This window comes from Macaca nemestrina, chromosome 16, assembly GCF_043159975.1.
Source record: "Macaca nemestrina isolate mMacNem1 chromosome 16, mMacNem.hap1, whole genome shotgun sequence".
Lineage (NCBI taxonomy): Eukaryota > Metazoa > Chordata > Mammalia > Primates > Cercopithecidae > Macaca > Macaca nemestrina.
Genome location: NC_092140.1, coordinates 33,723,136 through 33,795,224, shown reverse-complemented (window position 1 = coordinate 33,795,224; position 72,089 = coordinate 33,723,136). Strand labels below are relative to the sequence as shown.

General features: G+C 39.9%; 1 long non-coding RNA gene across 1 annotated transcript; it reads left to right on the top strand.

Annotated features, from left to right (window-relative positions):
- The first annotated feature begins 26,188 nt into the window (after positions 1–26,188).
- Positions 26,189–51,310, top strand: LOC105481701 (uncharacterized). Its single transcript, XR_987109.2, has 3 exons — positions 26,189–26,306; positions 36,685–36,792; positions 51,191–51,310. It is a non-coding gene; the product is annotated as an uncharacterized lncRNA (long non-coding RNA).
- The last annotated feature ends 20,779 nt before the right edge of the window (positions 51,311–72,089 follow it).

Genomic DNA, 72,089 nt, shown 5'->3' with positions numbered 1-72,089 from the left:
TTTTTTTTTCTGAGTTGGAAGGAGATTTGACAAAAAGTCACAGTTGATGGTACCACGTTTTTGGTGCTGAGACAGGAATTGTGCGACCTCCTCATTCAACCCAGATTTGGGAGGTGACAGACCCAGTGCAAGTCTACTTTTGCACTCTTATGCTTTGAAGAATCTTGAGATAAACTCTCAAAAATGGGCTAACTAGCCACAGGAAAGTTTAAGTTATCTTTAAAAGACTTAAACATCTCACCTTCATCCTTCCTTCATTTGGTCTTCACATTGCCCAAGAGAAAACCAGTCAAAGGGCTCATTTAGAAACATTTTCATTCTGTTGAGACTGGTTCAAACATTTTCCCAAAACTTCTTTCTAGACCAATCTGGTTTTCCTGCCAAGAAATTCACTCTCACTGCTCTGCTTCCTGGGATTTAGGCATTAGCTATTGATCTCTTTCTGTGGTTTTCTCTGTTTTTGTCTCCATGTTCAACTTACTTTCCTTAATAAATCTAAGTTATCTCACTCTTTGAAACTTCTTGGTCCACATTGCTCAAAAGCAGAGCCAGAAGGAAACGTAGTTCACATCTCATTACTGTGGCAGAGGTTTGGACACTCCCAGTGGGCTCTCTGTTCCTCCTCCTCCCGCTGGCTATTGCAGCAGGTTCCTGGAGTCAGACAATGCATTATCATGCGGATTACACTGATCAGCACTAAGTCAGTTAGGTAACAGGAGCTCTTTCAATGGTGTCCTAGGATTCTGTCAGGTTGACTGTTCAAACACTGGTTTTTGGGATCCCCTCCAGCATTCCTTAATGTAATCCAGGCATGTTATTGCAGGTTCTATTTGAGAAGGGGCTACTTACTTGTCACTTAGAATATTTTCAGTTTTAAGTCAAAACCTTTCCAGAAAAAAAAAAAAAAAAAAAAGGCAAAAGCTATAAGAGCCCATGTAGGAGAGGCAGAAAAGAACAAAATGCAGAATTCTATCAAATGCCAAACTTACATTAAGTGCACGTGTGCTCCGGGGAATGAGGTTTCTGTTTTGTTTTACATAGAAACTGCGATGATTTTGCACTGTTTTGGTAACTACTGAGTAACTACTAAGTCCAGTGAATTCAAAGGCAGAGGAACACAGGCAAGAGTGCAGGTCTGAGGTGCTTAGAAGACTCAGAGATGTGTGTCTGTGTTTGACCCTCAGTGGGAGGAAGTGCTATAGGCTCCTGAGAGATGCCCAGTTTTACCATATTATACTGTTGGACTAGATACTATTAAGAAGACAGACACATTTCTGGGTGCCAGGGAAGAGAGAGTGGTTCCAGATGAGTCAGACTGCTGCTGTCACCTCCTCCCTGCTGGAAAGACAAGACTCAGCAGCTCCTCGGAGATGTTCAGAACTTGGAGTGAAGGCGTAAAGAGATGAAGTTTTCAAAGACCAACCGTTTGCCAATGCTCTTTAAGTAGATATGAGTTGTCATATTTTGGCAGAATTTTTCTGGACAGAAACCCTTTAGATCTCTACTGTGATGCAGCAGGCTCTTCCCAAACTCGCATAGAGAAGTGAAGTGGCTAGGTACAGAGCAAGGAGAGAGAAGACACTGTCTATAGATTCCAACCAAGGACCTTTTCCAGATCCTACTCTCTCTTTTTTTATTTCTCATCCATTGTAATCTCATCCTGGGGTTCTATAAAAATACATATTCCTGGGGTGCTATTTAAATTATGGGATATGAATATAACATACCCCATAGTGACCTCCATTAAATCTAATGGAAATTCAGACTTCATGGAAATCAACTATGGCACTTTTCTTGAGTATTTCTGGATATTTAGTAATAATATATCTTTCTTAACCCCAGCCCCATATATATTATATATATACCCACTTATATACAGAACTGAATATTCTGAATTAGTAATAATTTGTTCATTTTTTATCAGACTTTACTAATAGGTCAGGATGATTTGGCGCAGTCCAAGAGGCAATACGGCAAAATATAAAGTGCAGGCAGAGTAAAAAAGAAGAAAAAGTTCTTCTCTTTAAAATGTAACTATCATTTACGGCCTTGGGTAGTTGATATCAACTCTCCACAATTGAGGGTCCTAGTTAGTAAAAAAGGCTTCATAGACTTACTGTACAACATTACCTTGTGGTTTATATATACGTGTTTTTATATATATTCCTTTTTAATTAAAGTGTCAAGCTCAGTGCCTGACACATTCTAAGTACCCAATAAATGACATCTCCATTTTTCTTTCCGTATAAGTTAAAGGCCTTCTTATAAGACTTGGTGCCTAAAAGAAATCAATGCATGAATATTTTAAAAACTGAAGTGCTTTAAAGAATGCATGTCTCCCACTCTAAATTTCCTTAGATCCCTAGTCTTCTTTGCAGTTAAAAATGTCATCAGTATACTATGTAGATTCTGCCTTTGATTTGTAGTGATTAGATAGGCTTGGTGAATCATTAGCTAACTCATAAGATTGTTGAATACTTGGAGACAGTGAGACGCAAGCATATCTCTAGATCTCAGTTGGTCCAAGGTACCTGTCTCTGCTCCTAAAATTATGCCATTCTTAATTCTCTCAAAAAACCCTAAAATAGATAATCCATCTCTGATGTTATGTACTGGCCTATTTTCATTCCCTGTGGGTCTGAGTCCAACTGTCTAGCAAATGCACTTAAAAATAATAATGCTTTCGTCAACACCATATTCGGGGCTCCCTGCCAGTTAGATGCTTTCAATGTCTTCTTCTTTCTTTCTTTCTTCTGGCTTCTCCCAGCTGTTGGAGCTGTCTCACGATGCTGCCAACCTCTATAGCCCCCTGGAGAAACCAACTCAGCTACAGGTTGGGATGGGGGTAGGGAATGGGAATGTGCAGCTTTATTCCATCTGAGACGGGGGCCATATGTGCTCACATCCACGCCTATGTATTTTTTCCTCACCAGTAGTTGTTAAGTTGTTAATTCTGTTCTTGATAGGTTTTAAAAGAAAGGGGGGAAAATGCTCAGGCTAAAAGACCCAAGAGAAGGAAGCAGGAGTGGTTGCTATGAGCTTTGAAACATGCACACGAGCGTGCGCGCACACACACACACAAATACATGGACAAAAGGATAAATTGAAAAAGAATGCGACAACGCTTGCTTGGTTTAGCAGTCCGGTCAGCCCCACAGATGAGGAAGTGCTGCTTTGTCCCAAGCTAAAGCCTTGTTTTCTTGTTCATTGTCTTTCAGGGTAAAATCTGGGGGAAATTCACCTGTCTGATGCAAAGTTAAACTGCTGGCTTTAATGTGACTGCATGGGAACTTGGGTTTATTAATGAATACAACATACCCTCTTTGATTTGAAAGCTTTCACCCTGCTGAAAAGATTCAAAAGGCATCGCTTCCTGCACCAGCGGCATTCCTTTATCCGTCTCAGTGGTTCACCCCTACCCAGCTGCTATATCTCATTAACAAGCATTTGACCACTGCAGCCGGCCTGGGAGTGTTGACACTTGAAAAGCCCAGGCAGGCGTGGGCAGGCCATCAGCTATGGCAACAGGAAACTGCCCCGGAGACAACACTGAGAAAACAGCAGCTGCAAAAGCCAAAGTCAGAGCAGACATAAAGGGCTGCCTATATCCACGTTGGTCTGGGCTATCGGTGCGTGCCTGTGGGTCTGAATCCACATATCTATTTACTGTATTCATAGGATAGAAAGGTTGCTATCAGCATGTATCAGAGTCAGGGCTTTTTGACAACCCAGAATAACTTTTTTGGCTTACGATGTTCTTGGATCCTTAGGTTTCTTATTCTCCTAACAACCTAAATTCTTGTTTGTGTACATAAGAATATTCACCAGAGGCCTCAAACTTGATATACACATTTACTCTAGTGGAAGACATATGCACAATTAAAAAAATGTATATGCATGAATGCTTATACATTTTTCATGCTGTTATATTATTTTTCAAGAACAAGTCAATTTGTGAGACTGTCATTTGAATATATAAGATTACTTTAAAGCCTTTGGCTTAGGAATCAAAGTGATAGTTTTGTGTAAAATATTTAAGAAGGAAAGCATTGTTTCATTTGTGCAATAACTTGTAAAATTAAGTGGGTTATTTCATATATATTATTGATTATAGTTTTCAATACCTATTTTAATATCATTTATTGACTATTCATTTAATTGTAAGCCTTTCAATCCCGTGTTGTTTCTACATTTATCAGAATAGCTTAAAGTATAGACTGTCTCATGTAATATTTTGAGCAAGTATTTTTCCATATCTCTGTGTCCATTTCCAAGCCTGTAAAAGCATTTTTAGTGGCTAGGTAAGCAATAGCTCAAAATCAATGTTTTTCATCCATAAGGAAAGTAACCCTTTTCAGAACAGGAAAGAGAGATCACTTCATAATAGCAGAAGAAAGCAAGCTAAATGACAGCTAAATGAAAAAAGACACTAATGCAGTTACAAGTGAAGTTAGTGGTCTGCCATTCAAAGAGTGGTGAATTATTTTCCTGTCATCATCAGTACAATAGGCAATTAGTGATTATCACATTGAAGTATACCATTACTTGATTCTTTTCAGTAACTCAGATGTATGTTTGCCTATCACTCATCATGAAAGCTCTTTTAATTTATTCACATTGTTACTCTAAAATAATTAGATGTTAAAAAGATGTGAACGTGTTTTAAATTATCACAGCTTCTTTTGGGGAGGTTAGAATATGCTTCTTGAGGGCGGTGAATTTTCCAGTTCTACTTTCATTCACCTTTTACGCTCCAGGGGAAGAGAAGACTGTACCAGCCTTCACTGGAAATTTATGTTTTTAACAAAATGATAGTGATGGAAACATCTTTCCTGAGAGCCATTAAGATATTTACATTTGATGTCAGTTTTTCTGACCCAGTCATAGGGGATCACATTCGTTTCTGATAGGCAGGATGCTGCCCAGGCACTGGACTCAAGACAGCTTGGGAGCAACTCTCAGTCCTGCCACCTACTAGCAAGGCAAACCTTGAGTAAGTGACTTAAAGTTTTCTGTGCCTCAGACTCCCAGTCTGTTTAATGGTGCTAAGATGAATAGTATTTAATTAATAGGGTGGTGTAAGGATTAGATGGATGTACACACACATACACTTCAAAAATTGCCCATCACATACTAAGCAGCCAATAAATGTAAACTGCTGCCATTATTAATACCAACCTCTTCCCTCGCCATATCACACTTTATCCTTTTATACTCATTTATATTTCCATAGAACTCATTCTAGTTTATATAGTTATATGTGGGTGTTGACTTATTTATTTTACAACAAAATTCTTTCCCTGTCTTCCCCTAACCTAAGATACACACACACACACACACACCCCACTACAGGCTTTATGAAATCATGGACTTACTGAGTGAATGCATTTGTGTAGATCTAGCCTCAGAGACAAAAAAGAACCAAGGATGAATTTTGATAAATTAATCCCATAATGGGAAAATGTCTGATGTATACAGTTTTAGGAACAGGATGATTACTATTTTAAGACATATCTATGTTCATCTATATTGTAAAGGTTATGCCCATGCCCTGGCAAATCTTACTTTGATGCTATTGCCACATAATTAATTCTATTAGACTGATGATTCACAGTTTCTGTCCTATATAATATTATAATCTCAAGATTGAGTTGTTTATTTTAGGGCTCATATATTAAGTTCTGTATAATGTACAATGGTCTTAATAAAAATTGACATGAATTTAAGTATCATTTAGAGTTCCTGTAAGTTGAACTTTAATTTTTGTTTGAAATTTTTTCCTGGTAGTTAACTGGGGAGGAAAGGGGTGATAGGGAAAACTATGGTGGTAAAACAAGAGCATCTAAAATCCAACCAAGATATTTGTGAGTGGACCAAATTTTAAGCCATTTCAAGAAACATCCAAGAACTTCTACAATAACATTTTCTTTTTAGCTGCACCCTGTGCACTTTCTGGACTACAGTGATTTCCACATGTTTTTTGTTTTGTTACCCTTGCCTTGTTTATATATTTTTTGGAGGATATGATGGAATTGGAGAGCTTATAATAAAGTAACCTGCCTTGGAATTTACCTTGCAAACAGAAGGACTCAGATAAGGAAATTAGAAGTGTCTGTGAGCAAAAGAGGAAACATAGCTGATACATGGGGACAAACTAGGTGCTCCTGGGGACAAAGTAGAGGCTAATCTGAAGGCCTTGACTACATTGAGGCTTGAAAGTGATGTCTCAATGTTTGCAAATGATGGACTTCAGTCTGCCTAGGGCAGGAACAAACTGTGGGTCATTTTGGGAAAATCGACATTTTAGAGTTGAAAATGTTCCAAACCACCCAAAAAAGTATTTATTATGAGGAGAAACAATCTGATGCCTATCATAAGTCCAGGTTCACTCAGACTGTGATGTACAAAATAATTCACTCTACCTTAGCATTAATCGACTTGAATTCTATTTTTTTATAACTTCACTCATAAACAGAATCTCCCTGACCCCTAAATCACTCATTTTGGAAAGGAGGTAATCAGCATATATGATATACGCTGTTCTGGGATTACATGTATTCTCTCATTTAATCCATAGCATAGTTGATCAATATTGGTATTTTTATTTTCATTTTTGAGATGATGGCAGAGACTAGTTTTAATAAAACAAAGTTTTAATAGATGAATAAACTAGTTTTAGCAGAACAAAGACGTCAAGTTTGTTCTAATATTTTTACAATTCAGAGATATAATTTTTAAAAAATGTTTCCAAGTTGCTGGCTCCTGAAGGAAACCAAGTGGCAGTTTCAACACTCTGAGGTAGCAGCTGAGGGAATGTATTACATATGGGGTAGGCAGTTGTGTTATGTCACCCCTATAAAAAGAGCTTGAAGGAAAAAAGGACTAGGTTGCTCTAGCTTTGCAGGCACATTTTGGATTTGGAGAATATAAGGTCTTTTAAAACTAATTAATTTTTTAAATGACAAAAATTATAGGTATTTATTATGTATGACATAATGTTTTGAAATATGTATGCATTTATGAAATGGATAAATCCTGCTGATGAACACATCTGTGATTTCCTCTACTTATTTTTTTGTGTGGAAAGAACACTTCAAATCTACTGTCTTAGTGATTTTCAAGTATACAATACACTGTTAATAACTATAATCATCATGTTGTACAATAGATCTCTTGAATTTGTTACTCCTACCTAACTGAAATTTTGTATCCTTTGACCATGATTTCAGCCAACCAGTCTTGTATCCCCAGGCTCTGGCAACCCCCATTGTATTCTCTACTTCTACTTCTTTTAGATTTCATGGGCAAGTGAGACCATACAGCTTTTGTCATTCTGTGCCTGCCTTATTTCATTTATCCCAATGTCCTCCAGTTTCATCCATGTTGTCTCAAATGACAGGATTTCCCTTTTAAAGCTGAATAGTAGTTCATTAGGTATATATGCCACATTTTCCTTATCAGTTTATCCATTGATGGGCACTTAAGTTGACTATTGTGAAAAATGCCACAATGAACTTGAGAGTGCAGGTAATCCTTTGACTTAATTGATTTCATTTTCTTTGGATATATACCCAGTAGTGGGATTGCTGGATCATATAGTAGTTCTATTTTTAATTTTTGGAGGAACTTCCATACTGTTTTCCATAATGTCTGTGCTAATTTACATTCCCACCAATACAATGCAAGGGTTCACTTTTCTCTGCATCCTCACCAGCATTTGCTCTCTTTCATCTTTTAGATAATAGCCATTTTAGCAGGTGTGACTTCATTGTGGTTTTAATTTGCATTTCTCTGATAGTTACAGATTTTGAGTATTTTTCCTTATACCTGTTGGCTATTTGTATGCCTTCTTTTAAGAAATGTCTATTTGGATCCTTTGTACATTTTTAATTGATTGTTTTCTTTCTATTGAGTTGTTTGAGCTGCCTATATATTTTGGATATTAACTCCTTATAAGATGTATAATTTGCAAATATGTTCTTCCAGTCCTTAGGTTATCTCTTCTCTCCTTTAACTGTTTCCTTGGCTGTGCAGAAGCATTTTCGTTTGAAGTAATCCCATTTGTCTATTTTTGCTTTTGTTGCTAGTGCTTTTGAGTGCATATCTAGAAATCATTGCCAAGACCAATGTCATCAAGTTTTCCCCTTTGTTTCCTTCTAGTTTCTGGTCTTTAAGGTTTTAATATAATTTGAGTTGGTTTTTGTATATGACATAAAATAAGGGTTTAATTTCATTCATCTGCGTGTGGATATTCAGTTACCTCAACATAATTTATTGAAGGAACTGGCTTTTCTTCATTGTACGATCTTGGCACCCTTGTCAAAAATCAATTGACTATAAATACACAAATTTATTTCTGAGCTCTCTATGTTGCTCCATTGGTCATTGTTTTTATTTTTTTTTTTCTAATACCATGCTGTTTTAATTACAATAGCTTTGTGGTATATTTTGAAGTCAGATCGTGTAATGCTTCCAGTTTTGTTTTTGTTTAGTTCAAGATTTCTTTGGCTATTCAGTGTCTTTTTTGGTTACATGCTAATTTTAAGATTGTTTTTTCTATTTTTGTAAAAAAAAAGTGATTGGATTTTTTAATAGGGATTGCATTGAGTATGTAGATTACTTTGAGTAGTATGAACATTTTAACAATATTCTTTCAATCCATGAACATGGGATTTTTTTTCATTATTTTGTGTCTTCTTCTATTTCTTTTATCAATATCTTATAGTTTTAAGTGCATAGGTATTTTACCTTCTTGGTTACATTTATTCCTAAATGTTTTTATTTTTTCTATAATTTTAATCATTACAAATGAGATTTTTAAAAAATTTATCCTTGGTTATTTCTTTGTTAGTGCATATAAATGCTACTGACTTTATGATTTTTTATCTTGCAACATTGCTGAATTTCTTTATTCTAACAGTTTTGGGTAAAGTCTTTAGAATTTTCTATATGTAGGATCATGTTGGAGGTATACACATTGGAAAGAATCAAGTGAACAACTTAACCCATAAAGAATGGAGAAAAGTAAGGCAGGATGACTGCCCACCTGGGAGTGACACAGAACCAGGGAAACTTCTCCCACCCAGGGAAGTGGTGAGTGAGTGAGCAACCCCAGGAATCCACACTTATCCCATAGATCTTATCCCTTGGGTCAGGTGATCCCTTTGTGAACCCACTCTGCCAGGGCCTTCAGCCTGACACACAGAGTTTATGTGGAGTCTTGGCAGAACAGCTGGACAGGCACATGCAGAGCCCCTGTAGCCTTAGATACCCAGGCTTCCCAGAAAAAGCAGCTGCAACTCCACCAAATTGGGGGGTTAGACCCCTGTAAGTACCCCTAGGAAATGGATTGAATCCAGGGGCCAAGCAGTGATGGGTTGCAGGTCTTACTTGCACTGTACCTCACAGGATAAGGCCCACTGGCTTGGAACTCCAGCCAGCCACTGGTAGCAGTGTTACATCTCCCTGAGACACAGGGAGAGGCAGACCACCATCTTTGCTGTTTCACAGCCTTAGCCATTGTTGCTTTAGGACTCTAGGGAATCTGAGACAACTAGGGACTGGAACAGTCCCTCAGCACAGCCCGGAAGCTTTATGGAGAAGTAATGAGACTGCTTATTCATGCAGATCTTGGTTCCTGTTTCTCTTCACTGGGCAGAATCTTCCAACAAGCGTCTCCAGTCACCCCCTCTTGTGTTTTCCAGTTGACAGTGGTTTCAAACCACCCTAAGATGGAGCTCCCAGTGGGAGAGGTAGTCTGCTATCTTTGCTGTTTGGCCACTTTAGTCGTTCACGTCTTTGGGCTTTGGAGAGTCCAAGGCGACCAGGAGCTGGAGCAGATCCCCAGCACAGCGCAGCTACTCTATGAAAATGTGGCCAGACTTCTTTTTTAAGCAAGTCTCTGATACCTTTCTTCCTCACTGGTGGGAACCCCCGAACAGGGTCTCCAGCTACATCTGCTGGTGTTTTCTGGCCAGCAGCTGTTCCAAACCTCCCTGGGGTGGAGTTCACAGAGGGAGGGGTGGCCTTCTATCTCTGCTGTTTGGCTGTCTTAGCCATTCTTGCCTTTGAGCTTTGAAGAGTTTGAGATGACTAGGGCTGGAGCAGACCACTAGCACAGCACAGCTGCTCTTTATCTCTCCATTTCTGAAAGACAGCTTTTCTGAGTACTGTAATTCTTGCTTGCCAGTTTTTTTCCCTTTAGCATTTTGAATTTAACATCCCACTCTCTTCTAGCCTTTGAAGTTGCTGCTAAGAAATCCATTGCTAACCTTATTGAACCTTATATGTGTTTGCCTATCTTCTCTTGCTGACTTCAGGATCCTCTTTTTGTTTGATTTTTAACAGTTTTATTTTAATGTCCTGGTGTAGTTTTGTTTGGATTGAGTGTGATTGGAGACTTTTGACCTTTCTGTACCTGAATATTTTAAATCTTTTCCAAATTTTGAAAGTTTTCTTCCATTATTTCTTTAAATAAACTTTCTACCCCCTTGTCTTTCTCTTGTTTGAAATGAACTCCTATAACTGGAATAGTTGCTGTCTTATAAATCCTATAAATTTTATTTCTTTTCTTTTCTCTCCTCTGATTTTATATTTTTGAATAATCTATCTTTGAATTCAGATTCTTAATTCTGCTTTATTCTTGTATTGATGCTATTACATTTTTGAATTTTTATTCATTTTATTATTTTAGCTCCAGAATTTTTGTTTGATTTTTTAAAAATATAATTTAATCCCTGTGTTTAATTGATCATTTTGGTCATTTGTTTATTTGATTTCACTGAATTGTTTTTCTATATTTTTCTGAAGTGTACTAAGTTTCTTAAAACAAGTATTTTGAATTCCTTGTCAGGCATTTCATATATTTCCATTCCAATATCAGCTATTGGGAGATTATTCTGTTCTGTTGGTGGTGTTATGTCCTCTTGATTTCTCATGTTTCTTGTTGCCTTTAAGTAATGTCTCCATATGTGAAGAAGTAAGGGCTTATTCCAGTCTTTGCAGAATGGGTTTGTTTAGAAAAACTTCATCGAACAGCCAAACCAGAGATTTTAGGCAGGCTGTCTTATGTGGTCTGCAGGTAGAATTGCTGCTGGAGTCCTCAGGCGGGCTGGTCTGGTGCCTGGGTCAGCAGGAGGACTGGCCAGGCTCCAGATTTGGTCCTGGAGCCTGGATCCACTAGAGTAGATCTACTGATTGATTGATTGATTGATTGAAAGATTCAATCAATAGGTGAGTGACCCTGTACCATGTATCTGAGGGGGCTGGCTGAAACCTGAGTCCATAAGACTGACCTGGCACTGGGGTAGGCCTTAAGTCTGAGTCTACAGATGTTGGGCAGGTTCTGGGATGGGTCAGTACCTGGGTCCACTGGGACGTGCCTGGAGCTTGATTCCATAAAGGCTGGCCTAGTGCTGGAGCAGGTCTGGAAACCAAGCCTGGTAGGGCAGGCCCAAATCTTGGGTCCAGGAGGCTGGCCTGGAGCCTGAGTCTGGAGGGATATTGCTAGATCCTTGGTCTGTGGGAGTTGGCCTGGCACAGGGGTCTACTGGAGTAAGTCTCAACCCTGAGTCTCCTGGAGAAGGACTTGACCCTTGGTTACTAAATCCTGGGGCCATGAGGACCAGCCTGATGCTGGGGCAGGTGTAGAGCCTGGGTCTCTGGTGGCCAGCATGATGTCTGGGATCGTGAGTGCTCTCTTAGGGCCTAGAGTCATGGGAACTGGCTGGGAGTCTGTGTCTTCTGGAGTTGGCCTGGAGGTTGGATGTGTGGGTGCTGCCCTGGAGGCTAGGCCCATAAGGGCTGCCTTGGGTCCTGCAGGCTTGCCTGGAGCCTGAGTCTGTGAGGGCTGGTCTAGTCCTGGATGAGCCTGAACCCTAGGTTCTGCTTGAAGTTACTGTGAGTCTGTTGGAGCATGGGGCCACAGGTGCTAACCTACAGAGTGGGGCTGCAGTGTCTACCCAGGCACTGGGCAGACCTGAAGTCTGTGTTTGCAGGTGCCAATCTGGTATCTGAGACCAGGCGTACTGACTTGGTGCAGGGAAGGGTCTAGGACCTAGGGTTGTGTGGGTAAACCTGGTTCTGGGCTAGCCTGAATCCTGAGCAGGCTGCAGGATCTGGAGTACAGGCTGGGTCCATGGTGCTAGTCTGATGATTAAGACTGCAGAGGTAAGTCTGCTGTTGGGTCAGGCCTGAAGTTTGGGCCACTCTGGCCACTCGAGTGCTGGGGGTGGTCCAGAGCTTGGGGCCACTGAAGCCAGCCTGGCCCTGGGGTGGGCCCACAGGCTTAGTCCACTGGTACTGGCCTGAAGTTTGGCACAATGGGGACCTGCCTGGCACTGGATTTTCCCGCAGTGGGCTTGGTGTTGGACACCAAGGCAAAGTTTGGTCTTCACTTTCCTCTCCTTCCTCCATGTGGAAAATATCTCTTTCCACTGGACTGCCTGGGTTTGGGAAAGGAGTGACTTAGGTAATGTGAAATTGTCCTTCCTAGCTTCTCCTACATGTCTTAAAATTTCTGTGCTATACCCAGGTGTTCTAATCTCTCATCTGGTTTCCTTAGCTCTTGTGAAGGTGGTTTTGCAGATAGTTAGTTGCTTAAATTAATATTTCTGCAAGAGGAGCAAGTGTTACTAAGTCCTATTTTACCACCTTGGTGACAACCACTCCTGGTCTTTCTTCTTCTGCCCATTGCTCCCTGCAACAGCTATCTTAGCACGTGTTAGTCCTGGGTATAAAGTTTTAGTTATGCAAGATGAATAAGTTCTGGAGATCTAATATATAGCACAGTGACTGTAGTTAACAATATAGTACTGTATACGTAAAGTTTTCTAAAGGGTAGATCGTAAGTACTGTCATCATACACACACAAAAAGATAACCGTGAGGGGAAGGATATGTTAATCAGCTTTGTTGAGTGGTTATTTTACAATGTATACATATGTTAAAACATCAAGTTGTACACCTAAAATATTTACAATTTTTATTTGTCGGTTATACCATAATAAGTCTGAAGGAAAAAAATAATGTTGCAGCTGCCCAAGATGTGGTAGATTAGTTGCAAAAGTGGCCCAAATTAATGGTCTCTCTTTATCCATGTCCTTCAATGTGTCTTTGCAGTTACTCTCCTCAAGGGTTGCAGTCTATTTTCCCACCCTTTGGATTTGGGCTGTATTTGCTTTGGCTAATAGATTGTGGCACATATGACATTATGTTAGTGAGAGATGACAACATGCTAGCAGCCCTCGCTCTCGGTGCCTCCTCGGCCTCAGGGTCCACTCTGGTGGCACTTGAGGAGTCCTTCAGCCTTCCATGGCACTGTGGGAGCCTCTCTCTGGGCTGGCCAATGCCGGAGCCGGTTCCCTCTGCTTGCCAGGAGATGTGGAGGGAGAGGCATGGGCAGGAACCGGGGCTGCTCATGGCACTTGTAGGCCAGCGCGAGTTCTGGGTGGGCATGGGCTCAGCGGGTCCTACACTGGGAGCAGCCGGACAGTGCCACAGGCCCAGGGCAGTGAGGGGCTTAGTACCCAGGCCAGCAGTTGCAGAGGGTGCGCCAAGTTCCCCAGCAGTGCTGGCCGTTGGCGCTGTGCTTGAATTCTCACTGGGCCTCAGGTGCCTCCTGTGGGGCAGGGCTCGGGACCTGCAGCCCACTATGCCCGTGCCCGAGCTTCCCCACCCCGCCCCGTCCCCACTGCCATCGTGGGCTCCTGTGCAGCCAGAACCTCCCCGACGAGTGCTGCCCCCTGCGCCATGGTGCCCAGTCCCATCAACTGCCCAAGGGCTGAGTAGTGTCAGTGCATGGCGCCGGACTGGTGGGCAGCTCCGCCTGCAGCCCCAGTGCGGGATCCACTAGGTGAAGCCAGCTGGGCTCCTGAGGCTAGTGGGGACTTGGAGAACCTTTATGGCTAGCTAAGAGATTGTAAACATACCAATCAGCACCCTGTGTCTAGCTCAAGGTTTGTAAGTACACCAATCAGTACTCTGTATCTAGCTAACCTAGTGGGGACTTGGAGAACTTTTCTGTCTAGCACTCTGTCTAGCTAAAGGATTGTAAACACACCAATCAGCGCTCTGTGTCTAGCTCAGGGATTATAAATGCACCAATCAGCACTCTGTCAAAATGGACCAATCAGCTCTGTAAAACAGACCAATCAGCTCTTTATAAAATGGACCAATTAGCAGGATGTGGGTGGGGCCAGATAAGGGAATAAAAACAGGCTGCCCGAGCTAGCCAGCGGTAACCTGCTGGGGTCTCCTTCCCAACCGTGGAAGGTTTGTTCCTTCACTCTTTACAATAAATCTTGGTGCTGCTCACTTTCTGGGTTCACACTGCTTTTATGAGCTGTAACACTGGCCACAAAGGTCTGCAGCTTCGCTCCTGGAGCCAGCGAGACCACAAACCCACTGGGAGGAGAAGAATGAACAACTTGAGAGGCACCGCCTTTAAGAGCTGTACCACTCACAGGGAAGGTTTGCAGCTTCCTTGCTGAAGTCAGCGAAACCACGAACCTACCAGAAGAAACTGTGGACACATCTGAACATCTGAAGGAACAGACTCCAGACACACCATCTTTAAGAACTGTAACACCCACTGCAAGCGTGTGTGGCTTCATTCTTGAAGTCAGCGAGACCAAGAACCCACCAATTCTGGACACATTCGTTCCCAGGCTAAGTCTCAAGAGGCCATGTATAACTCTACAATGCGCTGGTAACTTTGCTTCTCCCATGAGAAGCAAACAAGCCTGCTGGAGGACGAGAAAACTAGGTAGTAGAGATGACTTATCCCAGCTAAGGCCATCTCTCAGTGACAAGACCCAACCCAACACTGACCAAAAATGCATAAGCAAGCCCAGCCCAAACCAGCAAACTTGACCCAAATCAGCAAACTTGACCTAAATCAGCAGAACTACCAGTTTCCATAAACTAATGAGCAAGAAACTAGTGATTGTTCCATGCCACTGAGACTTTACGGTTGCTTGTTATGCATCATTATTGTAGTAATAGCTAACTGATAGAAAAGAGCACTCTACTAGAGGGTAACAGAGATAGGACCTACATTCTGAACCTACGTTCTGCCTCCAGAGTCCATGCTCTTAACCACAGCATAAGTGCCATCCTTAGAACATCCATAATCTAGTAGAAAAAACAAAATCTAAGCAAGAAATAACATTGTGATAACTGAAATAATTCAAGTACAATTTGTTAGTACCTAGAGAAGAAAGTAGTTAATTTTGTTTGGATGCAAGAGAGCAAAGAAAATTATATAATCAAAAACAGTGTAATGGGGGAGTTATCATCAGAGCTGTGTTTAGGTGGAACTAGCCAGGTGGACAGGAAGGAGAAGGACTTGTGTAGGCTATGTGAAAGAATCATTAAAAGCTTTTAATCTAGGAAATGCTATGATGATGTTCATGCTTGGAAAGACCAGTCTGGCAGCAATATGGTAAATGCATTTGGAGGTGACTGTGATTAAAAGGAAGCGGAGCCTTCATAATAATATATGGTTAATAATAATATAGATAGGTCATAATATAGTGTTCTGAGGTCATAATATAGAATTCTGAAAATACTGAATAATGGTAATGGTGAAGCTGGAGATGACAGAACATCAGTACTTCCTTGGGGGGAAGAGTGGAGACAAAAGGCTATTTGAGGAAGTGCTATTTGACTAGGTTCTTGAAGAATGGGTAGACTTCAGTAGTAGACTTGGAGATGATATTTTAGCCTGAAGAACTGGCACAGAAGATGCCATGAAGGTAAAGAATTATAGGTTATTCTCAAAGTACATGTATTATAGGTAGATAAGTTCACGTGAAGCCTAGAATACGAGGTTGATTACTGAAGAGAAATAAGGAAGTGTATATAGGGTTATAAAGCCATGGACTATTAGATCTTTCTCAAATCAGCAAGTTGAGTTGAAGTTGTAATATGCAAGGTCTTGAAAATTAGGCTAAGAGGTTTAAATCAATTTAGTCATTCTTTGGAATCACTTTTAATTTGTGAATAGCTGTGAGCAAGCATTTTGTGAGCCATAGTTGATTTAATACTAGGTAGGTCTCTGGCATTTTGTAAGAGTCTGGGAGAGAGATTAAGGTGGTTCTGGCGGTGGGGAAGGTAAAATGTGGGTTTGAAACACGTTTATGGGTTCTTGGCTCAGAAGAACTTATGGGAAATGATATATGATTCTACTGACAAAATGACTTTAGGATATTAAGGTTTATTCATTGTCTTTAATAAAAATAATGCTGAGAACGAGGGACAGATGACTTAACTGAGTCTGGTTCTAGAAAACCTCTAAAATAGACATATGGAGCACTGAAACAGAACTGTATGTCTGGAGCTTTGGAGAAAGAGCAGGGATAGAGGATTAATTTGGTAGACATTCATATTGAGGTATTATTTTGATGCTGCAGAAATAGATATTACAGAAGAAGAAAGGGAAGAAGGCAAGATACGGAGAAGATGACCATATAAATTTATCCTCCAAGGTGGGGCACTGTTGAGAGTGAAATGCATTACTATTAATAATTATGCCAGAACAACAAGCTACTTTAGGATAGTCCCAAGGCAACTGAGATATATTGACATATTAGAGAGAGAGGACAGACTGTGGAGGCTCTTTGAGGTTGGTAATTGACAAGGAGGAAACTCAGAAGGGCTAGGAGGAAAAGTACTAGAATAGGGAGGGGTTGGCTCCTCATTCTGAATCCACTCCGAGTAGAGAGACTGAGCAATCAGGAGGTGTCTGTTGAATTGGACTAAAGAGCCCAGGTGAAGGACTATGAGTCCTGAGGAAAGCAAATGTCACTGGAGCCATGGTTTATTTAAAAGCTTCCACTCACAAAATAGTACCTGCTTTTGAGGGGTTAAACCTGGCTATTCCTCAACTCTCTGCCATCTATATTTTTCTCATGTCAGAAAGAACTTCCTACTCTCTCTTTTGAAATATCTTTAGGCTCCTCCTCAGCATGTCCCAGGACAGTTTTATAGCTCTGTATGGAATGCAGATGGATGGCTGCCTGTTTCCATTTCATGCTTTGGATTTACAGGTGCAGGTTGTATAGCTTCTCAGCGTTACTGAAATTGGAAAACGTTTCTAAAGCTTTCAGCATGTCAAGCCCTGTGATTTTGAATAAAATTGGATTTTACAGTCTGTTGTGTGGCTTCAATATTTCTTGTGCTGAGAAAATTATAAAAATAAAGCAACACACAACAAAACAACTGCTCTGTGTGAAATGTCTTCTGCGTTTTATTTGAAAATAAAGTTTGAATTGGGAAGGTGAAACTGTTTTGTTAAGTATAAACTGTCATGAAAATATTAGTTCCTATATGGTTATTTTTCTTATGATTTAGGAATATCATGGTATCCAGTGCGTCAGGAAGGAGCACTCTATCATTGGGTGGTAGCTTTTAAACTAAGCTGCTTCTCAGGCAGGGGTTAGCTTGACCCTGGAGGGATCGCTTTATGGCTGAGGTGGTAAATCACTTTGACATAAGATGGTTCTGAAAGGGTCTAGGAAATTTTCTTTGAGGTTCCTGGGCAGCTCTATATCTTGCCACTTGCCCTAGTTGGGTAATGAATCCCACTTATTCAGATGAACAGTTCCGAGCAGGCAAAATCGTCATTTTCTACCTTTTCCCTAGTATTTTTCTCACTATAAAATAAGTTCCACTGAACTCTTTCTGTTCACTTATATCCATTATTGATCTGTTCAACCAAATTTGCAAAATTGAAGGTTAAGCCCCCGGCACTGGCCAATGGCTTGTATATTTTAAAAAGTATACAGCAGTTTAAGATGTTCATAATGTATCATTCATTTGTTGGAGGGTGGATGTCTGCTCAATTTTCCAAGTAAAAAGTTACAAAAATATTTCTTAAAAGATACAACACTCCCTCAGGTATCTACTAATAGAATTCCACAAAAATGCTCTCAGAGTAGATTGAAGTCAGTTACCATTATCCTGTTTGATTGTAAAATTATATAATCCCAGGTGTTTTGAATTGGATAAGGACTTTAAAGCTCATATAATCAAACGCTCACCTTTCAAGTGAGGAAGTAGAGGCTGAGAAACAATGGAACTAGCCTACACCCACACCCACACATCCTGGTGGCCAAGTGAGGCCCAGACCCCAATCACTGGCATCCCAGCTCCATGATTTCCCCATTGTGTGACTAGCATGACAGGTGTCTCCTGATCAGAAAACCAGAGCACTTCAGAGAGCAGTTGTCTGACACTATGGGTGATATGTGAGCCAGCTGCATGGCATATGCTTTGTGTTCCTTAGAGAAAATTTCAGAAGCTCAACTGTTTATAGACATAGGGCACATTTTTGGATGCATAGGTCATTCGGAAATGGCAAAGATGCTCTTCAGGGTCACAGATCTGGCTTCAACACCTGCAATTTGTGCAGGTGACAAGTGGATCTTTGATGAAAGGTTGAGACATTTATAGGAAAGGAAGATGTAAATTGTTCACCATGCAAATATTTACCTGAATTGTCTTTCCTTAGTGAAGGAAGTATTTTAAGCAGGATCACTTGCTTCTATGGTGTGAACTCCCTTGTAGACTGATGAGTCTTGTCCTGATTCCTTCAAAACACCGTGTGATGCCATGATTGAGATGACAACATGTTCAGTAAGTGCTGCTCAATTGTTACATATGTCTTGTTTCCAAACCTCAAATCAGGACACAGTTTGAGTAGCCTGACTGTGCTGAGTGTGCTTATGAAAAAGAATATTTGAAACTATGCTGTTCACAGAATTCTGCAGTGAATGATTACCTTGACTACACAGCTAAAGAGATGTTCATGGAAGAAAACTTGGATGGCTTTAGAAAGAATTTTGTGAAAAGACTTTTAAAAAATGATGCACTCCAATTCTGCCTCTAATTCTCAAAGATGACACCCATATAGGTATCCAGAAGATACCTCTAACTATGAGTCTACAGTCCTCCTATTAAAGAGTCATTTTAACCATGAAATTGCAAAAATTTTAAGTGTACAGTTTGTTTAAAATTCTGCAATTGATTGTAAGAACTAAAGACTCAAGTTCCAGTTGATTAAGAAATGACATTAGAAGTGTTCGTAATCTCTTTGTATAAAATAGATACATAAGCAAATATTTAGCTCTAAAATAATATCTGGATTGATTTTGCCTCTTTGGATCCCACTGGGTAGAATAAAATATACTGTCATGATATAGAAGAAGGACATATATACAAATATATCGTTTTTTTCTTGGTGCTATGGCCATATGAACTTTAGGAAGGGGAGTTTTGATTCCTGAGCACTAGCTGGAGCGCTGTTTTTGTGGCACCTTCCGCGAGACATCAAAATACAGTAGTGTTTTCTGGGATGAAATCTACAGAGCCAGATCATAAAGGCTGCTTCTGTAGGATGAATTTCTTACGGAAAATTCTTAAATATTTTGTGGAACTGAAGCAATGACACTCCATTGGAAGGGATTTGAGGATGACCAAAAGGTTGGGAATTAGGAGCAGCAATCATTTTTCTGAGGACTGCTCAGGCACATGGAAATGAACAAGGGCAGTTCAGGAATACTTTCTGGCTTCTATCTCTGTTTTTGACTGCAGTGCATTTCCAGAATCAAAGCCTTCCATCCCCATTCCTTCTATTTTAGAATCCCTGAATAGAGGATCATTAATAATTTCCTAGAGCAATTTAATATGATAGAATTAACTCCAAGAAGAGAAGGGAGGTAAGAAGAGGAGGGAGTCTGTAAGAGAAATCATGCTGCTCAAACAAATAGTGTTGAGCTTTCCAAAAAAATTCCATTGAAATGACAATGTGCTCTCTGAACTCAGTTAAAATAGTTTAGTGATTATAAGCAGATTATTTGGATTCTGTATTATTACCTATTTGTCCTTAGCCCGTTGTTCGACCACCTTACCTCAGTTCCCTGATCTATAATCTGGGCAAAACAAGGTCTCCCTCACAGGACTATTATTAGGATCAAATGAGACAAAGTACTTATTTCAAAGCACATTTACAGGCTGGGAGCAGAGGCTTACACCTGTAATCTCAACACTTTGGGAGGCTGAGACAGGCAGATTACTTGAGTCCAGGAGTTTATCAGTCAGGAAAATATACTGAGACCTTGTCTCTACAAAAAGAAAATTTTAAAAATTCACTGGATGTGGTGAAGCACACCTGTAGTCCTAACTACTCAGGAGGCTGAGGTGGGAGGATGGCTTGAGCCCTGGAGGCAGAGTTTGCAGTAAGCTGACATTGCACCACTGCACTACAATCTGGGTGACAGAATGAGACCCTGTCTCAAAACAAAGCACACCTACATTAGCGCCTGGACTTGGTAAAAGTTCAATAACTAGTAGCTATATTATTGTTAGTATTATTACTACTAGTACTCTTACTACCACCACTATATAAGATTATCCAGTGCATGGCTATTTATGTAAACCATGGGAATTCTCAGTTATTCATTCAACAAATTTTTTTCAGAAACATTATGTGTCAGCCTAAGGACTAAAGAGACAAGATATTAAAGACACAGGCTGGGTGCAGTGGCTCATGCTTGTAATTCCAGCACTTTGGGAGGTCGAGGTGGGCGAATCACTTGAGCTCAGGAGTTTGAGACCAGCCTGAGCAACACAGTGAGACCCCAGTCTCCAAATAATAAAATGTTAAAAAAGATATACATATCTACACATATTATAGAGGGACACTATAGTAACTGAATATGAAATATGTATAAATAAATATACATTTCCCATGTTTGGCTCAGAAGGACCTTTATTTTTGTTACACAGCAAAATGAGCTTTGGGTTTAGGGCATTACTGACACAAAAACACTGATAGGGCCATGGCCAGATGTCATATTTTTATAATTTAGTCCCATGACCCAATATTAAGAATTTAAATAAGCTTCAAATCAATAAGGTCATCATAAGCTAATGACAAGTATTTTGACTTTATGTGAGAGCCAAACCAGAGAGGATAAAAAGAGTGAACTCAACTTCATTTTGTTTTTGTTGCAGCTGGATTGCTATCGTTTAGGAACCATTTAACAAACAGACAATAGACACATGGCTTTATTTATAGCAGTCTGGAGGGAAGGAATGCAGTCAATTGCACATGTCTTCCGCAGTAGTTTAACTACAGAATTATCTCTGTCAGGTGGAGGATGCATTAGGCAAACATAAGCTCATTCTGGAATGTAGGCAAATTGATCTCTAAATGGGTGTGCTGGTGAATTAGGCAGGGCAATGTCACCTGGAAAGTGACACTTTTACAAGTTGGAGAAATTCAGTGCAAGAAATTTTTCAAAAAACTTCCTGAAATAAGCATCAGAATTTTGTAATTGTTCTGCCAATTCACAGATTTTGAGTTAAAATTGTCCTAATGAATAATACCAATGATACTTCCCACCATGTGTGGGTAATGCCTGGCCTGTTTCAATTGCACTGCTCTGATGGTATCACACTTATACCCTTCACTCTGAAATAAACATTCTCCAAAGCTCTCAAACAGATAGTGCTCAGAGTTTTCCCCTGGGTCCTCTTTTGAATTAAATCAATTAGGAGAAGGCCATATGTTCACCATATGTATGTCAGCTTGCCAGGGATTCTTAAAAAGAGACATTTAAAAAAAATCACAAATCACTTAAAAACACACAAACTGAGAAAGAATTAATCAGCTAGTCAAATCTCTATATAAATCAAGAGTTGATTAAAATTAGACAAGATAATGTCTGTCCTGATTATTGTTATATTGTACTTCCATTTTTTTTCTCATTCTCATATGCAATTAATTTCTCAGGCAGTCTAGGGAATCAATCACTCTTTATCAAATTTTCTTTACCTGTTTATTCACCTGGAAAGAGGGAAATGATTGCCAGGCCATTGATAGTTAATCTTAACAAAATTCTTCAGGGTTCAATAATCTACAGATTGTATGCACTAATTGGTGAATATTTTTGGCTGTCCTTCATTAACTGGATTGTGAAACTGCTATGGCATGTTAGAGTTGGGATGTACAGAACAGGTCTCTTGGTCTGACTTCTTAATTGTACAGATGCTGTTATTTAATTTTGAGTCCCATAGAGTACCTCTCATGATGCTTGGCACATAGCAAAAATTCCATACATATTTTGAAAATGGAAACAATAAAACTGAGGGTTAGAGAAGTGACATGAGCAAGGTTATCTAACTAGAGAACAGATCTTCTGACTCCTAAACATTTTGCTTCTACGCTACAAACACTAACGAATATTCTCTTCCATGGGTTACCATACCCTACTGTATTGTCACCCATGCTAAGTACGATGTTTTCACCAGGGCATTTCTCATAACTGTCCAATCCCATCTCTCTCACTTTTCTTACCTGTATTTGTGTTCTAGTCCATATGTTACCAGAATTTACCCTCATGTCTCCTTTTTTTCTACTTTTGCTTGAGCTCTGCCCTTCACATTGTTCATTTTTTCTACTCATCTCTACTTTTTAAAATCTTCTGGGCGTCTTAATGTGATTGGGGATGAATTCGGTAGAGGGTAGAGAGCTGGGACTTCATCTGGTTTAAAAGTAGTTGATTATAAACAGCAAATACCCTAGGTGATTTCCAGAAGGGTGGCAGAAGGATGTCCTTGAGTATATGCAGTGAGATGCATTTGTAGCTCTGATTACAAGGAATTGAGGGACTAAGAATGTGGACAAAGATTCTTGAGTTAGTCTGGTTGGACTCAACCCTGAAAAAAGGTAAAGCTATGCAGAAATTATTTTGAAGGCATCACTCTTCTTCCTTTCTCCCTTTCCTTTGTTCATCCCCCAGATGCCATCAAAGTTGTTCAGAATTCCAGTGCTATCCCTATGTTGGTTGACTTCACAAAGGTCAAAATAATATAAGTTCCTTCTTGCTTCTTGGTTTTGTCCTATACCAAAAACAATAACAACAAATTCCTATGTAGTGCTTCCCATGAGTCAGCAACTGTTTTAGAAAATATACATGTGTGTATGTATGTATATGTGTGTGTTTATATATGTGTGTGTATATATGTCTACATATATATTTACATATATACATGTGTAAATATATATCTACATATATGTAGACATACATGTATATATACACACATATGTGTGTGTGTATATGTGTGTGTATATATATAAATATGTATATATATAAAATATATGTACTTTCCCCTTTAGTCCTGATAATCAATTTGAGGTACATTATTATTATTCTCTTACAGATGAGGAAACTGAAACATGAAGAGGTTAGACAACTTGGCTAGATTACCCAGCTAGTAAATGGCAGAGCCAGGATTTGAATCCAGTCAGTCTGGCTTTTTCGTGTGCACTTTTAATGGAGACATATACCCCTGATGTATATCCTCTTTTCCTCTAGGACCTGCTCACTGGGGTATGGCAAATGGGGTATAGTTAATTCTACTTCTACCTATCTATTCTGGCTGGAATTTCTCTTTGGCTTTTGAAGAAGTAAGCTTTTTTCCTTTCTTTATATCTTTTCAAGATTGAATATAGTTCCTTTTATGCTAAATTTAGTTTTCAAATAATTCAACTCATTTAAATCACATTAAAAAGTGTTTTTACTTACTTTCCACTTTCAGTCTTATAAATTATTCAGTTAATTGTCCATAACTTGACTTTAAATTTCCCATTTTTGTTCTCCACCTTCAAATCTCTTGGTTTAGTAGGAGTTCCTGCAGCTCTGCACAGCTATATCTTTGGGCAGCACTCACCATGAAATGCAGTTGAAGCTATTTTGCTCTTCTACAGGCAGACCACCATCTTCCTTTTCAATATCTTCTTTCAGATATCCATGATGACTGCTTTCATCTAAAAGTCCACTGATTGAGGGTTTTTTTTTTTTTTAATAACATCCTCCAAATACCTGAGATCTATTATTTACATGTTGAATGAGATGTTTTAGCTCCTAAGTTATGTACACAGGTACAGAAGAGGCTTGGAGGAGAAGTATGTAAATAAATTTATTTTTCTACTGACATTGCGGCAAAACGATACAGAGACAACTATGTCCTATATATTTTTATTTTGGCAAAGATCCTTGAATTGAGGTTGGGCAAAACATTGTTACCATAAAAATGATGGAAATGCTTATAGTAAACTAGAATGAAGACAATGAAGGTAATCATAGGCAAGGGAAACATGATAGTTCAGGTGAAAAACAAGGAATAGCTGTATAAGACAAATTTACAGTAAGAAATGCTGAAACATTTTGGGAAGAAGAATCATGTATTTTATGGAGAGAAGTACTTATATTTGAAGAGGACATAGATTCAAAGAAAAAATAATGAATGGAATGGAAGTATTTCATTGTATTTTATCTCATTATAATAGGAAGTAAACAGACAAAATGAAATTAACACTTGGGACTCAATGCCCTGGTGGGTTTCTTGGAACCTTGCAAAAGGAAGGGCCATATGGTAAGGAGTGCCTCTGTGACAACATAGGCTCAGCTGAAATTTCAAGGATTATAAATCTTCTTGTTTCATCTTATAATTTGATGACCAGCTGGCATTGGGAAGTATAACATTGCACAATTAAGTGCTTATGGGTTTAAAAAAAAAAAAATAACTTCCTCAGTAGCATCCGGATTTGGCCCCCGAAAAACAGAATGTGGCACTACTCCAGGATAATCATTAATCTGCCTCAGTAGGGCATCTTCCCACATGGGGGCCCATCCATAATGGTCTGTTGTAGTGATCTGTCACACCATATGGGGAAAGATGAAACAAGAGACTGAGCAGCAGAGGGACACACAACATAACTTGGAATCCTGGCAAAAAATGGAAAAGAAGGAAGGAAGCATTGCGTATCATCTGTCCACATAGCTGAGCAGAGGTCAAGTAGTTAATTACATGCCCATTGCTAGGTCGCAGAGTGTCATACAGACATAGAGGGGAAAGAGAACCAGCAGGGAGGGTAAATCAGTGTTTCTGGAGAGGTACCAAATTAGATATCAGGGAGCAGTTGAATGGGAGAGAGCGAAGCTCCTGGAAGCCACTGCTATGCTATGTACACAATGCCTGCTCATGTAGCAGGGGGATTACAGACAAGGCCTAGAGGGATAGGAGATAAAGTCATGAGTGTGTCTAACCGTTCTTTATTATGGTAGCTGATGAACTCTATGCCCTTTTACAGTTCAGTTTTCACCCATCCCTTGTCCTACCCTAGGCTGCAGCCACACCAAACTACTTATAGTAATTCACATTTGTCTACTTTTTAGAGCTCAGGCCTGTCTGGAAGGGGAAGAGATGAATAGTTAAATGGGTAGTTGGGTGGGTCGGAAGAATGCATGCATGCGTGAATGAATAAATGCTTGCATGCAGCAACACTTCCCATAACAAGTCAGCTACTTAGCACAAATGCTAATGGCAGTTAGAATGTTCATCTCCTGGAAACAGAGTTGGTAGGATACTAAAGCAAGCAGGTGAGGTGGGGTAGTAGACACAGTAAAGAGAAAAAAAAGCATGATCCTTTGGGGAAAAGCATGTGATTTTCTTATTTAGATCAGAACTTTCTCCATATAGTTTACTTCTCCATGGTGCTTCAATTATTTAATATATGGTTTTCCATTAGCTCTGAACATTTTAAAACAGCAAACACAGGTACATTTTTAATGCAACATGTAGGAGTCATAGACTAACAGGTGTTGGGAAACGCAGTCTGGGAAATGATTGCAATCAAATGGGGTAGACGGTATTACAGCACATCCTCCCTCAACCTTCTCCAGGTAAAACTGAACTAACGTGAGCTCAGCTGCAGCAGTGACAAAAGGGTTTGGTGACTGGGGGGAAGGAGAAAGGGTAAACAACCTGTCTTTAACCTTTCAGGAGATGTAGCTCACTCAGCGGGCAGGATCTCAGGGCTATGGGACAGCAACTGCACTGTGCAAGCACACTTCCAACAGGAAGTGAACGCAAACACATTCTCCTCAACATAAACACACACAGACTTCACCTACGGCCGAACTTCTGCCCTCGGGTGACCAACACCACTAGGACACGGGTCAACAGGTTGCACTATGACAGAAAATGCAGCCTTATTGAATGAAAAAGAAAATGAAAAATTCTTTTGTTTGCTTTAGTCTGTGGTTTGCATAGCTAGTGTGATGTCATAATGGAGTTGAGTGGGAAAAAGAAGTCCCTGCTCTATCACAGTCTGAAAAGGCCGTCGGAAATTGTTAGGCGTGAAAGAAAAAATCGTATGGAAGACCTACACAAAATAAAAGCAAGTCTCACTGCTTTTCAAGGGAAGTATAGAAGTGATTAGTCTCTGATGATAATAAGGTATGAGAGCAATGTCAGAAAATTTATCTTCCCATTATGCAGAGGATGGAGGAAATACAGATGCAGAGACACAGCTTGCTGACACACTCCCCTCCCTTCCTCTCCAAGGCACCCTCATCACAGTAGGCCAGAAAAAAAGATTTTATGCTTAAAGCTGTATGATCTGGGAGCACATTTTTTATGTGTGTGTGTGTGTGTGTATATATACACACACACATATGTATATAAATGTATATACACACATATATACACAATATTTAAACATGTATATACGTGATACATGTGTGTATTTCCAAATACATATATACAAATCATGTACAAAAAGGCCTGTAAGCGTGAAGCTTACCTGGCAGATTGAATAACCTCACAAAGTGTAAGAACTGGGGATCTCCTGGTGTGTTTGGCTATTTCCATCCGTTCAAAATTTAAGCAACTCTGCAAGTTCTGGATGATTCTATTGCAGAATGTGTCTTCAGGGTAAAAAATTTTGATCATTTATGTGGGTACAAAATCCTGATCATTTGAATGAGAACAGCCTGTGTTCAAATTCAATCAATCATTCTGTTGGTAAAGATTACATTTAAACAAAAAAAGAGGGGGGAGGGATAGCATTAGGAGATATACCTAATGTAAATGACGAGTTAATAGGTGCAGCACACCAACATGGCACATGTATACATATGTAACAAACCTGCACGTGGCACATGTACCCTAGAACTTAAAGTATAATTAAAAAATAATTAAAATAAAACAACAAAAAAAGGAGACTACATTGCATTTCTGAGGTTGTGGAATTCCAAAATGTCTGATTTTATTCTAGAACCTCTATTACTATGTGCCTTCTGATAGGTTGGACTTTAGCTACATATTTTTTCTTCTTACTATCTAAACAAATAATGAACTATTGATTTTCAAAATGAATTTATATTGGAGATAATTGAGCAAGTTTTTGGAAACACATACTACTATTATTTTTTAATGCAGTTTTCAGTAACCTGAATTAGAGCATTCATGATTTTTGTTTCCTAGGGGTACTCTTGTGTAACACAGCACAAGCTCTCAGAAGTGAGACTTTAGCTCCTTACAAATGCTGAGCAGACATGAACACCCTCCTGGGAGATTGATGAGTCCTATTAACCTTGTTGCATAGATGGAAACTCAGAAACAAAGTGACTCTGAGGATTAAGAGGAAGTCAATGTCAGCACCAGGATTAGAATTCACACTTGCCTGGTTTCTCAGCCCATGACCAGCTCCCCTATGGATTCCTTCTTTGTCTTCCTCCCCAAGTGAGGGGACAGGGTGTTTCCAAACTTTAAAAGAATCCTGTTATCCTCAGGCCTCTGCCTTGTAGGAAGGTCCTTTCTTTTAATAAATTACAGAGCTGAGAAGTGACTTTGAGGTGATTTATTCTAATCTCCCTATTTTATAAGTGGGAACAAGGTCATAAAAATGCTAGAAACAATAAGAATGCCCAGTTTGCAGAAATATAATTGAGAGGCAAGTGGGTTTGGTGAAAAGTGCTGGATAGAATAGGCTTTAGGGGCCTGGGTTTGAAGCCTGACTTTGAATCACTGAACCTCAGTTTGTTGTCTGTAAAACGTAGAAAGCAATATTGCGTTTAGTGTTTTACGAAAATTAAATATGAAGTTCATAGATGTTGTAGGCACTTCTTCAGGTTTTTTGGCCATCCATGTTTTCATTTTCTTTCCTATTGTACTTCTAAAATTTCTCTCTGTGAGAAAAACAATACTCAGATGTTCTCACTTTAGGGTTTAATCCCAGGTCAGTGGGATTTTGTGAGACTTTAGTTTTGGAACTTCGTTGAACCCAGTGTCGGGAATTAAGACCTGACTCTAGCCCTCAGCAGTTTAATGCCCAGAGTTCTCAGTGTTTTCTGCAAGGTTAGCATTTGAAGAGCCCCCACATATAGAGTCCAGGGGGCTAGGCAGGCAGGTAGGTAGTCTGTGGGGTGGGGGTCACATCGAGTGTCAAAGTTCTGGAAGGTGTCACTCATTGGATGGGCACTGATGCAGATCCGTAACTGAAATGTTTTCTCTACAGTCTGGGAGCCCCGTATTCCTTATCTCATTGCCCATTTCCTCATTTTCTTTTTTCTTTTTCTTTTTCTTTTTCTTTCTTTCTTTCTTTTTTTTTTTTTTTTGAGGTGGAGTCTCACTCTGTCACCCAGGCTGGAATGCATAGATGCGATCCCGGTTCACTGCAACCTCTGCTTCCTGGGTTCAAGCGATTCTCCTGCCTCAGCCTCCCGAGCAACAGACTACAGGCACGTACCATGATGCCTGGCTAATTTTTATATTTTTAGTAGAGACAGGGTTTCACCTTATTGGCCAGGATAGTCTATCTCTTAACCTCGTGATCCACCTGCCTTGGCCTACCAATGTGCTGGGATTATAGGTGTGAGCCACCATGCCCGGCCCACTCCCCCGTTTTATTTTGCCAGTCCTCCAGGAGAAAATCTACTTCTCACTAGCACGGTCTTTGTTCTCTAAGGAATCACTAAGCATACTTTGCCTTATTTCCTCTGAAAGGGGATTAACAATTCATCTTCATGAGTCTGAAATGGGTGCAATATCTTCTTTTACTCTTCAATTTTGAACTGGGAATTTCCAGTCAAAAGCCTTGAGAGAATGTTTGGAGGAGGAGGGCACAGAAAGGAGACCTCTGCCAAGTAAGGAGAGTCTCTGGCCTTCCGCCTCCTGGGGGAGTCTCTAAGCTTACACATTAAAACTATGCAAAACCAGAATGGCCACCAGGAGGGAGGATTTAGAGCAGGAAGGACTGGGAAATTTTTAAGAAATAATCCTCTCCACGTAATGAGATTATTGTACCAATAACAATGACTGAACATCTTCTAAGTGCTGTGCTTTGTGCTATGCTCTTCAGATACAATGTCTCATTTAGTTATCAAAACAACTTTCAAAAAACTAAAAATACAATTGCCATTCAAGCTAGCAATCCCACTACTGGGTATATACCCAAATGGAAAGAAGGCATTACATCAAAAAGACACCTAGCTGTACTTGCTTGTTTATTGCACCATTGTTCACAAGAGTGATGGCAGCAGTGGCCTATCTAGAGTGCCCGCTGCCAAGACCCTGGCTACAGTGGGGAGGTAGGTCAGGCCTCCTACTCCAGAGCCTCACCCTCCTGGGTCTCTGTAGTCTGTAAACTCAGGGGCCCAGAAGGCCCACCTGCCCTACCCCCATCTCCACAGGCTGGGGGTGTCTACTCATGCTGCCTGGCCTTTCCCTGCTCATGGTGCCTGCTCCAATCTCAGAGTAGGGTGGGGCTGAACTTGGTCTCTTTCACAGCCTGGCTGCACGTGCACACACTTGGGGCAGTGCTGACATGCCAGCCTCCTGCTACCTCAGCGCCCTCTGGGCTTTGGGTGTCAAAGAGCACAGGAGGGGAAGCTGAGCAAGTGCTGAGGGCAGCTTGGCGCTGGCCTACAGGTTCCCCTTGGTTCAAGCAGCCTGGGAACCATGGACGACTGCAGGAGGCAGACAGGCTCCTGGGTGGAAGTGGGAAGGTCCCCAGCAAAGTCTCTTCTTCAGGCTCAGGGAAGGCCTGAAGCCTGGGGACCAGGCTGCCAGTCCTGTGCAATGGAGGAAGAACTCATAGTGTTTTTTACTGGGACTGCCCATGGCTGCCCATGGACCAATCAGGATGCACTTCCCCCCCCCACTGAGGCCCATAAGAGCCCCAGGCTCAGCCAGAGCAAGGCGGACGTCAGGTCGACCAACTGCAGAGAGGAGCTATTCTTTCTGCTGACAGCTGGAGAATGTTGGGACAACCAGAAGCAGAGAGGAGCTTCCCACTCCAGGGATGACTTGCCTGCACAGAGGAGCAACCCACTCCAGGGCCTCCTCTCTGCTAACAGCTGCAGAGATGATGGGATGACTTGTCAGCAGAGAGGAGCCACCCACCCCAGGACTTCCCTGTTTCTGCTGAGGGCTGAACATTTGTCAGGATACTCTGGCTGCAGAAAGAGCTACCCATGGTGGATTTCTGTGCTGTTCTACTGCTCAATAAAGCTCCTCTTCACCGTGCTCACCCTCTACTTATCTGTGTGCCTCATTCTTCCTGGTCGCAGGACAAGAACTTGGGGCCTGCCAAATGGCAAGACTAGAAGAGCTGTAACACAGACAGGGCTCAAACATGCCCCTTGCTCACCACATTGCAGGAGAAGAGATGGAGAGAAGAGCTGCGGCGCTTCAGGGAGTCCAGACCTGGGAACTTCCTGAATTGGGGCTGTGACTCCCTCTTTGGGGCCCTGCATTTCCTGGCATCTCTGAGCTTCCAGGTGCCACTGCATTCCCCCGTGCCAGCTGGGGAAGCTGTTTGCAGTGTGCCTGGTCCAACTGCAGCCTCACAGAGAGACAGCACCTCTGCTGGCACCTGGAGCTGCCTGTCCCACTGTACCAGCCAGCAGACTGTGCACGGTGGCCAAACCCCATGCTCTCTAACTCACACACCCCTCACTGCTCCATGACTGGCTTGCCTTTGGCAGGCATGGGACCCAGGTCAGTAGTGTGAGTTGAGTACAGCCTGCCAGGTCAAGTGGGTGGAACAAGCTAAGCAGGCCTGAGCAAATGTTGGGCAAAGGCACCACTGGCCGCAGAGATTTCCAGCCAGAAAAGCAACACCCCACAGATCCCATAACAATAGCAAAGGTATGGAATGAACCTAAGTGTCCATCAGTGGAGGACTGGATAAAGAAAACGTGGTATCAGAAATACAAACTACCATCAGAGAATACTATAAACACCTCTACGCAAATAAACTAGAAAACCTAGAAGAAATGGATAAATTCCTGGACACATACACTCTCCCAAGACTAAACCAGGAAGAAGTTGAATCCCTGAATAGACTAATAACAGGCTCTGAAATTGAGGCAATAATTGATAGCCTACCAACCAAAAAAAATCCAGGACCAAACGAATTCACAGCCGAATTCCACCACAGGTACAAGGAGGAGCTGTTACCATTCCTTCTGAAATTATTGCAATCAATAGAAAAAGAGGGAATCCTCTCTAACTCATTTTATGAGGCCAACATCATCCTGATACCAAAGCCTGGCAGAGACACAACAAAAAAAGAGAATTTTAGACCAATATCCCTGATGAACATTGATGCAAAAATCCTCAATAAAATACTGGCAAACCGAATCCAGCAACACATCAAAAAGCTTATCCACCATGATCAAGTGGGCTTCATCCCTGGGGTGCAAGACTGGTTCAACATATGCAAATCAATAAACGTAATCCAGCATATAAACAGAACCAAAGATGAAAACCACATGATTATCTCAATAGATGGAGAAAAGGCCCTTGACAAAATTCAATAGCCTTTCATGATAAAAACTCTCAATAAATTCGGTATTGATGGAACATATCTCAAAATAATAAGAGCTATTTATGACAAACCCACAGCCAATATCATACTGAATGGGCAAAAACTGGAAGCATTCCCCTTGAAAACTGGCATAAGACAGGGATGCCCTCTCTCACCACTCCTATTCAACATAGTGTTGGAAGTTCTGGCCAGGGCAATCAGGCAGGGGAAAGAAATAAAGCATATTCAGTTAGGAAAAGAAGAAGTCAAATTGTCCCTGTTTGCAGATGACATGATTGCATATTTAGAAATCCCCATCATCTCAGCCCAAAATCTCCTTAAGTTGATAAACAACTTCAGCAAAGTCTCAGGATACAAAATCAAGGTGTAAAAGTCACTAGCATTCTTATACACCAGTAACAGACAAACAGAGAGCCAAATCATGAGTGAACTCCCATTTACGATTGCTTCAAAGAGAATAAAATACCTAGGAATCCAACTTACAAGGGATGTGAAGGACCTCTTCAAGGAGAACTACAGACCACTGCTCAATGAAATAAAAGAGGACACAAACAAATGGAAGAATATTCCATGCTCATGGACAGGAAGAATCAATATCGTGAAAATGGCCATACTGCCCAAGGTAATTTATAGACCCAATGCCATCCGCATGAAGCTACCAATGACTTTCTTTGCAGAATTGGAAAAAACTATTTTAAAGATCATATGAAACCAAAAAAGAACCCACGTTGCCAAGACAATCCTAAGTCAAAAGAACAAAGCTGGAGGCATCATGCTACCTGACTTCAAACTATACTACAAGGCTACAGTAACAAAAACAGCATGGTACTGGTACCAAAACCGAGATATAGACCAATGGAAGAGAACAGAACAGAACCCTCAGAAATAATATCACACATCTACAACCATCTGATCTTTGACAAACCTGACAAAAACAAGAAATGGGGAAAGGATTCCCTGTTTAATAAATGGTGCTGGGAAAACTGGCTAGCCATAAGTAGAAAGCTGAAACTGGATCCCTTCCTTACACCTTATACAAAAATTAATTCAAGATGGATTAGAGACTTAAATGTTAGACCTAAAACAATAAAAACCCTAGAAGAAAACCTAGGCTATAATACCATTCAGCACATAGGCATGGGCAAGAACTTCATGTCTAAAACACGAAAAGCAATGGCAACAGAAGCCAAAATTGACAAACGGGATCTAATTAAACTAAAGAGCTTCTGCACAGCAAAAGAAACTACCACCAGAGTGAAAAGGCAACCTACAGAATGGGAGAAAATTTTTGCAATCTGCTCATCTGACAAAGGGCTAATATCCAGAACCTACAAATAACTCAAATTTACAAGAAAAAAAAACCCCATCAAAAAGTGGGCAAAGGATATGAACAGACACTCTTCAACAGAAGACATTTATGTTGACAGCCATAACAAGACATTATGTTATGCAGCCAACAGTCACATGAAAAAATGCTCATCATCACTAGCCATCAGATAAATGCAAATCAAAACCACAGAGAGATACCATCTCACACCAGTTAGAATGGCGATCATTAAAAAGTCAGGAAACCACAGGTGCTGGAGAGGATGTGAAGAAATAGGAACATTTTTACACTGTTGGTGGGACTGTAAACTAGTTCAACCATTTTGGAAGGCAGTGTGGCGATTCCTCAAGGATCTAGAACTAGAAATACCATATGACTCAGCCATCCCATTACTGGTTATATACCCAAAGGACTATAAATCATGCTGCTATAAAGACACATGCACACGTATGTTTATTGCAGCACTATTTACAATAGCAAAGACTTGGAACCAACCCAGATGTCCATTAGTGACAGACTGGATTAAGAAAATGTGGCACATATACACCATGGAATACTATGCAGCCATAAAAGAGGGTGAGTTCATGTCCTTTGTAGGGACATGGATGCAGCTGGGAACCATCATTCTCAGCAAACTATTGCAAGAACAGAAAACCAAACACTGCATGTTCTCACTCATAGGTGGGAATTGAACAATGAGAACACTTGGACACAAGAAGAGGAACATCACACACCCGGGCCTGTTGTGGGGTGGGGGAAGGAGGGGAGGATAGCATTAGGAGATATACCTAATGTAAATGACGAGTTAATGGGTGCAGCACACCAACACGGCACATGTATACATATGTAACAAACCTGCACATTGTGCACATGTACCCTAGAACTTAAGGTATAATAATAATAAAAGAAAATGTGATATATATGTACCATGGAATACTACTCAGCCATGAAAAGAATGAAGTCATGTCTTTTGCAGCAACATGGATGGAACTGGTGGCCAGTATCATAAGTGAAATAATTCAGAAACAGAAAGTCAAATACTGCTTCTCACAAGTGGGAGCTAAACAATGGGTACACATGGGTATACAGAGCAGAATAATAGATACATGACACTCCAAGAGGTGAGAGGGGCTAGGGCTCGAAAAATTTACCTGTTGAGTACAATGTTCATTATTTGGGTGATGGACTCACTGAACAACCAGACTTCACCACTATGGAATGTATGCATCTAATAAGTCTGCACTTAGCTGAGCGTGGTGGCTCACACCTGTAATCCCAGCACGTTGGGGGGCTGAGACGGGTTGGTCACCTGAGGTCAGGAGTTCGAGACCAGTCTGGACAATATGGCGAAACCCTGTCTCTACTAAAAATACAAAAATTAGCTTGACGTGGTGCCCGCCTCTAGTCCCAGATACTCAGGAAGGTGAGGCAGGAGAATCGTTTGAACCCAGGAGGCGGAGGCTGCGGTGGGCGGAGATCACACCACTGCACTCCAGCCTAGGTAACAGGGTGAGACTCCATCTCAAAAACAATCTGAACTTGTACCTCCTAAATCTATGAAAATAAAAAAATTAAGAAAAAACAACCTTGAGGTAGAGGTGGAGAAATGGCTGCATATTTTTAAGACTCTACCAGTTAATAGAGCCTTTAAAGAACTCAGGGAGACTATGAGACCCTCTGAAGTCAGACCCTATTTTGCAGATGAGGGGCTGTGGTGCAGAAAGCTGCATATGGGTTTCAGGTCACGGATCTAAGAGACTGCACAGCACAGATTCAAATCCAGAGGAGTCTGTTTTCAGTCTGAGCTCTTGACCGCCATATCTTACCAGTGGTCTGTCAATCTTGGCTTAAGTAAACTAATGCATTCTCTTTTCCTTCCTTCATCTCATCCTTCAGCGTCTAGGAACTCCCCTCTCCTGATCTGAGAAATAGATCTGCTTTTCTGTCTGCTCCTTAGTCCGTCCTCCAAGGCCTGGGCCAGCAGTGCGCATAGAGTCTAAAAAGGTGTCATACAATGTGCCTTTGGCTCCCAGGTGGTAGCCCACTCACCTGGGCTGATGGCTCAGTGTGACTGGGATTTGGGTGTGATGGGGGATGAACCAATTTGGGGGGAATTAGTTGGCTGTGCCAGGCTATGATATCTGGCAGCTTACGAACAAGCCCGCCATGACAGTGTCTCTTACCTCTATGCTTCGAATAAAAGCAAGTGAGGGATGTGCTGAGTGCACATTCCCCAGTGTGGACGGAGCCCTCTCAGGCTACCCTCAAGGCCATGCATTTGTTTACCTCCCCCTCCCCTTCCCCACCGCGCCCCCGCTCCCGCCCCGCCCCGCCCATGGGATTCAGGGCACTCTTGTCTCACCCACAACAGTTCTCTGTCATCACAAAATCTGCTAAGATTTTATTTGAAAGGCTTAGGTTTGGGGCTTTCTGGGGCCAAAATATTTCTATCATTTTTCACTTCTTAAAGGCTAGATAGAGTGGACTTCAGGCCCACTCTCTTGATCTTTTATTTTGCTCTTAGTGATCTCCTTAGGTTTTTCTCTGTGGGTAATTGTGCAATGTTTTAAAGATGCCTGAAGGTGTCTTGACCGTGACTTGATAGGGTCTGACTTCAGAGGGTCTTACAGTCTCCCTGAGTTCTTTAAAGGCTCTATTAACTGGTAGAGTCTTAAAAATATGCAGCCATTTCTCCAAAACTTGCGTATTGGTTTGGGAGCATTTTAAATAGCAGATGCTTTTGATCCACCTTTCTTCTGTCTCTGAGATGACTCCCACCCACTGCACGTGGTCTATGCACAGGTTATCAAACCGGAATTGACCTCCCCATAGAGAAGGGAGGTTTAGAAAAACGACACGGAAATCCTCTTTCTTTTTATCATTGTCCACTGTTACTCACCTCATATAATAAGCGGACAGCTCTTTCTTTGGTCTTCCCCTTGAGGCTGCTGTATTTAAAAATGTAAAGAATGCAAAGAATGCTTACTGTGATCTATAAGAGTGTCTTTCAGCCACAAATGCTCTTGTCACCTCTTAGCTTCCAGGCAAAAGTACACTTGTAAGGGAAAGGCAGCCAGAAGTGTGGGGGCCTGGGGGCCCTGAGGTGGGGGTATATGTGGGGGCTGAGGGTTGATATTAATGGAGTTTGTTCTCCTTTTCTCCCTCAGACAGACTGTCATTTTCTGTATTGAAAAATTACTAAGTAGCATTTGAAATAAACTCCCCCAGGGAAAGTGACATGGATATTGTGAATTTTAAGTAAAAATCACTTTCTGCCTCTCTGCATGATTAATTCTTCCTTATATCTTCTTTGCCAAATATCGTGTGTTTAAAACAATATTGAGTTTACATATAGTCCTAAATAACCATGGCTAACAGCAAAAGAAAGATAGTTCTTTGTCTGACTAAAGCAAGTAACTTTTTCAGTGCAGACTCTCAGGTGAAAGACTGGAGATGGTGGAAGTTTCTGTTCTGCCCTCTGTTTCTAGAAAAAGAAAGTTTTTCTGAGACTAAAAAGGCAGCAGAGGACACAATTCTGAAAGGAGGAAAGTTTTCTTACTGATGATTAGGACTTTATTAACTTTACCCTGGAAATAACGAGCTTGGTTCTTTCTTTTATCCTCAGGAAGACTTAAAAGATACCTTAAGTTTATTTTGCCCCTTTCTTCTTTCAGAGATCCTGCACTTCACTATACTAATGCCAATGTGGGGAGAACAGGTTTCTTTAGAATCCAGTGGGCCCAGTGGAAAGTAGTATTCTTCGTCTCTGCAAAACTAAAATAGTAAGTATTTCTTGCAGGTAATAAGGCATGAGTGCAGGCCACACAGAAACGGTGACCCAATCTGGGCACACACGGGACTCTTTGCCATTTTAGGATGTCCTGTTGGAATTCCAAAGAGCTAAAACCAAGCTCAGAGCCGGTCACATTTAGGAGACAATCCTCTAGCAGCCTTGGCTTTGCCTGACCTGTTTCACGTAATACAGTCCAGATTCATTCGTTTCCACTTCCTTGCCTGGAATGCCTTCCTTTCCTTTCATGAGTTTGAGTCTGGTCCTTTCTTCCAATGTGCTGCTCCAGTTTTACCTACTTGCAAAAGCCTTTCAAAGTTTCCATTTCCTAGTCTTAAGGGATTGCCCTTTTCTCTGGATTCCTATGCCCCTTGGATCTCTCGTTCATGCATTCAGGCAGTCATTCATGATTTTCCTCTCTCTGGGATGGTCTTTTCCCCGGTCTTTGCATGATGGGCTTCTTCTCATTCAACTGAAATGCCACTTTCAGTTTCCCTCACTACCATTCTAAAGTAGGAGCCTTTTCTGTATATTCAGAGACTGTTGAGTTGAGACACATCTGAGGATATTGAGTTGAGACATCTGAAGATATTCTGTATATTCAGAGACTGTTGAGTTGAGACACATCTGAAGATATTAGATCCACACCTGTTAGTATAAGAAACTGAGAAATTTCCTGGAAATTTCGGGTGGCTAAAATATGTGAGATGCAAATGTGTATTTTAAGGATGGTAGTTTAATGTGAATAAGCAGGAATGACTGCATGTTTAGCTCATATTATTCTCTGGGTTCTTCCCCTAGTTGTTCTCTGGATGAAGTTTCTTAGTATTGAGGATTGACAGAGTCTGTACCTAACCTGAAGAAGGAAAGAAAGTAAAACCTTAAATGCCAGTAAACGTCATACAGTTTAGGTTGAAAAACTCTGGTAGCTCATTAAAAGGGTTCACAGGAAGGTTTCAAAAGCAGGGTATTGAACCAGAAATGTAGGTCTGGGGAAATGAAACCTAAGCACAACATAAATGGAAGTGAGGAGTAGAAATAGGAGTTAGAAAGAAAGTAGTATGAAAATGGAATAGCTATGGGAGAAAATTGCTTACAGTGCCATTGGGGTGCACATCCTACTTTTGTAAAGAAAATTTTAAAATAACATCTTTATTAACATATAGTTCACATATCATATAATCACCCATTTAAAGTGCACAATTCAAAGGTTTTTAGTATATTCACAGATATATGTCACCATCATCACAGCCAAATTTAGAACATCTTTATCACCTCATAAAGAAGTCCCATATTTTTTAGCTACTACTCCCCATCCCTCCTATCTCCAGACAAACACTGAAGTGCCTTCTGTCTTTATGGATTTGCCTGTTGAGGATATTCCATGTAAATGGAATTATATAATATGTAGCCTTTGTCTTATGTAATTTGCTTCTTTCCCTTAGCATAATGTTTTCAAGGTTCATTCGTGTCAAAGCATGTAACAGTACTTCCTTTTTTTGGTTTGTTTTTGTTTTTGTTTTCTGAGACAGAGTCTCACTCTGTCGCCCAGGCTGAAGTGCAGTGGCACGATCTCAGCTCACTGCAACCTCCGCCTCCTGGGTTCAAGCAATTCTCCTGCCTCAGTCTCCCAAGTAGCTGGCATTACAGGCCTGCTCCACCATGCCAGGCTAATGTTTTGTATTTTTAGTAGAGACAGGGTTTCACCATGCTGGTCAGGTCTTGAACTCCTGACTTTGTGATCCACCTGCCTCGGCCTCCCAAAGTGCTGGGATTACAGGCATGAGCCACTGTGCCCGACTGCAGTACTTCCTTTTTATGGCCAAATAATATTTCATTGTATGGATGGATGTATAATGTTTTGTTTGTTTATTCATCAGTTGATAGACATTTGGGTTATTTCTACCTTTTGGCTATTATGAATAATGCTGGTATAAACATGTATGGGTTTTTGTGTGGATGTATGTTTTCATCTTTCCTGGTAGATATCTAAGAGTGAAATTTTGGGTCACATGGTAACTCTATGCTTAACCTTCTGAGGAGCTGCCAGCCTGTTTTACACAGTAGCTGCACTATTTTCCATTCTCACCAGCAGTCTGTAAGGATTCTGATTTTTCCACATCCTTGTCAACACTTGCTCTTATCTAACTTTTTGAGTATAGATATCTGGGTGGGTGTGAAATGGCATCGTGTTGTGGTTTTGGTTTTGATTTCTCTGATGACTAAAAACATCAAGCATACTTTTATACATTTATGACTTCTTTGGAGAAATGTTTATTCAGATCTTTTGCCCATTTTTAAAATTAGGCTTTTATTATTTTTATTATAGAATTATATGAGCTCTTTATAAATTTTAGATATAAGTTTCCTATCAGATATATGATTTCAATTTTTTTCTCTCATTCTTTGGATTGTCTTTTTACTTTCTTGATCATATCTTTTGAAGCAGAAAAGCTTTAATTTTGATGAAGTCTATTGTTTTGGACTATTTTTTCTTTTTCTGCTCATGCTTTTGGTGTCATAACTAAGAATTTATTACTAACTACAAGATCACAAAAATTTACCTCTATATTTTATTCTAAGAGTTTTATTGTTTTCACTCATATATTTAGGTGTTTGACCTACATTGAGTTAATTTCTACATATAGTATAAGGTAGAGATTCGATTTCATTCTTTGGTATGTGGCTATCTTGTTATTCCAGTATCCTTTGTTGAAAAGATAATTCTTTTCCTTTTAAAAGGCTTGGAACTCTTGACAAAAATCAGTGCACCATAGGCAGATGGATTTAATTCTGGATTCTTGATTCTATTCCATTTCTCTGTATGTTTGTCCTTATGACAGTGCCACACTGTCTTGATTACTGTTGATTTGTAGTAAGTTTTGACACTGAGAAGTTTTCGTCCTCCAACTTTATCCTTCTGTTTCAAGACTTTTTTTAAAAAGCTTTTTTGGGTACCTTGCAATTCCATATAATTTTAAAGTCAGCTTGCCAATTTCTACAGAAAAAGCCAGCTGTGATTCTGATAGAGATTGCATTGAACCTATAGATGAACTTGAGGAACATTGCCATCTCCATAATATTAAATCTTCTCATTCATGAACATGGGTTATTTTTAATTTATTTAAATCATTTAAAATTTAACAATACTTTGAAGTCCTTAAAATATAAATTTTGCATTTTTTGTTAAATATTTTTCTAAGTATTTTATTGTTTTTGATTTTTTAAATTTTATTTTTAGATTGTTAGTTGCAATTGTATAGAAATACAATTGATTTTTGTATATTGATCTTGTAACCTACAAATTTGCTGAACTCATTACTTCTAATTATTTTTTTAAAGTAAATTTCTTAGAATTTTTAATGACAGCATCATGTCATCTGCAGATAGAGATGGTTTTACTTCATTCTTTTCAATTTGGATACTCCTTTCCTTTTCCTTTTCTTTTCTTATAAATTGCCTTGGCTAAAACCTCTAGAACAACACTGAATAAAATTGACAAGAGTGAACATACTTATTTGTTCCTGATCTTAGGGTAAAACATCCAGTTATTCACCATTAACTGTAGTGTTAGCTCTGGGTTTTTTTCATTGATTTCCTTTATCAGATTGAGGAAGCTCCATTCTGCTCTTAGTTGGTGAAGTGTTTTCATCATGAAAAGGTGCTGGGTTTTGTCAAATGCTTTTCTGCATGTATTGAGATGCTCACATGGTTTTTGTTTTTCATTCTATTGATATGATATATTAGTTGATTTTCAGATGTTAAACTAACCTTGTATTTCTGGTATAAATTCTACTTTGTCATGGTGTGTAAATCTTTTTTTCTGTTGCTGTATTTGACTTGTTGGCATTTTATGCAGGGCTTTTGTATCCTTATTCATAAGACATATTGATCTGTAGTTTTCTTGTAATGTTTTTGTCTAGTTTTGGTATCAGGGTAATAATGGCTTCATAGAATAAGATGGAGAGTGTTCCCTCCCATTTTATTATTTTTGGAAAAGTTTGTGAAGATTCGTTATTAATTCTTCTTTAAATATTTAATAGAATTCATCAGTAAAGTCATCTGTCCCTGGTCTTCTCTTTGTGGGTAGTTTTTTGATTCCTAATTTAATTTCTCTACATGTTATAGATCTATTCACATTGTCTGTTTCTTCTTGAGTCAGTTTTGGTGCTTTCTATCTTTCTAGAAATTTTTCTACTTTATCTAATTTTCCCAACTTAATGTTATACAACTGTTCATAGTATTCCTTTACAATCCCTTTTATTTCCATATGATCAGTAAAATTGTCCTTTATTATTTCTGATTCTAGTAATTTGAGTGTTCTCATTTTTCCTTGATCAATTTAACTAAATAATTGTCAATTTTGTTGTATTTTTTTTAAGAATCAGCTTTTTTTCTATTGTATTTGTATTCTGTATTTCATTAATTTTCACTATAATATTTATGATTTTCTTCTTTCTATCTGTCTTTAGTTTGCTCTTGTTTTTCCAGTGTTTTAAATGGAAGATTATGTTATTATTTGAGATCTAATTTGTGTTTTTTTAAACATAGGTATCTACAGGTATAAATTTTCCCTGAAACCCTGCTTTAGCTATATCCCATAAGTTTTAATAAGTTTTTAATATATTGTGTCTTCATTTTAACTCATTTTAAAAATTTTTTCTAATTATTACTTTTTTTCTTTGATACATTTGTTAATTTCCAAATATTTATTTCCAAAATTTGTTATTGATTTCTAATTTTATTCCATTGTGATTAGAAACTATACTTTGTATTAGGTCTGTCTTTTTAAATTTATTTATTTTTAAACTTTTATTTTAGGTTTGGGGGTACATGTGAAGGTTTGTTACATAGGTAAACTCAGGTTTACCTATGGTTTGTTATATAGGTAAACACCAAGGTTTGTTGTACAAATTATTTCATCACCCAGGTATTAAGCCCAGTACCCAATAGCTATCTTTTTGTACTCTTCCCCTTCCTCCCACTCTCCACCCTCAAGTAGACCCAAGTGTCTGTTGTTTCCTTCTTTGTGTTCATAAGTTCTCATCATTTAGCTCCCACTTGTAAGTGAGAACACGCGATATTTGGTTTTATGTTCCTGTGTTAGTTTGCTATCCAGCTCCATCCATGTTCCTGCAAAAGACATGATCTCATTCTTTTTTTTTTTTTTTTTTTTTTGAGGTGGAGTCTCATTCTGTTGCCCAGGCTGGAGTGCAGTGGTGCGATCTCAGCTCACTGCAAGCTCCACCTCCCAAGTTCATGCCATTCTCCTGCCTCAGCCTCCCAAGTAGCTGAGACTACAGGCGCCCACCACCACACCCGGCTAATTTTTTTTGTATTTTTAGTAGAGATGGGGTTTCACCATGTTGGCCAGATTGGTCTCGATCTCCTGACTTCATGATCCACCCACCTCAGCCTCCCAAAGTGCTGAGATTACAGGTGTGAGCCACCGTGCCCAGCCGATCTCATTCTTTTTTATGACTGCATAGTATTCCATGGTATATATGTACCACATTTTCTTTATCTGATCTGTCACTGATGAACATCTGGGTTGATCCCATGCCTTTGCTATTGTGAATAGTGCTGCAATGAACATTTTCATGCATGTATCTTTATGGTAAAATAATTTATATTTCTCTGGGTATACACCCAGTAATGGAATTGCTGGGTCGAATGGTAGCTCTGCTTTTAGCTTTTTGAGAAATGCCATACTGCTTTCTACAATGGTTGAACTGATTTACACTCCCACCAACAGTGTATAAGTGTGTTCCCTTTTCTCCTCTACCTCACCTGCATCTGTTATTTTTTTGGCTTCTTAGTAATAGCCATTCTGACTGTTGTTAGATGGTATCTCATTGTGGTTTTCTCATTGCAACCCTGTAGTATAGTATGAAATTGGGTAATGTGATGCCTCCAGCTTTGTTCTTTATGCTTGATATTGCCTTGGCTATTTGGGCTTTTTCTGAATATGAATTTTAAAATAGTTTTTTTCTAGTTCTGTGAAGAATGTCCTTGGTAGTTTGATAGGAATAGCATTGAATCTGTAAATTGCTTTGGGCAGTGTATGGCCATTTTGATAATATTGATTTTTCGTATTTATGATCTTGGAATGGTTTTCTATTTGTTTGTGCCATCTCAGATTTCTTTGGGCAGTGTTTTGTTGTAATTTTAGTAGTAGAACTCTTTCACCTCCCTGGTTAACTGTATTCCTAGGTATTTTATTCTTTCTGTGGCAATCGTGAATGGAATTGCCTTTCTGATCTGGCTCTTGGCTTGGCTGTTGTTTGTGTATAGGAATGCTAGTGATTTTTGTACATTGATTTTGTATCCTAAAACTTTGCTGAGGTTGTTTATCAGCTGAAGGAGCCTTTGGACCAAGACTAGGAGATTTTCTAGATATAGACTCATGTTGTCTGTGAACAGGGATAGTTTGACTTTCTCTCTTCATATTTGGATGCCCTTAATTTCATTCTCTTGCCTGATTCCTCTAGCTAGGACTTCCAGTACTAGATTGAATAGGATTGGTGAGAGAGGACATCTTTTCCTTGTGCCAGTTTTCAAGAGGAATGCTTCCAGCTTTTGCCCATTCAGTATAATGTTGGCTTTGGGTTTGCCATAGATGGCTCTTATTATTTTGAGGTATGTTCTGTCAATACCTAGATTTTTGAGAGTTTTTAACATGAAGGGGTGTTGAATTTTATTGCTAGTGTTTTCTGCATCTATTGGGATACAATGTTGCTTCCTTTTTAAATTTATTGAGGTTTGTTTTATAACCTATCCTATGGTCTACCATGAAGAATGTTTTATGTGTACTTACCGTAAAGAATGTTATATGTGTACTTGAGAAAAAGTTCTAAATATGTCTGTTAAGTCTAGTTGTTGTATAGTGTTGTTCAAATCTTCTATTTCCTTGCTGGTCTTCCTGCCAGTTGTTTGTCCAGTATTGAAAATGGGGTAATGAAGTTAGCAACTAAGGAGGATTGTTTTTGAAATGCTCAGCTTCAGAGATAGGAATTGTATTGGTAGAGGCCTCTTTTGAAACTGCATCTCAGCTCAACTTCTCCTTCTGCCCAAACCTGCTTCTCTCACTTTTTTATAGGTTTGTTTTCAAGGGCTCTCCTAACAAACTCTCTGCATGAAATCTCTGTATCAGTGTCTATTTACCAGGGATTTAAAATCTTGAACGGTCTTAGAAACAAACTTAAAGTAAGATTTTGGAGCTGGATTCATCAACAGTTGGCTAGCTGGCAATGAAGACTACAGCACTGGTAGTCTTTGAAGCACTGATACACACTGACATGCTGTAGCAGTGTAAAAAAAACAAAAAAACAAAAAAAACAAAAAACAACCCTAACTGTGAACTGAAACGGGATACCAGAGGAAGGAAATGCACTGGAGAATGTTGTATTTTAGGCACTTAGAGGTTTGTAAGAAAGAAGAAATTATTAAAGATTATGGAATCATATGGCTCTCATTGGTTTCCATTGATGCACTGACAAAAGCAAATGAAAGGCTGAGGATGATTGATCACACATTTAAGGTGAAGCCTAAAAGCCAGAGAAACTCCTTGGCAGCTTAGAAACAGGCTGTCTTCTTTTGTAGCTCAAGGTCAAAACAAAGGTAAGGATTAGGCCCAGAACTTAATTAGAGGAGTACTATAACTCTACAGATACTGAATTTTCCCCTGGGCCATATCTGCTATGCCAAGATCAGTGTTCTGGTTGGGTAGGAAGAAAATCCTGATTCTTAGGATAATGAAATCTATGTTGATTCATTCAAAAAACTTTGAATCCCAAGATTCCTCTGAGCCTTCTGGGCTTGAAGAACTGACACACTCCTACCTGTTAAGCCAGATGGCTGTTAAATGCTAATACTTCTCCTCTTGCTTGAAGAAAACACAGAAGCTTCTGACCTTAAAGACAACATGCAATTTCCACACAATTGTTCACCCTTGCTCACTCACCTTGAACCAATAACTGGTGAAAACTTGAACCTGCAAAAGGAAAAAAAGAGATCTATGCTAACACGTACAATCAAGATCCATGTGTCCCAGGTCATGAGGGACCTAGATGAAGGGGGTGAGTAGAGAATATAAAGATGAGTAAAAGAGGGTCTGTCAATATGGGAACACTCCCCTATCATACAGATTAAACAACCTAGCAGAGTCTCTGAGAGAGGGTGCTAACACACTACTAGGTTGGCTCTTGAAAGCCTTGAAAAAGCAGTCACACACCAAGTCAAGCAGAAATTCCAGAACTGCCATGGCAGACAATGGTGAAGAGAGGGACATGCCAGAATGAATATACTATATAAGGACAGAAAACCTACCAGCTCACTTGTTTTATGGGAGGGGCCAGAAAACACTGGAAGGAGAAACTCTAATATTTTTGAAAAGCTCAGTGGTGGCTGTCATCTGTAAGCCAAAGCTGATGGTAGGAAATGTGGTTACAGAACTGGGCTCTCTGAGAGCAATGCAGATAAAAGGATATTAGTATAATAAGAGCCAGGTGGCTGTGTTTAACTGTCAGCAGCAAGGTGAATACAATTTTAAAAATGAGCATCAAGGTCAAAGTGGCACCTAGGTGCAGACAGTTATGGAATTGATTAAAAGAACACTGTTCTTTTAGAGGCAATATAGATGGGCAACCAGCAAGAGTATTACTTAATTCTTGTAATAAAAAAAAAGTATGTGTATTCAAATGGCTGAGGACAATTGCCCTTAATATAGTCAAGATTTCTTAATTTCTAGATTTGAGCCAATTTTCGTACTCAGAACCATCGACTGAAGGAGAGGCTGGGTCACAATGAAAAAGACCCTGCAATAACAGGGCAATTAATTATATGTAGTGATTTTACCTCAGTTTTTCCCCAAAAAGACTTAAGGTTATTTACTTGAATAACCATACAGAGCAGAAAGAGGAATATTCAACTCAGATGTTTTTAGGACTGTTGGATACAGGTTCTGAGTTGATTCTGATACTTGAGGACACAAAGCATTCTCTTCCCTCTGCCCCAAAAGAGGGGAGGTATGTATGGGGGGGCAGGTAATAAAGGGAATAGTTGCCAAGGTTTGGTACACCATGGGTCTATTGGGTCCATAGAGAAACCCAGAAGTCATTTGCTCCCAGTCCTTGAATCTAGGGAGAGTTTGTTGATATGGGACATATCTTGTGTTAGAAGAACTCTTCCCATAGTCCTTTGGGGAAGGGACCATAGTGGGGAAGGCCAAATGGCCTTCTGAAACTGCCCTCTTCCCATCAACCAAGATCATACATCAAAAACAGTATCCCATTCTGTGCGGAACGACGGGGATGACGGCTGCCCTTAAAAACCTACCAATTACAGGTTGTACTGTTTCCCACTCAGGAGGAAGAAATTCTGCAATTTGAGATTTTAATGGTACATCTGTTCCATCTACTTTGTGTACAAATAGAAGTGGTCTATGGTTATATTATTACAAATCTTGAAAAGCAGTGAATGGTGTGACTGATTGTTAAGATGCCTGAAAGGAGAAAAATGACATAATCAATGAGGAGGTCTGGGAAACATGTATATGGATGTATAGGAGGGGGCACAACCTGTGAAGGACTTTGTGTTGCATGTTTACATCTACCAGAGATTATTCTTACAGAAGGGGCACCAAACACCAAGAAGACAGACTGGCCTATGCAGTCGATATGAGCCAGACTCTGGCATTAGCCTTTGAAGTTGCTAGGACTACGGGATCATGAACAGAGTAGCCGTAGTGGCAGGACAGGATGCTATGCATGGGCCCAACAGCCAGCATGGGTTCTTATGCACCAAGACTGTTACAGCTACATATTGCTGATGCTGTATGTCCAAACTGCCATCAGCAGAGGCCAACACTGAGACCCCAATATGGCACCATTGCTTCAGCACACTAATCAACTGGTGGCAAGCTGAACTATTGCCACTTTAGAAGAGATAGAGATTTATTTTGCCTGGATTGACACGTATGCCAGGTATGGATTTGCTTTTTCTATTCACAGTGGCTTGGCCATCACCACTATATAAAAGTGTATAAAGTGTTTGATCTATTAACATAGTATACTGGAAAATGTTGCATTAGTCTAAAGGACCAATTTTACAGCAAAGTGAGAACACAACCATGGGATGCACTAACCCTATCACATATTGCACACACCAAAAGCTGCTGACGTGGTATAGTTACAGTATGGCCTTTTGAATGCACAAATGACCTGTCAACTTAGAGATGATAATCTGTGATGATGGGGTAGCATTATCAGCATGCACTTTAAATCAGTAACTATTATATAGTTCCGAGTTTCCAGATAGAATACAACATTTTAGGGAGCTAAGGAATGGAAGTAGGATTGACCCTTTTACCATCTTTCCCAGACTCACACTTGGGGAATGTGTACTTTTTGTCCCTTCAGATGTCAGCTTTGTGGCTCCAGAAATTTTAGTTATCAGAGATCAACTGTTGCCGTTATGGACACAGTCAGAGTCTCAAGAAAAATTTAAGCAATGGCGGCTGCTACCAAATTACTTCATGGTCCACATTCATAGACCAGTGTCAAGAAACACAGTCACATGACTGGATAGGGAAAATTGGCCCTGGTTACCAGGAGAAGCTGTTATACAAAGTAGGAAGAGAAGAAATTCAGGTTCCTGGTGTTCCTCTCAGATGTTTCTTGGCTCTTCCCTGCTCGATTTTATTAGCATACAAACAAATGAAGCATATATGACTTTAAAAGGGCATAGTGACCAGAGGCTGAGACACTCCTGGGATGAGAACCTTGGCGACCCAAAAAAGTAAGTCATCTTGGCCAGCCAGAGATACAAGCTGGTGATGAGAAAAATTTACAATAAGTACAGTAGAGCAGCCAGAAAATGTGTATCACTTGTAGCCTCAAAACTAGTTGTAGTAGTAGGGGCCATACATTTTTTCACTAATCTTCCCTTCTTAGGTTTCCCTAAGGCAAGGCACCAACCAGAATCTTGGAGGAGCATCCCCTAAATGGAGTAAGCATACTCTATAAAGCCAGTGGATCTGAGAAGTACAAGGAACTGGAGACTGTAGTGGAAGTTTTGGTGCACTGCACAGAGGCCTCCTTCAGACTGAGGCCCTTATACTCTCTCAGCCACCAGAGTGTGGGCTGCTGAGAGCTCATAACTGGGTGTCACACATAGAATTTCCCTGGCTCAAGTGAGCTGCCTCACCCAAATTACACCCCTCCCTGTGAGCAGCCAGAGCTCAACGACTGATCAATGCAGGGAAACCAAGTTCCTGCCACCTTGACTTGATTCCTGACAACTCTGCAAGGCCATCCTAGTTCTGGAGCTTCCTGTAGCCTCAGCTGAGTTATTTATTGCGACTACATCACCATTTAACTTTTCTTGTTGTCCAGTCCTGCTTCCCTCACTCCCTTGTAAGTGTGGCTTCCAAGAGTATTTCCCAGTATTTCTCCTGCATCCGTCTCCAACTCAGAACTTTTCTGATTCTCTTTTTATTATTTGGAAACCTGCCCTTAAGATACACGTAGAGCGGGACTCCTAGCCATAGTGGGACTCCTTCTTTTCTGTGAGATCAATAGCAGCACGAGTAGTCTCCCTTTAAACTTATGCATTCCACCTAATCATTTGTTGGTAGTTAATGGGCTGTGGAAATATGGGTCTGGTTGTAAATTTTGAAACTGGAACATGACCTTGTAAACCAGCTTGGAAATCAGATAATTGGGCAATCTGTGGATGTGGAAGATGGATGAGATAAATAGAGTGGAGGTGGCTTGTATAGATGAAGGCAAGCACAGGTCATGAAAATTGTAAATATAATAATATTTGTATGATATTTGGCTGGAGGATTATGTACCCTGCTCTCTATTAATCAACTTCACACATGCACACATGCGCACACACACACGCACACGCACACACATACACATACACACACGAACGGCTAACAAAGCAAGGCAAGTTAACATTTTGCTATTTGCTGTGACCTTTGCCACAACTTTAATAAAAAACTCTCATGAGCTACATATGCCTTATGAAAGATTGCATGAGGTTGGTTCAAATGGCTTTCAAATATATTTCCAGTGCAAAACCAAATCTGAATTTCATATCAATACAAGAAAAGGTCAACATAAAGTATACCCCATAGATTCAGGGGGAATATAATTAAAGAAATAGCATGTTTTCCCTGATGAGCAGAGCTAGCCTGTTCTGCCTGACCCAGAACTTTCCCAGGTTGGGAAGACCGTCTGGTCAACATGCTGGTTTCCAAATGATAGAAGGATGAAATAAATCTTGCTATTCTGTAGACAGCATGAAAGAAACACTGGAAAGGACAAAAAGGTGTATTCAGGCCTTCTCTGTGAGTGGACCAGGTCCTTGCTAGCACTGGCTCTGTGGAGATAAGGCTCTATTCCCATGTGTTGTTGGTGAAAGTTATGTCTTTGAAATCTCTACCCTTAGGAATCTAACAATACATTTCTATAAGTATATTACCAATCCATATCAAACGGACAGGGTGTCTTGTCCTTTATCTTGACTAATTTATAAAGAAGCATGAAAGTGAGGGAGCCATGTTGAGTTGTATATTGGATGTTTTTGTATGTATGAAGAGCTGCAAAATAAAAATTAAGATGGTATCCTCAGAATGTTGGACAACTTTGACCATCTGGGTCACCTAAATATAGATGTTATACTGCTTATCTCTATGGGCTATGTATATAGTTTTCAGTGTTGTTTCATGTGGTGATAATCATTTTAAAGTTTGGCGGCTGAGTCTGCTAACAGGATGGGTTCTCTGCACAAGGTACACTTCTGGTACCTCTGGCTCAGAGTTCCAGTCACCTGCCTGCTCACCTGTTTTCTCCTGTTAACATTCACTGAAGCCAGGCAATTATAAAATTCTTCTGTTAAGACCTGTTGGAAACCCATGCCAACAATGGTAAGGTCAACTCAAAAGTATGGATAAGTTACAATTGTTAAAGAATAAAGCCCATCTACACTGGCTTCTACCAAACTTTCATGCTGGCCTCAGTCCATTAAACTGAAGAGTGCTCCGTCCTGCATTTACTCAAGCTTCCTCCATGCACTCAGTATAATCCTGATTACTATTTTGTGATGGGATAGCCCATCTCCGTCTGGAAACTTTCTAGACAAGTGGATTTAGGGACTGAAATTACACTCATATTTATGTTGGGGTCTTCTTCTTTCAGGGTGGGCTGTACTTAGGTGTAAAGATGTCAGTATTGATAGCATAGGGTGCTATTTAGCCATTCTATAATGTATACATATTTCAAAATGTTGTAAACCATAAATATATACAACTTCTATTTGTTAATTAAAGAAAATTTAAATATACACATGCACAAAAGAAATACATAGAAATAAAATAAAACTTAAGAGAAACTCTGGGAAGCTAGATAAATGCTTCATTTTCCTCATGTTAAAAATTATAGTTATATGTACTATAAAACATATATAATTCCTTTATATAATTATAACACATAATTATTTATATAATTATATATAAAGGAATATTCCAATAAATATATTTTATCTACAGTTACACACACACACACACATACACACACACACACACACGTATGAATACACCAATAAGAGGAAAACATCCTATCAGAAAAAAGCAAAATAAAACCCAGAAGACACCAAAGAAAAATGTAATACATAGACAGGGTCAGTGTTTTATTGGTTAATTTCAGAATAGCATATTCACAGGTGTGTATGTGTATATATACATATGTGTGTGTGTCTTTGTGTATATTTGATACAGTACTATACTTACTGAATATATATAATTATATATTTTATATATATGATTATACCAATATGAGAAAAATACCCTGTCAGGAAAAAAATAAAATAAAAACCAGCAGGATCTCAACTGAAATGTAACACAAATGAGTGGTCAGTGTGTCACACTGGCCTTATATAAATATAAGATTCTATGATAAATTCACAGATAATCTGAGAATAAAAAGTACTCTCGAGGCAATCAGTGAGTCCTTCTGCCATTCCTTCCCCAATTATTTATGAAGTTTAGTTTTTATGAAAGATAAATTAGTTTTTAAATTTTTTTTCAGTTGATGGCTTTATAAAAAAAGCTCTTTGTTTAGCCATCACTTCCTAAGACAAGATTTGGTATGGATCTGGTGGCAGTGAAGACTGTCCCTATATCTCCCCAGCAATGCAAGTATTATGAGGACTTCTCTATAGTAGAAGAGTAAGGAGGAATTCTGGGGTATTCTGGGGAGCCAGCTAGGGTGGCTATCTGAACCACAAGTGTGATGTTAAAAATAGAAAAATAAACAAAAAATAAGTAAACTTACTGTTTTAGCCAGTGAGATTTAGGGTTAATTTTTGTTTCCTTATTGCAGCCTAACCTAGATAAGCCTGACTACTTCAGATTCTCAATGAATAATGGAACCCAAAGTAAAGAGGAGAGAAAAAAGCTTGCAACACTCCTTTATTACACATTTTTCCTAAAGAGGGCTGGATATTACGGTAGGTTACTTGGCGTTTAAAAGAAGGCCCTACCTTTATTGGTTTACTTGAAACACTGGCCCATTGCACATTTTTGCAGAACAATGACCAAATAAAAAACACAACAGAAAAAAGCAAATGTTGAGGGCCCCGAGGGGATCATGTTATATTACTTCATTTTCTAACTGAGTTGATTTTTCTGTTTCTGAATCTGGAGAATTCTGGGCAGATGCTTCCAATAGGAGAAAAATAGATAAGTATCCAGACATCTCAGCAAAACAAGAAGCCAGAAAATCTAAAGAAGGCTTCAGCCTTCAGATAAGTGGGAAAAGGTTGAATCCTCTGGAAGCGAGCTGGTGCATGTGTGAGTTGGGGGTGACTCTGGCTCTGACCCTGTGCCCCTGGCATCACAGGTGGTGAAAAGAGCACAAAGGCAACTTGGATGAGATGTGGCTTGGAGCACTTTACAGGGGCCAGATTGTAAATTTATCCATTTAGGAGTGTCCTGCAGGGGTTCCCACCAGCTCTGTGGACAAAGCTAAAGCTGGAAGGAACAAAACCTGTCCATAAAAGTTCCTCTTATTGCCACTGTTTATTAAAGAGAGGCAATAAACAAATTTATTATGTGCTGTTTCCTACTCTAGATGCATTTCTACCTTTTTGGCTAAAAGTGTGTACACATGTATGCAGTTATGATGGCCCGGATTTTATTCCTAGAACTTTCTGTTTTTTTTTTTTTCTAGTGACAGTGTGCCTATTGGAGGTACACAGGCCTCTGAATATTCTCCCAGCTCTTAAACAGATCATTCTGTGATTAGAAGAGACCTCAGTCCTTTTTTGCCAGGAATTCAAAGCAGATGTTGCTCATTATTCTTTTTTTCAATAAAGAAAGGGAGCAGTGACATTTGGATTACCTTTCTACACCAAAAGGTATTAGTTGAACAGGAGAAATTATTTATTCCTCATTAAAATTGGCTACCCAGAAACCCTAAATGTCATAACCATGACTTTGCACTACATTAGGATGACTAATGGCAATATGTGGCACTAAATGACTTGAGTGACAAATTGTGGCTTCTTTGGCCAGGAAAAAATCTCATGTTTTGGATTAGATGGCTTATTTTAGGTCAAAAAAGAGGCAGGTGAATTAGCCAAGGCATCAAGGGATTTGAATGCCCTTAACGAAGTGGTCACTTTTGCAGAGTTCTTTATTTTAAAAAGACCTCATTTACTCAAAATTTAACACTGTATTTGCTGAGAGAAAATGCTGCTATAGCTTAAAGTTTATCCCCTTGCTGCCTGCTGTCAACTATAAAACTCTGTTCTGAAAATTCAAGAAAGCACTGTAAACAAACTTGAATTAAAATACTCTGGAATTCTAGCTGTGAATGAAGCCTTTCCATAGAGGAGCTGGGGTTTTACATTCCCTATCAATACTCCTGAAAATTAAAGGGTATGAGCTGGTGTAAAATTATAGATAGAAGTAATGGCGAAAGAGACAATTTGCATTTTTAGCTCAGGCAAATGCAGCTCATTTCCTTTTTATTTGGGAAAGTAAATCTTGCCAAAATTTGTCTTATTGGTAGAAGTGCTTGTCAGAAAAAAAAAAAAAAAATTGAAAAATAGTAAGGATTCTTTTTCTGCTCTCAAGGTATCTAAATGACGCACGCAGATCCCACAGTTATTGGAAGTTTCTATGCCTGTATCACAGATAAAGAAAATACTGAATTTTAAGTAGATCTTGTATGTTCTAAGAGTGAAAATAGAATCTGCCTCTTTTTACCTGCAAGACCTATATCTTTTGTTTTTTCCCTTTTCATGTCTTGGTTTGTAGAGTGACGTGGCAGTTCTTAGCCTGAATCCTGGGACCTCATTTACTTGAGTCAATAGTTACATGGCTCTGTGATTTATTCTCATTAGTTAAAAAAAGAAACGATAGTACAGTTATATTATATTACAGCTATTTAGAGATATAACTACTAACTTCAAAGTGCTTTAAGAAGAAGTCCGGATGAAAGGAAATGCAATGGAGAGCAGAACATTATTGTTTGTTCTTTTGCATTTTCATCAGGTTTGAATAAAACCCTCCTCTTCATGAAAAAGTATTAGCGGTTGAGAGTGATCGACATTTTCCTTAGAAATCTAAGGATTTAAAAATGGATTCTGTGCTATTAAAATGTGGGAATGATTGCACTGAAAAAGTATTTTTAAAGTTTTCATGTATCAGACAACACGATGACTTGAAAACATACTTTCTGCACAAAGAGAGGATAGGGGGCATTCTGGGTCTGGTCTTAGTGTTTAGTCTGTCTCCAGATGGAAAATTGCCAAATAAAACTTTGGTTCTGCTTTTATACTTTTGGTGGGAATGTAAATTAGCTCAACCATTGTAGAAGACAGTGTGGCGATTCCTCAAGGATCTAGAACCAGAAATACCATGTGACCCAGCAATCCCATTACTGGATATGTACCCAAAGGAATATAAATCATTCTACTAGAAAGACGCATGCACACATATGTTTATTGAAACACTATTTGCAATGGCAAAGACTTGGAACCAACCCAAATGCCCATCAATGATAGACTAGATAAAGAAAATGTGGTACACATACCCCATGGAATGCTGTGCAGCCATAAAAAGGAATGAGATCATGTCCTTTGCGGGGACATGGGTGAAACTGGAAGCCATCATCCTCAGCAAACTAACACAGGAACAGAAAACCAAACATCACATGTTCTTACTCATAAGTGGAAATTGAATATTGAGAGTACATGGACACAGAGAGGGGAACAGCACATACCAGGGCCTGTTGGGGGGTGGGGGGTGAGTGAAGGGAAATTAGAGGATGGGTCAATAGGTGCGGCAAACCACCATGGCACACGTACACTCATCTAACAAACTTGCATGTTCTGCACGTGTATCCCTCCTGTTATTTTTTAGAAGAAATAAAACAAAAAGCAACAACAAAAAGTTTGTTTCTATGCATAATCACTGATGCTTTCTCCTCACTCACCTGCATATAGCTTCTTGCAGTATCCCTTCTTTCCCCAGCATGGCATACTTTTCAGCTTCATTCTGTCCATAACAATATAATCCCTTCATCAGGCTCAGGTTATTGCTGAGAGCCCCTTTCTAGAGTTTTCTGATCCTCAGTAATCTCTCTTGGAAACAGTTATTTCACCAGCATGCACACTGAACTCTTGTACATTTTTATTGTTTTTGTTCTTTTTCATTATGTTAGTTTTATCTCCTTGACATCATCAGATGCTCATAGGAGCAAAGGTCATATTACATTCCCGTCTAGGTATATCCTGAGATGATAGTGTTATTTTTCAACATGCAGAATAACAGTTACATTTGGCTGATAACATTATATACAATAGGATGGGAGTAAAGACAAAGAATAAAATACCAAAAATGTCTTCTAATAACATTAACATGGAAAACAAGAAAGTACAATTAGAGGCTTCGGTTGTCATTTCTGGAGCTGATCAGAACTGTATTTATGACTTTTCCATTTCCTGGTTGATTCCAGGTTCCCTCTGCCTCTTACCAGGACCTCAGTAGGTCAAAGCTCTTTATTGGTGCAATTACCTTCTCTCAGTTCTTCATGGGCCTGAACCCTCAATGATCCTGCCTGCCTGGGTGCCAGTGCTCTTCCATTTGTCTTCATCACTAGGCCTGGCAGTGCAGTTAAGTCCATCAGACAGTCTTCTGGGTAGTTTTGTCTGTTTTCCTATGGACATGAACAACTTGAAATGACCAAGTGTTTCGTCTCAGCTTCCAATTCTGTGAAGTCATTAATTTTTCTTTGGTGGGAGACTCTCTCTGGATGACTAAAACCTCCAAATAGCAGCACAAGTCAAAAACCTGAGACAAGAATATTGAGTGAGTCACTGTAAGATAGAGGTAAAATTCCCACCTTGACCAATGGTTCCCCTACCCATGTATTTCGCTTCAGAGAGAGAGAAAAAAAGCAGCAGCTATTCATCTTTGGTCCAGAGTAGACAATAAAGCTCCCAAAACAAAACCCAAATTGACAAAAATTGTCTCTTAACAGGTACCATTTAACTTTTGTCTACGACAATTAGGAAATTCCTTTAAACAGTAAAAAAGCTAAGAATGCAGTTAGCTGTGAGCAACCGTAGCTTGAATAGTAGGAAGGTTTATGTGACTCATTCAACAGGAGTCCAATGACAGATGGCTTTCGTGATGACATCAGGAATATTTCCATGTTTATGGGCCACCAGCCTTAGCAGTTATGCCTTCATCCTCATGATTGTAGTGTCATGGTTACAGCCTATCTGCTGAAACACCAGGCATCATGTCCGTGTTCCAGCCAGCAAGAAGGTTGAGGGAGGGAGGAAGAGGATGGGATCAGGAGAGCAAAAACTTTTCCCCAAAATCCCAACAGACTTCTGTTTTCATCTCATTGGTCTGAACTGTGTCACATGACTCCATGGGAAATTTAATAAATACATGGTTAATGGTGCTGACAGAATTATGACAAGGAAGGAAAAAACATAATAAGTCTTTATTTTTAACAAGGACAAATTATTGCAATTTAGAGGTTCAGGAAAATGGACCTGTCACTGGGTGATTTCTGGCTGGTTTCCTTGAACTATAGCGTGAGCTCTCAATCATTTTACTAGTATCAAATTGAGCATGTTCCTGTAGAAATAGCCTAATCCACCTTTGTGATGGGATCTATCTGCAGCAGGCCCACCATGGCCTCCCTCCTTGTGAATTCATTGAGAGAGTACTGGGTTGCCTGGGAAAGGAGGATGACGGATATCCATCAAATGACTGTCCAATCTACATCCTGTGGGACAATGACCACAAAATGTGTTTGAGTCTCACTATACCCACTGTAAAGACAAAGGAGGTCAGATGTTAACACCTGGACCTTCTATCCTTAACAGACATTCCTCTGCAGCAGGTGTGGGCCCATTCTCAGAGTTCATTCACATAACCTTTTCTCAAAATTTCATATCACAAACTCAGATGCATCTCTTTTCAAGTTCTTGACCATGGAACCAAATCAGTAGTCATATCCCAGGAAATCAAGGCGCTTATGTTGAACCTGTTCTTCTAGGAAAAGGGAAGAGAAAAATTAAGATTATACTCCACAGTGTTTCAGGGTAACCCTGAAAAAGACTTTCCTTCTACAGCATTCTTCTTTCACCTAGTGCCTTCCTATATCACTTTTAAGCCAAGCCAAATGAAGCAATTCAATGATGAGTCAACAGGCATCATCATGCCTGTTCATTTAGAGAATGTTTAATTGCACCAATCTCATCTATTTCCTCAGGCAGTGGTATTGATTTATATACTCTTTGGATAGAGAGGAGTTAAACCAATGAAGTCCACTTGGCCATTACTTCAAAAGCTAAGAGCCGTTGTGGATATTCTGATAGTCATAGAGGAGACCCATTTCATTTATACATGGGGAAATTGGAGGAAGGGTCACAGGATGTGTTTGAGTTTCACTATACCCACTGCAAGGGCATGGGAGATCAGAAAGTTAACAAAAGACAGTCTGATGAGTGGACCCATGACAAATTTTATTCTGGGATGCAGGTCTTAGTGTTACTTCAGAGGCAGTATCTAAAACAAATCTCAACTTACAGGATTTTCTTCTCACCTGGATTAAGGGTAGGCATGAAGTTCACATTATAACAGATAGTGGTAAAAGAAGGAGGTTCTCCACAGGTACCCAGTATTTCTTTTATACAAGCTGCTGTGTACTTGGGAACTGAGTGTGTCTGGTGCCTACAGAGGCCATGACTCTCTAGGGGGTGCTTGAGTCAGGATTCAGGTATAGGTTCTACCTATCACAAAAAGCCATCATCTTAATGCCTACATACCCAATATTAAATAGCCACAGGTCTATTCTGCAGGTCAGATCATTCTCTAACATCGGATTTCCAAATTAGGAGCTCCACCTATTATTGCAATTATACCCCCTTTGCTTCCTACTTTTGGTTTTCTCCATTTTATTTGGATCCTCTACAATCAACACTTGCAGTCTACTAAGCCCAGTTATTGAATGCATTTTAAAGATTGGGTTGCTTCCCTCCCCATTCTATTCCTTATGATAAAGGAGGAGGTCAACTTTTGGGCCTTCTGAGGGACGGGTAAAAAAGTGGGTTGTTGCAGTGAGCTGAGTGTGCCATTGAACTCCAGCCTGGGTGACAGAGCAAGACTCCGTCTCAAAAAACAAACAAACAAACAAACAAAAAGTGGGTTGAACGTTTCAATCCAGTTTACTGTTCTCAAAATCTTTTAAGGCCCCCCTCTACATAAAACATGGATCTTCTGCCCTTTTGATGTCACGTGGTGCGATCCTTTGTTTGATCTCAGTTTGAATCAGCTACCAAGCAACCAGTTTGGACTATAGCCAGCTGCCTAGGCCAGTACACAGCATGCAGACACCATGGTGATTGTGCCTGCATCAGTGGTGATTACCCTCTAACCAAAGATTATATTCTGCACTCTTGGGGCCAACATCTTCAAAATGTATGACATACACTTTCTGTACATTTTTAAAAATATAAATTAGGAAATCCCTGTCCTTCTGTCTGGAAATAACTCTCTCTCTTTCTTATTCAGATGCCACATTTTACCCTTTGGACAACATTGAGATCCAATGCAAGAATAATTAGCAATAATGAGAAAGTCTTAAAGGAAATTGTAAAATAGGAAGCATTTAAATAAGTCCTCTGAAACTTCACAGACAGCCAGTCTTATTGCAACTGCAAGGATGCCTCATTTTTCCAGCCAGTGCCTTAATGTTTACACCAAAGACCTGGTCAGGTTGTTATTTTGATTGGAACTACAGTCTAATTTAGCATATTACAGCGTCAAGATCTGCTTTCAGTTTCTGGAGTTCCCAGACCTGTGTTGACAAACAGTAAGGAATTCTTTTCAGACAGTCGCATTATGACAAGGAAAGAACTATGAATTGAGAGTGAAGCAGGGAAAGGACATCACAAGAGGCAGGGAGACCAGAAGATTTTTATTTAAACTAGGATAGTGTCAATGGAAAGGAAAGGTATGGATAGTTTGAAGAGATGTTTAGGAAGTAGAAGGAATAGGACTTGGTAAGATGAGTAAGGAAGAAACAGGTTTCTAGCTTGTATAAACTGAATGGATCGCTTTACTGAGGCAGAGGGCACAGGAAGAGGAACGAGATTGGTAGGGAAATTGATGAAGTTAGCTTTAAACATTTTTGGTTTGAGATGCTTACTAGTTTTTCTTGATGAGAACCTCAGGGAAACTTTAAATTTTTGAATTCAAGTTCCTTAGCACATGGAGGGGAACAAGAAGGCATGACTCCTCTATCCCTTGTCAAGACATGACATCCATCACTCTGACCCTGTTTTTCCTTCTATTTAGACTTGGAGGGGCTTCTTTCTAAAGATCTATGGACTTGTCTACTTGTCTGCTAATATTGATTCAGTATTGCACACGATCTGGAATTTCCACATATGGAAACCTACCTAGTATAGTCAGTCATTTTTATTAGCTTAGCCAAATTTTCCGGGCATCTCTAGTTAGTAGGGACTTGATGAATAAAAGAAAGGGAGATAATCTTGTAGAATTCCTCACAAACCCTATGTTTTTAAAGCAATTTCCCATTCTGATTAGCGGATTTGAAAATTCAGCTTCACCCTTCAGGACTTTCAATGAGATTTCTTTCCTTCAGTCCTAATTGTACCATGACTCTTCCCTGATTTTGAAACTAACAAAACTTTCCCCAAGCATAATCTACTTCTAAATATTTTCTCCTAGACACTGAAAAAGGCTGAAAGCTTCATCTTGCTGTTCCCTGAGTAACTCCGCAATGTTGTCAGAGAGAATGGCCCTGAATTCTGTTTTGGCTGCAGGTTCCCCATGGCTGGTCTTTAGCATTCACAATCCATGCAGGAAGCATGAGAAAAAATGCCATGTATTGTGAAAACTTGTGTTTCATTAATCATATTCCACCTTGGTGCATATAAAAGGCTGACCTGTAAACACCATACAAGACCATTTCAGGTCTTTATATATGTTTCACACAAAATATTTCTGGTAGTTGAACTTGTTTGGCTAATATGAAAGAGGTTTGTCATCGATTTCTTTAAAAAGCCTATGCCGCACAATTCTATCGGTGTTAGTGCCTGGCAACAATTTTGGAGAGAGAATGAAATCTGGCTTGGCTGGAATTTATAGATTGCAAGCACAGTCTGAGAAAGGGCTAATCCCATGTTCTCCATCTCAAAAAGATTACCACGTGATTTTGCCCCCATCAGGCCAGGATTCTGAGAGCCATGAGAGAAATAGCCAGGAGAAACATTCAACATTCCTCTTCCTCATTTCTTTTGGATTCAACTTTTCCTGAAGTATCTAGAGACAAAAATGACTTCCAATGGTTTAGTAGCAGTATGTGGACAACATTCTTCTCAATTCTTTTTTTTTTTTTTTTTTTTTGAGTCAGAGTTTAGCTTTTGTTGCCAAGGCTGGAGTGCAATGGCACAATCTTGGCTCACTGCAACCTCTGCCTCCCAGGTTCAAGTGACTCTCCTGCCTCAGCCTCCTCAGTAGCTGGGATTACAGGCACTCATCACCATACCCGGCTAATTTTTGTTTGTATTTTTAGTAGAGATGGGGTTTCTCCATATTGGCCAGGCTGGTCTCAAACTCCTGACCTCAGATGATCTGCCCGCCTAGGCCTCCCAAAGTGCTGGGATTACAGGCGTGAGCCACCACACCTGACCCTCAATTCTTTTCTCTAAACTCTGAGCTACACATTCTCTCATGGATTGACATTCAAGAGGTCAAGCCCAAAATACAACTTGTATGACTAGATTCCCTAAAACCAGTTCATTTTTCAAAAGACTTTGCTTTAAAAAACAGAATACTTTTTAAATGAATTTTCTTGGAAAAGTTTCTGTGGAAATGCATGGTGGGGGAGGTGGTGGTGGAAGGAGTCCTTACATCTACAATGAGTATTACATTCTGAATAAGATGTGTGGGTTTAAAAAAGAATACATATTTATAGCCAATGGCTCAAAGAGGCATATTTTTGGGTAATACATACTAAACATGAAATAAATGTTGAGGAGCTTTAGCCAGGCAGCCTGATTCAGCCTTTTCTATGTACCATAGCACTGCTCAAAGTCATTCCAAGGTCATTTTTGGTCATTTTTGGATTTTCACAATCCAAGCCATTTTCTGCAAGGCCTTGAAGCCTATCTGTATGTAAAACCCAGTTGAGTTTTTCCTTCTGTTCAGTGCCACTGAACCACGGCCTTAATAATAAGGCCACACAAGTACGATATTCTAGATATAACACTAAACACTCTACTTACTTAATCTTCTGTACTTGTGAACAAAGGCAAGGACTCATGATGTCAAGATGTGCTGTTCACGATCCTAGGCTAGCAGCAACATTTGTGTGTTGTTGTACACTGGGGTCATGGAAGGAAAATGTTGGTAGTTGAAGCTGGAAAGGTAAACTAGCTGACTGTTAAAAGATACTCATGACCCATGCTAATTACTCTGGCCCAGAAGAATTTTTTCTCCCCATTTCTTCTTCCCTTTTCTTTGGTCCTTATCTTCTCATATTTCATTTTTTCTTTAGCTCCTGTTCTTTTATCAGCCTGTGACTGTGAACCCTCAGCCTCCCTGAGTCCCTGGGGCTCTGTATCTCTGTCCATCAGTCTTGGCCACTTCTAACTCGTTCGGTGTGAACTGTGTCAGGGTACCTGTGCTACACAAGGCATTGTTTTCTCCTACAGGGATGATGCAAGAAGGTATTTGGGGAGAACTATATTCTGTCCTTGAAAGGCCCTAGGATGCTATATGCCTTCATAAAATCTTCCCTTGAGCTGTATTTCTTGCAGGGAGGTGGATACCTTGTAATACGGGCATTCTTCACTAGAATCTCTAGGATGATAGAGAAAGGCTCACCATGGGGAGAAGATGCTGTAATGTTTTCCGACGAAAGTGAGATATTTAAAATAGTCACTTTCTGTTTTTTCTCAAAAACTTATTTTTTAAATTATTTTTGGGGATGTTCTTCAGCTGAGGGTCACAGCTGTCAAGGTTAAGGGAGAACCGAGGCCCAAGAAAGGTGAACTAATTCAAAGAGTAGTGGGTTAAATAGTTAAAGTGTACTATTAGTTCTGAGACCAGCAAAGGAACTTGTAAATATATCGTCCCTGAATAATTGCCAATAAATCATAAAGGTAATTGGACTGTACATATCATGTGGAGCATATGAAGGTGGTAAAATGTGAATCCTGAGGCTATAGAGGTATGAGTGTGGCTTCTACTCCTGGCAAAATGCTATCTATGGATAACAGAAGGTGTGGTATATGAGGACTTAGAATGAAGTTGTAAATACTAAGAGTCACATTCACTTTCACTAAGAATCCACATTAAACCAGTTGCATTTTTTTTTTTTTTTTAATTTTGGAAAGCACTAGGTTAGTTAATAGGGAGAGTCATAAAAAAGTTCACTTTTCAGCACAATATTTGACAAAATTTCAAGGAGAGGTTAGGAGTTCTGGTTCTGGAGTCTTTGAGAGCTGAGTTGAAATCCCCATGCCATCACTGTCTGATCCAACATTTTAATTGCTCTGTGTCCTAGTTTCTTTATATAAAAAATGAAAATAATAACATGGCCTATTTCATAGAGTTATTACAAAGACAAAATGAGCTAATGCATGTAAACCTCTTAGAAAGATGTCTAGCACATAAAGACTCACGATGTGTCATACATGTTAGCTGTTGTTATAACTATGATTTGAGTGTTAGCTGTGTATATGACCTGAAGAAATGTGGGTAGTACTCTGTGTTCCAGAGAATTAGAGCTTCTGGAAAGTGGTGGACCTAAAGAGTGCTGGTTGTTTAATTGATATCAACCTCAATGGAATTCTTTGGTTTGTATTCTTGGCCCTGACTCAACAGTTTTGCTAATAATTTGCATTATGATAAAGGAGGATAAGTGCTTACCAAACTTACAGCTAAAGAAAATTGAGGCAGAATAAGTAAGCTGAATGTTACAGCTGTAATGTAAAAAGAACTAAAAATTGAAAAGATGACCCAAGCCTTATAAAATGCATTTTAATAAGTCTAAATGTGAAGCCTTACATTTAGGTTCCAAAAATTAGCCATATATTTCTAGGGTAAAGGACACCTGATTCAGAAATAACTCATATAAAATTATGAATAAAACATGAGTCACTATAAAGAAAGGATTATAAAAGCTAATGCAATCTTAGGCTAAGAAATATAACTAAATAATCATCTTCTTACACTATGCTCTGGTCTGGTCAGACCCTGGGGGAACATTGCATTTGGTTCCAGGTCATGTGGATCAGAAGGGACATGAGCATGCTGTTACTCTATTGGAGAATGTAAGGAAGGTGGAAGCCAAGACAGTTGATCAATAGTTGAAAGAATGTTGGATACTTGGTCTGGGAAAGAGTGATAAAGATTTAGGATATCTATTGTAAAATATCTCAAAATACTGAATGTCAGGGAATATTGATTCAATATTTCTGCATAGCACTTCAAAGGGAAAAAGTTGTATACAGATGTGAAAATTGCAATGAGCTAGATTTAATCTAATCATTAGGAAACCTGCGTTAGAATATTGGAATGTCTAAGAGTGGGAAGTGTTTTCTTGCAGAACAGTGAGCTTCTTGTCAAGAGAAGTGTCTGTGTATGGGCAGAAAGACATCAGTGTTGGAGAACAGATTTTGTTAGATAGCATCTAGGGTTCTCTCCATGTTAAAATCCTTTGGTTTTTAACCCAGTAGCCCTCACTGTCTACTGAATCCATTGTGAATAAGGAGACAAATTTGAACACGATCAGTTATGAGCCAATCACTTAGTAGTGAAGGGAGAAATGCAGCCAAACAAAGCATGGAGCCCTGGAGTCACTATTCGCTGGACTCCTGTGGAAGTTTCTGGACTGGTCTTTCCACTTTAAGTCCCTTCACTACTCTCTACAGTAATAAGTAATAAGTAAGGGTTCAAAACAAAACCAAAAGAAGGCCCCACATAAAAACACCCTTCAAACAAAAAACATCTCAAAGATCTTGTTAAAGAATTGAGTAAAGAAATCAAGGATGGTGGGGGGTAGGTAGGAAAGTGAATAGTTCTCAGTGAGCCATGAAGCAAGGTCCAGAATAAGTAGATGGAATCAGTGTTACAAGACACTTAGGCCGGGCATGGTGGCTCATGCCTGTAATCCCAGCACTTTGGGAGGCAGAGGTGGGTGGATCATGAGGTCGGGAGTTTGAGACCAGCCTGGCCAATGTGGTGAAACCCCATCTCTACTAAAAATGCAAAAAATAACCAGGCGTGGTGGCAGGTGCCTATAATCCCAGCTACTCGGGAGGTGGAGGCAGGAGAATTGCTTGAACCCAGGAAGCAGAGGTTTCAGTGAGCCAAGATCGTGCCACTGCACTACAGCCTGGGCGACAGAGCAAGACTCCATCTCAGGGAAAAAAAAAATACATTTAAGGAGAAAAACAATCAACCCATACAGTATTCAGATATGGAAGATGAGGAATGCCAGTGGAGCATAGCAATTAGAGAAGTCAGAATTATTCTTCCTGAAGGAAACCAGCCTGTGCTCAGCCTACCCAGAGGGATGGAGCTTGGGGGACTTCTATTTGATTCCTTTTGGAAGAGTACCTGGAGGCGTGCCTTTTTCCTCCTTTTACCTGCTAGAAGTATAGACATTGTGCAGTTCTAGCTGAAAGACACATGCTGCTAGACATTCAAAGGGAGGAGAAAATAAAACCAACTCAAAAGAAAGAGTAGTTAAAAAAAATGTTTGAAGGAATAATTCCCACCTATACTCTGTAAGAAAGGGATATTTTCAGAGACAAGAGTTTCCTAACAAAGGTGAATTAGCAAGGGGGATGCCAAAAGCAATGATCCAAGCAGCAAATAATTTGGAGACTGGTTTAAGAAGCTTGGGTTGAAGGATAATTCTCAACCGATGCCAGTGCTAGGGAGTTCATTAATAAGAAGGGAAAGGGGACAAGTGGAATAGATACAATCTACTTACAAGAAAGCATAGTTAATAGACAAAATAAAGCAAAGCAGGTGTGTAATGGAAGTAGAAGCAATTAACTTTGAAACGGCAGGATTTGTCAGGGGAAAGGTAAGCAGACTGAATAATTTTGTTTGGAACAGGAAAAAAGGAAGATGACAGAAACACTGATAATTACAGACTGAGAAGAATGTTCTCTTTCAGGATACAAAAGATTATTAGGAGACCTGGGTAAAGAAAGATGGCTCTGAAACAAACATGTGAAATAAAATCTTAAAATTCAGGATGATGGATGAGAGTTGCAAAGTCAATAGTGCAAGTTTATTGAGTACCTACAATATCACAGACCTTGCGCTCTAATAAAGATGGCTTTTACTTAGGAAGGTCATCGTCTAAGTGAGAATAATAACAGTGTTTGTTGAGAGCTTCCTATGTGTCAAGCCTTGTGATAAATGATTAAAATATATAATCTCATTTCATCCTCAAAGTAACTCTTTCAGGTGGGCATAATAATATCACCATCATACAGATGAAGAAATGGGTCAGGCATAATGGTTCATTCCTGTAATCCCAGAACTTTGGTATTCCAAGGCAGGAGGATTGCTTAAGGCCAGGAGTTCAAGACCAACCTAGGCAACATGTCATGACTGTCTCTATAAAAAAATAAAAAATTAGCTAGGTGTGGTGATGTGTGCCTTTAGTCCCAGCTACTTGAGAGATGGAGGCAGGAGGATTGCTTTAGCTCAGGAGGTCAAAGATGTAGTGAGCTGTGTTCATACCACTGCACTCCAGCCCGGAGCCTGGGCGACAGAATGAGACCCTGTCTCAAAAAGAAGGAAGGAAGGAAGGAAGGGAAAGAAAAGAAAAGAAAGAGAGGCTGAGGGTCTACATAGTATGCCTATTATAACACATCAAGAAACCAGTAGAACTGGTAGATGAATTTGGGAACTTTGATTCTAGAACTTGTGTTTTTATCCACTGTTGTTTTTTGGCTCTTGGATAGAGATACCTTTAATTGGGTCATATCAGGGGGCTAAGGCTTTCCATGCCCTCAAATATCTCCTTAGAGAAACACAGTACCTGAAATATCACCATTAGCCATTTCCCCTTTAAGGTGAATTCATTGCAGAAGAGGAAACTTATTATACTATTCCTGACCACTGACTCCTTAGAATGTATCTCAATTTAAGGCCAAGGCGGGTGGATCATGAGGTCAGGAGATTGAGACCATCCTGGCTAACATGGTGAAACCCCATCTTTACTAAAAAAATACAAAAAAAAAAAAATAGCCGGGTGTGGTGGTGAGCGCTTGTAGTCCCAGCTACTCGGGAGGCTGAGGCAGGAGAATGGCATGAACCCGGGAGGCGGAGCTTCTAGCGAGCCGAGATCGCAGCACTGCACTCCAACCTAAGAGACAGAGCGAGACTCTGTCAAAAAAAAAAAAAAAAAAAAAAAAAAAGTATCTCAATTTATTCAACAATCATTTTCTGAGTTCACTAGGTACCACAATTGTGTCATACATTACAGTTGCCAAGATAAATTAAATGTTTTCCCCACCCTGTAGCCTACCATGTTTAGGATACTGTCCAGTCCCCTGGTCCCAAGTCACTGTTCTCTGGACTCCTGTGGAAGTTTCTGAACTGGTCTTTCCACTTAAGTCCCTTCAATTAATTCCCACATGACAGTCAGAGTTGTCAGTTTAAATGCACATCTCAGTTTGTGAATTCCCTATTGGAATCCTTTGATGGCTTCCCACTGCTCGTGGGATTAAACTCAAGTCATAAAATGGCCTACAAGGTCTGATATGATCTGGCCCCTACCTAACTTTCTAGATTAACCTTGCTCTCCTCTGCCCCTTACTCTTCCGGTGTCTTCATGATTTCATGGTTCTTCCCAAATTACTTTTGCCCTGTTGGATTTTTTGGATCTCCTTTCCAGTGTCACCATCCCAGGTAGTCTTCATGGAGCTCGCCTGCAGTGCCTCCACGCTAAGTCAACTACTCCCTACTTATTTTATCTTGTAACTCCCTGTGTTTTTTGCTTCTAAGCATTTACTATGGTTCATGTGATTGTTTTATTAACGTATGGCTCTTTTAGGAGACTTCATGAGAATGCAATTTTTGTTCTTTTCACATTTGTATCTTCACATATAGAAGATGCCTAAGAAACATTTGTTGATTGATTGAATTAATGCATTTTTTTCTCTTGCTGAAAGGTATTCGTTATTCTTCTTCACCAAGACCCCTACTCCTTTTGCTATCAATTCCCCACTGTCTTCACTCTCCTAACAGTAGATACCTAGGCATGGCTTCTATTGCTTCATGGCTTGTGCGTGTAGTCATATCTCTCTTTTGCCTTCTACTCCACTCTACTTTCTGCTCTCCTCTCTGTACATTTGACATCTAAACCCTCTGAGAGGTTCTTGCAATGGTTCAATTAATTATTATCCAGTATAGAGAAGCATTTTGGGCATTTTATATACACTATTTTGTAAACTGCCAGAAGGCCAATAGATGGCTGTGTTTGGGTCAGTTGCTGATTTCTGATCCAAATAGATATAATCATGGTATCAGGGTTATAGAATACCAATCACTGACATCTATATGTAAGGAACTGCCTATACCATCTTCTTGGAAAGGTGTCTCGGACATGGCAAACTTCTGGAGCCGGCACGCAGCATAGCATTTGGAAATGTGTTACATTTAAGTAATCATTGAAAGATGAAGTATTGAATAAATTAAAAATGGCTGAGCTGAGGATATACAATAGTAACACCAGGTCTTCCTGCTTCCGTTAGCACTTATACCTCCTGTACAACTATTATATATAAATAAAAAAATCAATGTGTAAATAGAATTTTAAAAAGAACTTGTACTTCCTGATTACCTTCCCAGTATTTTCTATACCATTTTGTATCCAATGATAAAATTAAATAATTAACTAGTCAACAGGTGAACATTTAGAGAAAGTAATCAGACCCTGAATGTAATGTGAGCATGTAAAGTACCGTTTGTCTTTTTATATATTTCTTTGTATTGTTTCCTTGCTTCCCTTGTTTAATGTTACTCTTTTTTAACTTCTAGACAAAGGTGGTATGATGGTTAATATTGGGTGTCAACTTGACTAGACTGAAGGGTGTCAAGATGACTGATGAAGTCCTGTTTTGGGGTATGTTTGTGAGGGTGTTGCCAAAGGAGATTGACATGTGAGTCAGAAGACTGGTAGGAAAACCCACCCTCATTGTGGATGAACCTCTCTGAGTGGTCAAAAATTGTGAAAATATTTGTGTCCCATGTGAATGCTTACCAAATGGTGACCTTGGCAGAGGGGGATTTTAATAATCAAATGGATAGGATGACCCTTTCCATGGACACCACTCAGCCTCTTTCCCAAGTCACCCCTGTCATTGCTCAATGGGCTCATGAACAAAGTGGTGATGGTGGCAGGGATGGAGGTTACTCATGGGCTCAGCAACATGGACTTCCACTCACCAAGGCTGACCATGCTGTAGCCACCGCTGGGTGCCCAATCTGCCAGCAGCAGAGACCAACGTTGAGCCTTCAATATAGCACCATTCCTCAGGGTGATCATCCAGCTATGTGGTGGCAGGTTGATTACACTGGACCATTTTCATCATGGAAGGGACAGTGGTTTATCCTTACTGGAATAGACACTTAATCTGGATATGAATTTGCCTTTTCTGCACATAATGCTTCTGCCCAGACTACCATCTGTGGACTCAGAAAATGCTTTATCTACCACCATGGTATTCACATAGCATTGTTTCTGACCAAGGAACTCACTTCACAGCCAAAAATGTGTGGCAATGGGCTCATGCTCATGGCATTCACTGGTCTTACCATGTTCACCATCATCCTGAAGTAACTAACTTGAAAGAATGGTGAAAAGGCCTTTTGAAGTCACAATTACAATACCAACTAGGTGACAATACTTTGCAGGGCCAGGGCAAAGTCCTCCAAAAGACTATGTGTGCTCAGAATCTGTGTCCAATAATGGCGCTATTTCTCCCATAGCCAGGATTCACTGGTCCAGGAACCAAGGGGTAGAAGTGGAAGTGGTACTACCGACCATCATCCAGTAGCAAAATTTTTACTTCCTGTTTCTGCAACATTATGTTCTGCTGCCCTAGAGGTCTTAGTTCCAGAGAGAGGAATGCTGCCACCAGGAGACACAATGATTCCATTGCACTGGAAATTAAGATTGTCACTGACCATGGTGTATATGTGCCACATTTTCTTAATCCAGTGTATCATTGATGGACATTTGGGTTGGTTCCAAGTCTTTGCTATTGTGAATAGTGCTGCAACGAACATACATGTACAATACTCCTTTGGATATATACCCAGTAATGGGATTGCTGGGTCAAATGATATTTCTAGTTCTGGATCCTTGAGGAATTGCCACACTGTCTTCCACAATGGTTGAACTAATTTATGTATACACCATGGAATACTATGCAGCCATAAGAAAGGATGAGTTCATGTCCTTTGCAGGGACATGGATGAAGCTGGAAACCATCATTCTCAGCAAACTGTCACAAAGACAGAAAACCATACACCACATATTCTCACTCATAGGTGAGGATTGAACAATGAGAACACTTGGACATAGGGTGGGGAACATCACACACTGGGAAGTGAGGGACTGGGGGACGGATAGCACTAGGAGAAATATCTAATGTAAATGACGAGTTGATGGGTGCAGTAAACCAACATGGCACATGTATACCAATGTATCAAACGTGCACGTTGTGCACATGTACCCTAGAACTTAAAGCATAATAAAAAATAAAAGAATATCTTGGGGACTTGAGAATAGTGTTATAACATGAAACAATGCTGGAGGGCCTTCTAAGTCAAAGAGTAATTTTGAACCTTATCCAAAATGGCAATTGTAAGCCATTAAAAAGCTGAATGTGAGACCTGATTGTTAACAGAAAATCTGTGAGCCAGTTGTTAAGCACAGCCATTATTAAAATTAAATTATATAAATTTGCAATTAAACAAATTAAAATGAAAGGTAATAAATACCACTCCCCCCACCACCAGAGTAAAAAAAAAAAGATTGTTACTGACCACTTTGAGCTCCTCATACCTCTAAGTCAACAGGCTAAGAAGGGATTTACAGTGCTGACTGGGGTGATTGACCCAGACTATCAAGATGAAATCAAACTATTACTTCACAGTGGAGATAAGGAAGAGTATGTCTGGAATACAGGTGATCCCTTAGGACATCTCTTGGAATTACCCTGCCCTGTAATTAAGGTCAATGGGAAACTATGGAAACACAATCCAGGCAGAGCTACAAATTGCCCAGATCCTTTAGGAATGAAGGTTTGGGTCATTCCACCAGGTACAAAACCACAACCAGCTGAGGTGCTCGCTGAAGACAAAGGGAATACAGAATGGGTAGTAGAAGGAAGTCATTATCAATATCAGCTATGACCATGTGAGCAGTTACAGACATGAGGACTGTAATTATCATGAGTATTTCCTCCTTATTTTGATAAGAATACATTGGTGTGGCTGGGCATGGTGGCTCATGCCTGTAATCCCAGCACTTTAGGAGGCTGAGGCAGGCAGATCACAAGGTCAGGAGTTTGAGACCAGCCTGGCCAATATGGTGAAAGCCTATCTCTACTAAAAATACAGAAAAAAAATTAACCGGATATGGTAGTGGGCACCTGTAGTCCCAGCTACTCGGGAGGCTGAGGCAGGAGAATTGCTTGAACCCATGAGGCAGAGGTTGCAGTGAGCTGAGATCATGCCACTGCACTCCAACCTGGGCAATAGAGTGAGATTCCATCTCAAAAAAAAAAGAATACATTTGTGCACATATACACCTGTATTAAGCAAATAACTTTGCTTTATTTCATTTCTCATTTATCATGTAACATAAGGTTTATTGACTACGTATCAGCATTTAAATATTGTTAATTTTATGTAACAGTATTTAAGGACTATCAAGTTTTTGGTTGTATGAAGGATAGTTGTATTGTTAGGTAGGATTATAACCTTGTTATTGGCTTTATTTGGAGATTAAGAATGATTTAAGGAGATGTCTATGGGTGCCAAGTTGACAAGGGGTGGGTGGACTAGTAATTGTTAATATTAGATTTCAACTTGACTGCACTGAGGGATACCTAGATGGCTGATGAAACATTGTTCCTGGGTGCATCTCTAAAGGTGTTGCTAGAGGAGACTGACATTTGAGTTGGTGGACTAGGAGAGGAAGGCCTGCTCTCAGTGTGGGTGGACACCATCCAATTGGTTGCCAGTGCAGTGTCAATGAAAATAGTCAAACTGTAGAATATTTGAAGAGATTTATTCTGAGCCAAATATGAGTGACCATGGTCCATGACACAGCCCATAGGAGGCCCTAAGAACATGTGTCCAGCTTGGTTTTATACATTTTAAGGAGGCATGAGACATCAATCAAATACATTTAAGAAATACATTGGTTTGGTGCAGAAAGGTGGGACAACTCAAAGCAGCGGGGGCTATGAGGGGGAGTGCTTACAGGCTATAGGTAAATTTAAATATTTCCTGGTTGTCGGTTGAGTTTGCCTACCTGGCATGATAGAAAGGAAATGCAGGTTAAGATAAAAGATTGTGGAGACCAAGGTTCTTTTGAAGTCTTATAGTGGCTGCCATTAGAGACAATAAATGGCAAGTATTTTCTACTCAGACCTTTAAAAGGCGCTAGATTCTTAATTAATCTCCTCAGGATTGGGAGGGCCTGGAAGAAAAAGATCTAGCTGTGTTAATAGAGAGTCTTTACAGATGCGAGTTTTCCCCAACAAACTGGGGGCCATTTCAAAATATGGCAAAGAAACATGTTTAGGTGTAAAACATTTTAACTTTCTTCTTTGTCACATAATGTTATGCCAGAGTCAGATTGGAAAGCAAGTCACGATATACAGGGTTAAATCAAACCTATCTGATGAGAATTTATGGTTTGTAGGGCATGACTCCCCAGACCCCTTTAGATAGAAATTTGGGCAAGATAAAAAAAAATCAGAGTATAGTCCTCAGTGGCTAGAACAAGGCAGGTAGAAGAAGCAGGATAAGTTTGCTCGCTGAGTTTTCTTGTTCTCTCTCTTCCTTTGCTGGACACTTTGCTTCTTCTCCTCCTGCCCTTGGAAATCAGATTCCAGGTTCTTCAGCCTTTGAACTTTTGCACTATCAGTCTTGTAGGGGCTCTCGGGCCTTCAGCTGTGGATTAAAGGCTGCACTGTCAGCTTCCCTGGTTTTGAGGCTTTCAGACTTGGACTGTTCCACTACTGGCTTCTTTCTTTCCCCAGTCTGCAGATGGCCTGTCGTGGGACTTCAGCTTGTAATCATGTGAGCCAATTCTCCCTCCTAAAGTCCTTGTTATGTATACATATATCCTATTGGTTCTGTCCCTCTGGAGAACCCTGACTAATATCCTGAGGTGGTTTGAGGCTTTCTCTGGATGGAAAAAGTCATCACCATCTTCCACTCACTGGATTACTCACCAATTCACAGAAAGTTGTGGTTTTCTGAATATGTCATGTTTCTTGGTACAGGTTATGGGAGTTTTTCTGGATTCTACAATGTATAACACCACCGTATTCCATGGCAATACAATTTTAAAAAAAGAAGTCAGGGAAAAGAAAAATTTGCTTAATTGTATATTTTTAAAGACATTTTGAGGCGTGCAGGTGAAAAAAACAAAAACTTGTGCACAAACA